Source organism: Mastomys coucha, unplaced genomic scaffold (assembly GCF_008632895.1).
Source record: "Mastomys coucha isolate ucsf_1 unplaced genomic scaffold, UCSF_Mcou_1 pScaffold20, whole genome shotgun sequence".
Taxonomy (NCBI): Eukaryota; Metazoa; Chordata; class Mammalia; order Rodentia; family Muridae; genus Mastomys; species Mastomys coucha.
Genome location: NW_022196903.1, coordinates 188,291 through 260,379, shown reverse-complemented (window position 1 = coordinate 260,379; position 72,089 = coordinate 188,291). Strand labels below are relative to the sequence as shown.

Below are 72,089 nucleotides of genomic sequence, written 5' to 3'. Positions count from 1 at the left end.
GGGCACATGTTGACAAATACTCAGGGTAATTCTTGAGAGTTCAATGCAGATACTTTGGCTCATCAGTGCACTCCTCCAACCACATCTTTAACAATACCTTCCACTCAACATCTTTATTTCTTTCTAACAGATAAGTTGCAAGGTTCTACACTTTTTCCATCAGTACATGATGTCTTGCAACTACTTCTGGATGCTCTGCGAGGGGATCTATCTTCATACTCTGATTGTCATGGCTGTGTTTACCGACGAGCAACGCCTGCGCTGGTATTATCTTCTTGGCTGGGGTATGTATTCCAAACACCTAGATTCTGAGCTAGGGACTCATCTTTATGTATTTGCATCTTTGCATATTTATACCCTTCTTCCAGTCTTGACTTAAGAAGGCACACTCAGAATTCTAGTCACTTGAAGACCTTCCCTCACATATTTCTTTCAAGTCTAGTTTACTTATTTCATTTGAAACACAATTGATGGAATCTTCTTTGTAAGAGTTTCAAAAGTGTCTATCTGTAAAATTCAGAAAATTTTCCATGAGAACAAAAGCTAGCTATAAATTTATTCTCACCTATGACATTCAACTGTGACAAGGATATGTTGGAAGGAACATTTATACTTTTCTTTCTAAACTGGTTCGTTGTAAATTAATTATAAAGCTTGTTGGCACCTTTGTATACAGCTCAATAAAGATCTGTATTTACCATATAAACAATTCTAAGGGGAAAATAAGTTGTTTACCTGTATAAGAAAGAAGGAATGCTAATGACATATTTATATAATACTTTAACTTTCCTTGGTCAGCAAATATATAAAACTTCATTAGCAAGATCTAGGAAGAAACATAAAGATAATTACACTCACAGCAACCACGGGATGGGACACTGCTAATTGGTGCTGGCTAAGGAAATAGCTCTCTTGTTCAATGGTCTAACCACAGGAAAAAAAAAAACAACAAAAGGCAGAGTTTGCTCCTTATAGTAGGTATTTGGAAAAACAGAAAGTAACCTGAATTTAGCAGATCACTATTAGGACATGCCAAGTTCTGTTAACTTCTACCTACATATATACTCATACACGTATGCTCACACACATACAGAAGAGAGGAAAGAAGGAGGAAGGAAGGAAGGAAGGAAGGAAGGAAGGAAGGAAGGGAGGGAGGGAGGGAGGAAGGGAGGGAGGGAGGGAGGAAGGAAGGAAAGAAGGAAGGAAGGAAGAAAACTAAAATCCACCACATTCCTTACCATTAAACAAACAAAAAGAACAAACAAACAAACTCACAATGCCAAATACTACTCCCCCAAAACAAGTGAGACCATTAGAGTGGCAGGTTTTAAAGTGATAGCCTTTGCTTAGAACTTGAAATAACATTGTCTTTGTGTTGGAGGGACACAAGTAAAGGTAACCTCAAATAACTTTTTAAGAAATGTTTCGTAGAGATGTTAAAAGGTGTAATAGAACAGAAAAACTTTCTGTTGGGCAATATATGGTTTCATGTTGAAACTATAAAATGGTAACGTGGGTTCTAGACTTTACAATATCAATAAATAATGCACAACTGATATTTTGAAAATACTCCTCAAAGTTAAGATGCAGAAACCATGCCCCAAAGCTAATTTCTGGGACTAACTAATCTTTGGGGGACATGAAGACCATCTGAGTAAAAAAATGTTTCCAAATCCAGGATCCAAAATGGAATGGAATTCCATGATTTAAGAGATGCATAAGTATTGCTCTTATTTCCAGTGTCTTTAGTAGAGAGGTCAGGTTGTTACAAGTCCTGGGGATTAGAAGAACAGGAACAGAGAGAAAAACCAAAACTGTACATATGAAAAAGCCACAGTAGCTATAGGAATATGTCAAGACCTAGCAGTTAGATGTGGGTATACGTATTGGCTAGGAAATATGCTTGTCTTTCAGTGAAGTGGAGTAGTAGATTCCGATTCCCAAGGGGGATTTTTGCTGTCTAATCCTAAAATGAATATTTCAGAATAAATCTAGACAATTTATTGGGTCTTTGAATTCAAATGAGGAAACAGTCTGTTAGATCCACTATGAGTAGCATATCATATGTTATATAAATAGTCCAGGTTAAAATTATTTCAAGCCCAACATGTAATCAGTGGTATTATTGAATTATTTCATTTATGCATTTAGAAACCCACATAATTTTATGTGAAAACCTAATAGTTTTAGACTTCCTTTCTCTTTTTTTCATTTTATTTATGGAAATTGTAAGAGTAGCAGTTTAGTTCTTTCCTGAGACACATTTCTTAACCTGACTGTAACTACAAACCTCTTTCTGCAGATGCTTCAATCAAATCAAGCTGTATTATCATGTACTAGGTACATCTGAATAAAAAGACAATCTTTTTTAAAAGAAAATTACAACTCTAGAATACATTTGTGGAGAGCAAATTATTTTAAAAATATATAATCTGACAGGCTGAATGGATATCATCTGTATTTTCCTCAAGATTAACTCAAAGGGAGTTTTGTTTATGTTTGCTAGTAGCACTTCGATTTTGTCAAGGAAGAAGACAGTACACTTCCTCTAAAGGCCACAGCCAGAACTACAGAAGGGTAGGAATAGACTCGCCTCTCTAAAATATTGTCTTAAAAGGAAACAGAGTCAGTATACATGAAGCAAACAGGAATATAAAATAATACCCTAAAGAATTCATATGAATGTCAAGGAAGGCTTTCATAGCAATCAGCATTCCAGATGACATCCCTTAAGGGTGGCCCAGAATCTCACCATGGGAGAATCTAATCCACAACAATGAAAAAGTTTCTTGTCCCAGTTCAGAGTATCAGCAAAAGCATATTCAGAAAACAACCTTAGGAAGAGTCACAGTGCAAGTTACCATGTACCTACTGCAACTGGGAATTGGTGAAAGGCTTTTAATTTCCTGGATGCTCTTAGCCAAACTCCACATGCTGAGGATGCTTGAGCCAGGAGCAATTCTTTCTGGCATGGCCAAAAATTATTTGTCTACAAACATCAGAGGAATGTCTTGATAGGTACCCTCAATTTGCAACCATCTTTGCAAAAATACTCCCTTTATCTATGCAATCTTAGTTGAGCTCGTGGCATGGGCGCCAAGTTTGACTTGTGCTTTTCGCAATTTTAGGGTTCCCGATAGTGCCAACCATTATCCATGCCATCACTCGTGCCCTCTACTACAATGACAAGTAAGTATCAGGTTGATTTTTAAGTTAGGATATTCCAAAGAAAGAGCACACTCGTACTGATATGGGCCCTTGCTTTTCTTCAGCTGTTGGCTGAGTGCGGAAACCCACTTGCTTTACATCATCCATGGACCCGTCATGGTGGCTCTGGTGGTGAGAACTGATTTTTAAATATATTGCTATCAGTGGCATTACCCAGCTTTTTGAATACATTTATATGTGGCACATGTACTGTAACTATAAGATCAACCAAATTCAATGTGATTTTATCATAAAGGAACCTACTATGTTCTTCAAAAAATTTCTTTTGCTTTATATGTGGAGAAGCTCATTTGCACACACAGGATGAGGGCAGCAGTATAGTACTTTAATCTCAAAGACAGTGTTCTCTTTTCTCATAGTAATAAAAATAAAAAGTCTCAAATCTGGATGACCACAATCTGCTATTGCACTGAGGAGGCATCTCTTGGTAACCAAAGAAACTGAATCACCATCCAGGCTGGTTTTTGTTCACTCCAGTTGGGTTATCTACTTTTTTGTTTGCTGTGACAAAAACAACTTAAGAAGGAGTATATTTGGCTCCTGGTTTGAGGGGATACAGACCATTCTGACAAAAGCTACATGCCGGAATATGAGGCAGGTGTTCACATGGCTGTTCACAGTCAGGAAGCACAGAGCAATGAATTCTGCTGGTGCTCATCTTCCTTTTATTCAGTCATGGACCCAAGTTTGAAGGATTCAATTACTATCAAAAGTCTCTTTCTTTCTTTCTTTCTTTCTTTCTTTCTTTCTTTCTTTCTTTCTCTTGTTCTTTTTTTCTTTCCATTTTTTTGCAAAATGACCATTTCTATTCCAGTTTTATAAAATTCACTCTATGAAAGAAAACATCTAATAAAAAATTAATTAATTATTTAAAAAATTCACGCTATGTACTTACTGAAAAATTCCTCCAAAATTTTATTTTTGAAACTCACCTTCAGAGCTAAAAATTAGATGTGGTTCAGATGTCAACTTCTTTTATTTTAAAAGTTCTCTAGTCATTGATCTAGTAGACATCATATTGTCCACACCACAGTAATGAATCACTCACCAATATGACTCTTTGCAGGTCAACTTCTTCTTTCTGCTGAATATTGTCCGCGTGCTTGTGACCAAGATGAGGCAAACCCATGAGGCCGAGTCCTACATGTACCTGAAGGCTGTGAAGGCCACCATGGTCCTTGTGCCCCTGCTGGGGATCCAGTTTGTTGTGTTTCCCTGGAGGCCCTCCAACAAGGTGCTTGGGAAGATCTATGATTATCTCATGCACTCTCTGATTCATTTCCAGGTAAGGAAGCTATCCCCATGTTTACTTGATGGCTTATTCTCCTGCTAGGTCCATCTGACTAAAACCTGTAACATTCCTTGTAAGATTATGATCTTAGAAGTCAAAATGCATAGCCTTCAACTGAGCAGGACCAATAAAAATTTTTAAGAATATGGCATTTTAAAAGGCATTTATTTCTACTTTATTGATACACAGGACCCTTTACTGGGCCCACGCAGGCAGCTTTACACATATCAATGAGCTACAGAGCATTTCTTTCATAAACCAGTGTAACTTTGGAGTGATTAGAGTAGTGGATTTGCACAGAACTGCCCATGCCTCTTGCCCAATTACCATTCATTGTCTGAGTCTACCTATAAGAGTTCTAGGCCTGTAAAGGAACACCATTCCTAGGCTTCTAACATTTCTCACATGGGAGAGTACAGAGTGAGATGGCAGAGCAGTTCTAGGCTGCACAGTTAGCCAAACTAGAGAAGAGGGAAGGTTCCTTGTTTCCATTCACCCCAAGGACTTGGCCCAGATGAAAAGCTCCAGTAAAGGCTATGACTTGGTATTTTGAAATTCCATCTGGATATGATGAGATTTTCAGGGAGAGGGTCTAACATAGGAATCTAGGCCAGAATTTTTCTTTCTCAATTACAAATTTCAAATCCACTGCATTCTTTGAACTGAAGAATGAACTGAAGGCCTAATATGAGGAGCAGGCCAAAGTTAATTAAGCCACAAAGAAGGGCTAGGCATTTCTTTAATAACCTAAGCTACTGAGATCATACTTAAAACTTGGCCCAAGGCATCTTATGAGGCTTAAGCAAGACCCCCAAGGCAACTGAATTTGGTTTCTGAGAGATAGACTTGGAACAGTTCCTCACTTAATTCACAGCCCACAGCTTCACACTCAGATTTGCAAACAATTCCTCTGATGATCACAGCTTTTAATTTTTTAAATTTAATTAATGTATATTCCCTTCTTTCTTTAGGGATTCTTTGTGGCAACTATCTACTGCTTCTGTAACCAAGAGGTAAGCATATGTCTCACACATTACTATCACCCACTTATATAAAGCCAGCCTTTTACGTTTTACGTTTTCCAAAGGACCACAGTGCAATTTTACCAGATCTCATTTCAGTATGCTCACATAGGGGACTGTGAGTAAAGGTATAGTGCTGGTTTTCCTACTACCTCAAGCTGAATCACACTCACCCATATATGTGCAGTGCAATTACATATAGAGCCTGAAGAGCATGCCAGGTGCTCCCTTAGCTGATAGTTTCAGCAATGCAATGATAAAATTAAAATGAAATTTTAATTTTGATTCACTGTCAGCGGGTTGCTGTCAGAGATTGCTGTTGTGTAGTAAAGCCTTAAATAAGAATCTGAATATATGGATCAGTGTACACAGAGACTTAGACAACCAGGCTACCCAGGTAGTTTCAGCCAGAGTCACCTCTCCTCTAACAAAATCTTGCCTGAGAGATCAATTTATACAACATGAAAATAGAGCTTCTATAGCCCTAGAGGTTCTTCCATGGAAGCTCCACAATATCAAGGAATACAGTTCCTCAATTGTTAGACTACAGGAGTGTTCTTCCTGTTGTAAATTAATTCCCATTAAAAAAAATTCTATTCAAGATAAATCCCAGTTTGTTATCACATGATCCCATTCTATCCATTTAGTGTTTAGGAACATTTTCTAATCATTAGCGATGTATACCTAATACCTGTTCTATTATTTCTTTAAATTATATTCACTAAGTATCTAAAATACCTGCCTGCTTTGTCAATTGATACCCATCTTCAAATACAAGTTAAATACTTTTACTCTCTTTTCACTGGTACATCTTATTCTTTGATCCAACAGTTTATTCCTCCACTCAACAAAGTGTATTTGTGGATTCATGATTGCCAAGTGACATAGCAGGAGTCTGAAATAAAAATGAGGTTTCCAGGAAACATGGCAGAGGTTGGGTCCAAGTCAGTGCTGTTCGTGTGTCTCAGTAACATTTGCCGGTCACCCATTGCAGAAGCAGTGTTCAGAAAATTGGTAGCTAATGAAAACGTTTCAGATAATTGGGCCATTGACAGCAGCACCGTTTCCGACTGGAATGGGGCCGGCCCCCAGACCCAAGAGCTGTCAGCTGCCTAAGAAATTATGGCATTAGCACAGCCCATAAGGCAGGACAGATTACAAAAGAAGACTTTGCCACATTCGATTATATACTATGTATGGATGAAAGCAATCTGAGAGATTTGAAGAGAAGAAGTAACCAAGTTAAAAACTGCAAAGCTAAAATTGAGCTACTTGGGAGCTATGATCCACAGAAACAACTCATTATTGAAGATCCATATTATGGCAATGACTCTGACTTCGAGGTGGTGTAGCAGCAATGCCTTGCTGCAAGGCCTTCCTGGAGAAGACTTACTAGCTGGTCCTAATCACCATTGAGCAACTCACTCATCAGTGCTATGCCCAAGGGTGGTGGCAGTCCTTAGCCCCCATACCCTACCCCTCTTTTCTGTTGATTTACTGTACATCTTTAAAATAATTGTAGGTGGAAATTAGGCATATGTTCAGACGGATAAAATTTTTTGAGTCATACAGTTTGAGGTGTGGCTAAGCCTTCTTAGACTAACTAAACCTCTGACCTTGCCATAATTACAAAATAGGGAAACAAGCAACTGAAAACCCAATAAAGTAAGAATGACCTACAAGGTCCAGGTCAGCCTCTGAGCCCAGCAAGCCGGGATAGACTGGTCTACCTGGAGTGTGTGCATAGCCAGCAGCCAGTGTGCTGTGCACTTGCCTTATACCTCTCTATTCTAGACTCTTATTGTGACAGTATCTCCATCCACAGCAGCCTTCCATTTATCATTGGAAGAGTTTAAACTCAGACACACTGAGGGTATTCAGGTATTTGAGAGAGGAGAAGCTGGATGTGCTGATGAGCCTGGGACTCCAGCAGGCCGTCCTGGGCTGGACAGTGACACCCTGTCTAAAAAGTGAACAAAAATTAGCAATAGATGGGAGCAAGAGACTGATAAAGTTAACATCTTTAGTCTTACTTGGTTTGTGTCTACTTTCTTGAGCTTTGTTCCTCTTTGAGCCACTTTGCTTCTTTCAAGAAAAAGTAAGTGTGCGTAAATAGTGGTATGTGTTTATAAGTGTTCTCTCATCAGCAGTTGACAAAGTTACAGGCAAGCATGAGTAATCTTAGTGTATTATCAGAAAAGGGACCTCAAATTTATATGGATGTATGTCAGAAAGGAATGTGAATTCAACTGGGAAGTTATCAAATACAACTGAAATACAAAAAAAAAAAAAAAATGAGGTTTCCTTTTGTTGCTAGCTGGCCAAGTAACCTCTCCTCCTCCTTTTATTCTTTGATAGTAAAAACTAAAAACTGAATGGGGCTAAAATCATCCTGTGTAGAATATTGTTTTATCAGAGAGAATTCTCTGTGAGTGTAGACTCTTGCAGTCTGAGTTTGCTTTAGTATATAAAATAATTTTTTTCATCTAAAACAATATCAAAACAGGGATAACACAAAAATCAGGCTCAGAAAGGCCAAGCCTTGCAAAGCACAAGAGGATTCCATGCATTTGTAAAATTGCCACAATATTTATTGTGTCTTAACGACAATGTCATTGGGAGTCTCAGACACAGAAAGTAAACCCAAGGGGGACCCATGACAGTTGAAATAGCTGGAGTTTATTGCCTATGTTTCTTCTGGTTTTGAAATTTTTCTATTTTCATTAAGATTTTGTAGCTAGAGGAAGGTGTAAATGTGACATTTCTAATATTATAAAAACGGTACAGTGGGCTAAATGTAATATCGCGCAGTCCCATGAACGTCAGGCCTTTGGGTCTCAGCTGGACATTCTGCATACATTTCCCCTCTGTCACTGAATGCAGGCAAGGCACTCACACTCATAGGATGTTACTTTCAGCTACATCTGAGATAAGTCTGTCATGAAGCTTTACCTGGCTGGATATTGAGTTTCAGCAAAGATCCAAGGGGCCAGTCAGTCAGGAATACAATGATAAAAAATTGAAAATTTAGTTTTGATTCACTATCAACATGTTACTGTTAGTGGTCACCATAATGGAAATAAAGCCTTACAGAGAGGGTTCATGGATAGCTTAAGAGCAGCAGTTATGCTAGGTTGTGGTGATGGACTAGAGATTGACGAGCAGGCCTTAATTCTTTCCACTATTGGAGGGAAAGCCTACCTGCCAAGCATCAGCACATAACTATGTGCTTACAAAAAAATTAACAGGAAAAGAGTGATACACACCAAAATATCCTAATTTATCCATGAAGATTTCAGCATAATGTTTATCTCCTCAGATACAGGAACCAAGGCTCAAATATACTAGCTAGCCTTCCACGGCTTAGTCCCAAGTAATAGAAGCAACAAGGACAATTGTGTCTTTAAGCCCTCAGACAGAGCTTTCATTTTTCGAATTCAAAAACAAATAAATTGATAAAAATCGAGGTTTTGTTGCTTTTTTCAAATGAGCAGTAAACATATAATCTGAAACACTGTACACTGGTCTTACCCTAGGATCTCTCTAGACATTTCTACTGCTTTCCAGAATAGATAGCAGTCTCAGGATTGTTTAGGGTTTTGTTTTTTGGTTTTTGTTTCAAGATCACAGATTTAATGCCCTTATTCTTATCCTCAAAGCAGCATAGAGTCCAAGTACTATATCCATCTACCTCTATAAGAAATAAGCCTTATTGGGTTGTCATCATTACTGTATCTTTTGCATGCTGCTCAGGGACCGTTTCTATACATATACTTTATCAATGGAAGCAGATTGGAAGTGGATTGCCATCACCACACAAAAGGATGGATCATAAATTGGAAATGCAATTAGATAAGGTTGCTAACTTCCTATAATAATAATTTTAAGTATTAAAATCAATCAACTTTAAACCTTTTGGCTTCATGTTTGGCTGGGTAATTCACTATACAGGGATTCTCTGGTAGGGATTGTAAAAGGACATGAGAGGCAAAAACAAGTTTGTTTGTTTTTTTTTATCTGTGGGGCACTTCTCAACGACTAATACTACATGTTTAACTGTGTGCAATGGATGCCTCTAAAACTCCAAGTAATCTTTAGCTGTAAAGACATGGTACCTAAGAGATGCTGAATCCATGGAAACTATCAGTTCCCTTTAGCTACAGATACTTCATCTCCAAAGACGCTGAACTGGCATCTTTCCTAGTTTCTCAAGAGTACACTGATGGTCTCTAGATTATAAACGTGACATCAAAGGGCTTATCTGCAATCCAAATAAAGCCAGGCTTCAATTGGAACTTGAATTCTGCCACATTGCAGCTCCCGTGCTGTGCACACATGGTATAATCTAAGCCCTCCCATCTGTAAGTGAACACAACAGTGGTGCCCTTGGAAGAAGGCTGTTGTGAGGATTAAATAAATTAATTCAAATCAAGTGATTATAACATGGCCTGGGGCAATCAGTCAGTAAGGAGTAAATAATGCTTTATGCCATCCTTTGTCCCTGTATGACTTTTATCAGGGCAAAGTCCAGCTGCATGGTTTACCTCACCCCTTCGCACTGTAAGGTTGTGTCTCTCTACTTAAAATGTACTCGTATCTAAAGTGCTCCACACCAACACATGCATCGATAACTTGTTTGAAAAGTCCAGTATTTCAAATGATCCTATTACCAAATTATTCTGATTGGTTTTTTTTTTTCTACAAAAAGAGACTAAAGGCTCATTCTTAAAATGTTTCCACTGCCTTAGTCAGAGTTTTTATCTGGAACACCTCATTTGGTGCTAAGGGTAAATACACAACATAGGTCTATTATCGTAAAAATGTATGACTGTGTTGTGGTTTATGAATATATTTTTATGATACACAAGCTCAGATTTTGGTCAAATCATGTCCTTAGCATGAAAGGCAACAGGTAATTTTTCTTAAGTCTTTCTACTGAGACATATCTGCTACATTATGAAACGAACCAACCTTCTCTCGAAAGCTTATGAGAGCTGAGACAGAAAGCTTTGCTCAAAAATGGCAAATGACTTGTTTGCTGGTTGTTACACAGACAAGTAACTCGCTACCTTGACTGGCATATTGATATTCCAAGGAGGTATATTTCTTAGCCTTAGTATAAACTTAGTTCTTAGATCAGATCTACAATGTAGTCTCCTTTCACCTCTGATATGCCCCAAGGGTCATGTACATAAGGTTTACTGGGGTCACAACCAACGGTCTTTGGAAACAAGCTTTCTTTACTCTTGCAGGTGCAAGCCACCCTGAAGCGCCAGTGGACGCAGTTCAAGATCCAGTGGAGCCAGCGCTGGGGAAGGCGCCGCCGCCCTACCAACCGCGTGGTTAGTGCTCCTCGGGCTGTAGCCTTTGCTGAGCCAGATGGCCTCCCCATTTACATCTGCCATCAGGAACCAAGGAATCCTCCAGTAAGCAACAACGAAGGCGAGGAGAGTGCTGAAATGATCCCAATGAACGTCATCCAGCAAGACCAGGATGCATCTGCTTGAATGTGAAGCAACCCCAAACATTGTGATCCACTGAGCCTTCATTTCCTGAGGAAAAGACATGCATTTCAAATGATTCCCATCCTCCCAGGAGCTGAGCATATCATTTGTGAAGAAGTTTTAAGTGAATTTGTCCATAGTGAATTTGAAGAAAGTTATTCTTGGTACTATTGCTTTGGGAGTCAGTCTAGGAATAGAGTCTCCCATTGCAACTTGTGAACTCCATCTTTCATCCTGGACTGAGATGACAGTGTTCGTAGGAAAGCAGGCAAGGTATCCAAAAAATGTCACTAAATTGACCTAATTCCGATACAGGGTGCTCCTTGTTAATCTTGAGCCATTTGTACCTTTGAAAAATTAAAATTGCTCTCAATGTTTTTAATTTTGACACTGGATTTTTGAATTAGACTCTGTATTTGACTATGGATCTGGTTTTTAATGTATTTATTTCAGTCAATGCCTATATTACACATTTTACCATCCATACAATGTCAACTGCACAAATAACATGACCTCTGAAAGATTCTGTGTCTTTTATAGCATGATCCAGTTCACCAGGCAGACCTAAATGCTGTAATGAATTGATCTGAACATTGAATGCTTTGGTCACTGACATTTATAAATTGGGAGGTCACCAAGAATCTATTGCCAAATTTTTCACAAAACTGCCCCCCCAAAATGTAACACTCTTTAAAGAGAGTTTTCCACTTTCCTAAACTACAGGATTTATAAAACAAATCACTCCAAGGTTTATAAAGCAGATTACCTCTTGCCCCTGGGTGCTATCTAGCAGTAAGAGATAGATTTGTTTATGACTGGTAATTAAAAGACTCCATACAAGTCCATTAACTGCCTTCCACCCAGCTTCAAAGCTTAACAAGATCCCTGTGTTTTCCAGGAAGACTCTGTGTGGCTAATTACAAATCAGTTTCTGGTTGAACTCTTGTTTGCTGCTATTAGCAAAACAAGGGGGGGGACCCACAATGTAAAGACTTCAAGTTTAACCACATATTAACTCATCCTAAATTAAAAACAGAGCTTCTCATCAAAACCCAGTACTATATATATATCTCCATAGCTCTCTTTACTCCCCAGGATGAGAGTTTCAAAGACCCATGAATAAACCAATACCATCACCAATTTCTGAATCTGCACTAGCAATCAGTTTTTAATTTGTATGCTAAATGAGGAGCTTCACTGAGACCCTCAAAATCTCCTCTCATCTTTTTCTTCCTATGTCACTGCCTTTCAGAGGTGATTTAGTTGTGTAAAGACAAAAGTAACTTGATTCGTTCTGGTTACATACTTGGTGCACCCAGAGAAAATTGTATTTCACTAGTGACTGTGGACCTTGGATACTGAGAGTCTCCTTTACCAAAATGGAAAGAGGGATTGAAAGGAAGGATTTTTTCCAATCACAGTGTTACATGGTGATGTGTTATGTTTTGTTTACAAACATCGAAATCAGTGTATTTCAGGCAGCTCTAGTACAAATGTGATAGTATATTGTTGAAGTGTTTGAGATGTTATTGTGCTTATGTAGTAGGAGCTGATGAAATCAAACTGACTTACCATAACATTGCATGTAATACCTAAGTTGTGTGAAATGCTTCTGCTGTGTACATATATAAGTTAATACAGAGCATATTAAAAAGGCAAAGATGTATATTGGTGTATTTTTCTAAAGAAATACACTTGTCATCTTTCATTCATTCATTTTTGTCTCTGCTCATTCCATGCATTCTTCATTTCAGCCATGAGCTATCAGCATCCCACCTTGTTTGTCTTGTGGGAGGGAGAAAGATCTAAAAGCACAGGTTAGAGATGGCTTATATGAATCACAAGATCCTTATCTTTATTAGTGTAACCACTTTCAATCTAACCTGGTGGCACAGCCCTCATACCCTTGATAATATGAAACCATCCATAACTGTCAGTCTGTTATTAGATACATTTGGGGATGATAGCAAAGAAATCCAGAACAGGGATGTATAAAATCATTTTGCCCTGTATTGTCTTCCATTATTCTGAAGCCATACTTGACCTGTCCAACATCTCCTCAGGTCGTTAGAATTGTTACAATTACAAGTTCCTAATATAATTTGAGAGAACGATTAAGACTGAATGAAAGGTACCTAATTAAATATCATTAAATTGCATGAAGGCCACTGTTAGAAAGATTTTTTTTTCAGATCCAGAAGGCATGAAATGAAAACCCAGAGGATTAAATGAGAGCCACTGGGCTCATGAAGGGAAACAAGGGTGATCTGTAAATGTAGCACCTACCTTGCTGCCTCCTGAGACCTGGGAATCTGTTTTAAAGGATACACTGAGATGCATCTGTCCCTGTATGGTCCAGAGAGCAAAAATAACAGGCAGCTTTTTGAAAAGCAAAAATAATTTCACACTCCATAAATGTAAGTTTTCAAGAGGGCAACTTGTGTATCGGTAGCTGCCCATCTCCTTAGAGCTTCTACTGTAAAATTTCTACTGTAAAATTACTCTAAATGGGCCTTTGTGTACAACTGGATATTATGATGCTGAGAGAAGAGAAGGCATTGGGAAAAAAGACATGATAAAATATTTATCAGCATGAAGCTGCACTTCATTTGTTACTCACTGGTACAGATATTTCATACCCATCCTGTTCTACCATACATCCAACATTTATCAATAGTAACGACAGCTTAATACCTGGGTCGGGTACAAATCAAGACTTTCTAAGTCCCAGACTTATCCATTGGTATTTCAAGTGTGAAGAAACAAAATGGCATGTGTTGTTGGAGCCAGTAGCTGGATGTGAGGTCTCCTCCCAGCTAGCACTCAAACAGATCCATGCAGCAGAAATGCTCTCAGAACATCCGCACAATGTTTTATCTAAGACTCGTTTCCTAGAAAACAAGGAAAGCATTGGTCTCTCTGAGGTTACATTCCAGATCACTGCTTATCATATGACTTAACACTTTGGTGTTTAAACTGAGGTCATTGATAAAAAGTAAAGATTGAATATCACATTTGAAAAGCCATCAGGTACATACAGAGAAACCCCATTTGTTATTTTGAAAGAAGAAGTCAGGTGTCTTACTCCTACCTTGGGTTTAGGTAAAATTGATGTCATAGATTGACAACAGACACGGAGCATGGGAAAATGGCTGGAAACCCAAAAAGAAGAAAAACATTATAATATTGTAATGGGATGGCAAAGGAAGGGAGGAAGAATTTCCAAACCAAGAACTTTAAACAGATTTTTTTTTTTTGTTTGCAACATGGAATTAATTTACTTTCAATATTTCCAAAGAATCCCCTGCAATGTTGAAGAAAAGCACCCTTGAACTTGTAGCTAAATTAGATCTGAAAATGTTTTTAATGTTATATCTTCCTTCACTTAAGTTAGCAATGTGTTGGAGGTTGGCCAGCCGGCCCCTTCTGGTGCTAATCAATGCCTGTTTTCTACTTGAAGAAATTCAATACATTCTATCTAACTTTCCCAGAAGCTCTTCCTCTGAGATGCAAGCTGGGCCATCACTCTTTCCCTATTGACAAGCAATGCCACCTAATGTCACTGCAGCCTCTGTTGTTGAAGTAATCTATTATCTTTTAATTAGGAAAATTTGCCTCCAAATCTCAGACTATGTTACTGAAGTGTTCAATAGAAATTCAATAAAGCCAGTTAGATATCTTTCATTAAAAAAACAAAAAGTCACAAATACACGAAGAATTATGTCTCAATTCAACCCTGGAAGACCAAAGCTAATACATAGATCTCTCACACATGTATCATGCTCCTAGGTACACACTCAGCTACAAACTCCAAAAAATATCTACACGACCAAGGGGGTGGTTTGTAGGGTTGTAGGCCCCTCATCTATATAGTGAGTTCCAGGACAGCCAGGGCTATACAGAGAAATGCTGTCTCGAAAAACAAAACAAAACAAAACAAAACAAACAAACAAAAAAAGAATGAATTCATTGGATTTGTTGATTTTTAAAAAAAAAAGTGGGGGATACAAAGTTGGGAGGGTCACTTGTTTGGGAGTTGGAGAGGAGTTGGACAGGGAATGTGTGGATAAGATCAAAATATGATAACTCAAAGAATAAATTCAAAATAGTATAATTTTTAAAAAAGAAAGGATATAGTCCGTTTTGACAGGGAAGGCACCATTGCAGAACCATGAAGATGGTGGTCACACTGTGTCTATAATCTGTAACAGAAAACACACCGACCATAGGGCAGACTATCAAACCTCAAGGGCTGCTCCCATTGCCCCCCTTCTCCTAGCAAGGCTCTACCTCCTAAAGGTTCCACAACTTTCAGAACAACTCCTGAGAACCAAGAGTTAAAACACATGAGCTCATAAAAGAATAGTAGTGGCTGGCAAACTCCTCAACCAAAGCTTTTTAACTTGGTGTTCTTGGATGTCTTTACTAGACTACCCTACCTGTCAAGTGTATCTGTCCTTCCTCTTTTTTTTTTTTTTTTAATTGAAAAGGACACCAAAAGAACATCTCCTGATGGCTGACAGAATGGAAGGAATTGTCTGCATCACGAATAGTTTGGGGCCAAAATTACCTTAAATATTTTATTGGTCTATAGATTTCATTCAAATACAAGAACTCCAGATTAAATGTGTATGCAGCTAAAAAGTTTGCTTCTGGGACTAGGAAAATACATAAATGGGAAAAGATATATTCTATACAAATATGAGGAACAAGTTCAGATCCCCAGTGCCAATGTCAAAGCCATTCATGACCATAGATGAATGGTCTCAACACTGACTGGAGAGTGGCGAGAACAGACAGGATTGATGGAGCTTGTTACCCAATCAATCTAGACAGAAAACAGAATGTTCAAAGTTCGGTAAGAGACCTTTCCTCAAGGGAATTAGTTGGAGAATGCTGAAGCAGGGTACCCAGCATCTTTCTCTGATCTGCAAATGTACATGCAGGGGCAAATATGAGTGCACACACACACAAACACATGAGTGCACAGACATATAACTTTTTCCAAGTTTTCTTCTGTTCTCACACATTGTTCAAAGCATTCTCCATTTTGAACATAGCTTTTATGCATATATTTGGGAAATAAAACATTTTAGGAAACTTTCCATGACCTGTCAGTGAAGATAAGGCACTTCCTGAAATCGTGGGAATACGAAGACTGGGATACATTTAGTGCAGTTTGAAGCATTATTGGGGCCTAAATATAAAGGATGGTGAAGAATGTGACTGTTATTCATCCACTTACCACTGTAAAGGATGATTGTCTTAATTAGTTTTTAATTGCTCTGAAGACACTATGAGTGAGGTAACTTACAGAAGAAAAAGTTGATTTGGGATTTACAGTTGCACAGGGTTAGAGTCTGTGACCATCACAGCAAGGAGCATGGCAGCGGGCAGGCCTGATGCTGTAGCAGTGGCTGAGAGCTCACATCTTGATCCACAAGTAGGTAGCAGAGAAAAGTAACTAGGAACAGCATGGGCTTTTGAAACCTCAAATGCCACCCCCCACCCAGTGACACACCTCCTCCAACAATGCCACACCTTCCTAAACACCTCCACCAACTGGGAGCCAAATATTCAAATACATAGCCTTATTCTTATTAAAGCTGGGTGACATTCTTATTAAAACTACCACAGTGATAAAGAAAGGCATTCTGAGGAAGAAAATGGAAAGGATAGCCAAGATGAAAACCTGCTGAGAGAAAGATGCCCTCTCTGGGAATCAGCCCTGAAGGAACTATAGAATCTGAGAAGACACAGTGGTTTCAATAATTAGCTCATTAGTAATAAAAGAGATCACCTAATGGGCTCAGCCAGAGCCTAACTAATACAGATGTGGATGTTCACAGCCAACCATTGGACTGAGCATGGGGACCCCAAGAGAGGAGTAAGGGAAAAGACTGAAGGAACTGAGGGGTTTGCAACCTCATAGAAAGAGCAACAATATCAACCAACCAGAACCGCCCCCCCCCCAAGCTCCTAGGGACTAAACCATCAACCAAAGAGAGTACATATGGATCAACCCATGGCTCCAGCTGCATATCTAGCAGAGGATGGCCTTATCTGGCATCAATTCGAGGAGGGAGGCCTTTGGTCCTCTGAAGGCCTGATGCCCCAGTGTAAGGGAATGCCAGGGTCTTGAGATAGGAGTAGGTAGGTGGGTAGGGAAGCTCCCTCATAGAAGCAAGGGGAAGCAGGATGGGATAGGGTGTTTGTGGAGGGGAAACCAGGAAAGTGGATAACATTTGAAATGTAAATAAATAAAATATCCAATAAAAAATAACAACAACAAAAATACACACACGCAAAAAAAGCTTCATGAGTCAGCCTGCATTTGAGGAGGGGAAGGAGGGCTAAAGACACCAGGCTGAGACCACATGCAGGAAAAACAGGGTAGAAGACAGATATTCAGTGTGGTTTGTACTTCAAGTCTCTCCAGTGCTTGGGAACTTGCCTTCACACCAAGTTCAACTGGTACTTCCAGTGTTCATGAGATCCTCTCAGAGACATAAAAAGCCTCAAAGATCCAAGGAGTTCATTCACATAAAGGAATACACACTGAGCATGGCTCTTCTTTTCAACTCCCGAGGACTGGTGGGTTATAGCTTGTGGTAGTTTTTCCCATCCTAATGTTTTTTTCACAGTCTCCTGTGTGTTCAGGTTGAAAGTTTCCTGATAGTTTGGCAATAGAAGGAAAGACCAAAGGATAGCTCTGTGACAATGGCTTCTCCACTTTCTCACTCTCCTCCTTTATTTGTCTTTAGTTACCAGAACTCGAAAACTCAAACTCTGCCATTTAGTCATCCCCCTAGATGTTAAAGACTACCCAAAAGGAGCATTCAGAACAAGTTTATTAGAAGCTCCAATAGAGAGCTAGCAGACAAGGAAGTGTACCATCTGCTAGTACTCAAGAAACACTGGTGAATCCAGAAAGGTACAAAATGTCTGTTGGAGGACTTAAATGGAACTGTTTGCAATGGATAAGGAAAACAGGGAATCAAGTAATAAAAAGATAAATAAATAAATAAATAAATAGATAGATAGATAAATAAATAATGGCCCCCCCAGTGGGACTACAGGCTATGAGAATGAAATAGCTAAAGTAACACAAAAGCAGAAATCAATAGTATTTAATTAATAACATGGACACAACTTTAAAATCAATTAGATGAAAATCAGGTTTTCAGTCTCTCCAAGAATAAAATTATATTTTAAAAGTAGAATATAAGACCTAGAGCCAGGGATGGAAGCCTCGATATCTGTACAAAGCAGGTCCTAAAAGTAACAGTTAAAAAAAGAAAGAAAGAAAGAAAGAAAGAAAGAAAGAAAGAAAGAAAGAAAGAAAGAAAATGGAGAGTTGACCACTTCTATTAAAACGTGGTTAAAAATTCCCACAACTTGATTAAAAGAAATGGTAGGACAAAGGGGGTTAGTAGAAAAGGAAAAACAAAATATTCCATGTTCTCTCTCATATGCAGAATTCATATTTAAAAGTATAAAAGCAAAAGTCTAAGGCAGGGAAGAGAGACTAACACAAGGTATTGAAGGAAACAAGAAACAGTCAATAGAAGGGGGATATGGGCAAATTATGAAGGTATATAAAAGGCCACAATGAAACCTACTGTTTTGTAAACAAAAAATTTAATGCAAAAAATGAAAGACTCTAAAAACTATTTACTGAAAGATTTCCAAATAAACGCAAATACTAAAACTCTTCATACTTTTAATAAAATCGAAGCAAGAAGAGGCCAACATGGCAGACATGCAAAGCTTCCTCCTGAAAAGAGAAAACAGATAGATGTAAGGGACTTAGGAAGGAGTGTGAGTAAACAGATGAATGGGTCCTCAGACATGTGAGAGCTTCATAATGATAACCTGGCGGCCACGCTCACCAACTAACAACAGAGAGGTTGGCGTCTGGAAAATAAAGTGAAGCCAGTGAAGCCGTATAGGCAACAAGAGGCACTAGAAAACAGAGAAGGAAAGCTGAAGGCCAAATGGAAATGAGATTGGATGTGGCAGAAAAATAAACAAAAGATTCTGTCCTTCTATAATATGAGTAAATATAACATTAGACAAAAAAAAATTAAAGGACAATGTGTTAGTCCACTCAGGCAGCTATAACAATATACTATGGGCTATATAGTCTAGAAGCAAAAAATGTATAGCTTATAGTTATAGAAATTTGATTTCCAACAACAAGATATTCAGCAAAGTCAATGTCTTATGAAAGTCTGCTCCCCACAGCCTTTCCATTCCTTGACATGAAGAAAAGAGAGTAACAGAATTCCCCCAGGCCCCTTTTCATAAGGACACTATTTTGGTTGATGAGGTAGGTGCTTTCATGGTTAGATTCTGCCTCAATACATGAATTCTGAGAGGCACAAACACTCAGACAACATCACATAAAAATGGAAATTATATCCCAGCAAAAGTAATAAGTGTATAGAAGACTTATAGCCACAATAAACCCATATATGCCTCAAACTAATGCTTCAAATTACATCAAGCAGCATTAAAGGAACAGTGGAAGAAATCAATGCTGTAACAGAAGGTGTTCACATGCCTGTTTCAGAAGCTGCTAGGTTGAGCAAATACGAGCAGTGTTATAATGTACCTGGGAAAAAGCTGCCAATCTCAAGAAATTACAAATATATCAAGCAGTATGCATAGAATGTTCATAGCAACCATATTTAAGAACTAAAACATAAGTTGTAAAGTATTGCAGTCACACCAATGATCTGTAACCATGACACAATAGAATGTAAAAATAACTACAAAATTAGAGCTTAAATAATCCAATGTTCAAATAATATTTCTGTAAAATGTTAATTCTCCAAGAAAAAAATGTATATATCTATATTATGGTCACTATCATATAGGTTTTATAGTATGTGTTTAAATTTTATTCTATGCTTTGTGTGTGTGTCCCAAAGAGAAGGGAGGAATTTATACATTGGTATAAGCACAATACAGTGTTCAGTGCACATAAAGAGGTAAAAGGCCAACTTTATTGAGTCAGTTCTCTTTTTCATTTTTATGTGTCTTCTGACAATTGAATTCAAATAGCCATCTCTCAGGTCTTTTCTTGTATTAAAATAGATAGATAGATAGATAGATAGATAGATAGATAGATAGATAGATAGATAGATCTAGACTTTATTTCTGAATTTTATTTGTTTATTTATTTATTTTGTGTGAATGTATGCACAGTTATGTGTGGGGACAGACACATAGGCCAAAAGAAGGCCTCAGGGCTGAAGTGACAGGGCTTTGTGGGATGCGCTGGTTTGTTAAGTATGTGCTGGAATTGAAATTTTGACCCTTATAAGTGAACAAATACTGCTAACATCTGAGCCAGACATGCTATGTTTTCAGCATTATTATTACTTCAATGAACACATTGTTGACAACTTTAAATTTATGCGGTCATGCTTACTACATAGAAAGAAATAAAACATTGAGTATATTTAAAAAGAAAAAGAAGTTGAGCAATAGCTTCAAAACAAAAGAAGAAAAATTTTGTTGATCTTGACATTTTAAGGAGAAAACGATGGAGTGGGGCAACAAAACTAAAAGGAATAAGATATTTAAGATAATGTGATGCCTAGGGCTGGAGAGATGGTGCTGCATTCTTTCAGAGGACCTGTGTTCAGGTCTCATCACATATGGGCTGGATCACAGCCATCCATAATCCAGTTCTAAGTGCTCTGACCCCCAGTTCAGACCACTACAACATCAGACATGAATGCGGTGCACATATACACATATGGAAAAAATACTTACATATGTAAAAATAAAATAAGAGACTTTTAAAAATTATGATAGTAAGATAGGAAAAGCACCATTCTGCAATCCTAATCTTATTTTTAAGTAAGAGATAGTCATAAACATTTAGTTTCCGCATCAGAATGTTCATAAGTAATGTCAATTCGACCTTTGGGAAAAGCTACTGAGAAAGAACTCTAATGAGATTGTTCAAGGATAAAAGAAATAACTATTTGAACAATTAATATACAGCAAAGAGTACAAGACAAAATAGCCACTGTGACATTTGCATGTTCATTGATAACCAACAATACACACAAAATATTAAAACATATTAAAAAACTAATTTTCTAAATATATATAGAAAATAAACAAAAACTAGAAATATTGCATAAAATAATAAAATAACTATAGCCTTAAATGACTTGACTGATACATCCTATCAAATATATTGAGAAATAGCTCATTTCAATCTTAAAATGTTTTCTGGATGTTCAAATATTCCACTTGTATTATTGAGGGATTAACAAGTCAGAGAGGGAATACGTTTTCCAATAGTTCTATAAAAATGTGCCTACATAATGGGACATGTGATATCTAATTCTACACAGAAGCACAGTCTTAGGGCTAAGAATGTCTAACTGTAGAAAATGAACCTGTATACCTACAATGCGTAAAAAAATGCTATTGGCAGTGAAGTATAGCTTGCACGCATATCATAATCCAATCCACCTTTCTGTTATCTACAGTAAAATCACCTTACTATGAAGATAGGAACCACCTTAAAGTTAGAGGATATCCCAAGCAAATGTAATTAGGAAGCAAGTGGGTGTCACTACCCTAATAATACCTGACAAAATAGACTGCAAACTAAGATTAAGTAGAGAGATAAAGACAGACTTGATCAAGAGAACAGTTAACCGAATAGACACTCTCATCTAAAGCACATATGCTCCAAACTTGGGTGTAGCCAATTTTACAAGACCAAAAAAAAAAAAAAAAAAAAAAAAAAAAAAAAAACATAAACCTCAGAATTAAATGATATAATTCAGCAAATTGACCTAGTGGGTGTCTATAGAATAGTCTACCCAAACATAAAAGAACACATGCTATTCAGAAGCCAATGAAAGTTTTTCTAAAAGAGATGACACTCTTGGACTCAAAACCAACTTAATGAATTCAGAAAAACTAAAATAAGTTCATGTATTTTATCTGAAAACAATGTAGTAAAGTTTAAAAAGCAACAAGTCAAAAGTAATTATATAAACTCACAGAAAGTATTGGGATTTAGTTTGGAATCCCAAATTAATGATTTGGAATGATTAATGGGATCAAGGAAGAAATAAAAAAAAATAAAAAATAAAATAAAATCACAGAATTAAACAAAAATTAAAATACAACATAGTGAAGCCTCTACAACACATTAAAGACAGATTAAACAGAGAGATTAAACAGGAGAGAGTAACAGATTAAAATTAATCTCTCTATATGAGTACCAACATTTTAAAAGTAGAAAGAGAAAATATCAAGAAAAAAATGAACACCAATGAAACTGCTTCTACATTGGAATATCAGAATTTAGGACAACCCAAATCTGTATTCCTGGGCCATATTCTTTCATATTTTGCTTTAGAATAAACTGTTTCTTATTCCCTTTCAAGATAAATGAAAATCATATGACTTTATCAATTGAAAGCAAAAAGAACACTGCATCAAAGAATCATTTTTCTAACCCAATCATAGACAACAAATTCAAGGTGATAAATTGCCCCACATCAAACCTGTTCCAATTTTGTCTAGAATACATTTATGTGGACTTCAGAAATGCTGGATCTTCAACCTCATTGGAAATTGAATACCCAAAGTAACTGAAACACATGCACAAAGTATTGTGCTTAGTCAACAGGGGGAACTGTGAACACATATTCCTGGAAAGAAATTCTTTCTACAAAGGCTGATTGACTTATTAAAATTTCAGTGACTATGGAGAATTTTGAATTTCAGTCCAGAAACTAGAAACAGCCTAGATGTCTCTCAGCAAAAGAATGGGTAAAGAAAATGTGGTACATTTACACAATGGAGTATTATTCAGCTGTTAAAAAAAATCACATAGTGAAATTTGCAAAGTACTGAGCCTAAGTACCTTGGGATATCTCTGCCCCAATAAAGATCATTCCATGCCCACCTCTGTGTTAAACCTAATAACTTTGACATGTATTACCTTGGCTTGTTTGTTTGCTTGTTAGTTTGTTTTCTAAGATGGAGTCTCACCATGTATCCTTGGCTGACTTGGAGCTCATTGTGTATACCAGGGCCAGGCCAAATCTACAGAGATCTGCTGTATTCTGCCTCCTAAATGCTGTGACTATAGGTTTGCACCACCATACCTAGCCCTTTGATGCCTCAACTTACCAAATCCTATCCTCCAACATGCAAAGGGCAAAAAAATGCTATCAGATAGCATCCAAGGCCTACAATTGAAATTACTCCACCTCCCTGTAAACTCCACCAATATATTTTTAAATATCTTGACTTATTACTGTTTTGTGTGCTGAAGAGATTCCCAGTCTGTGGCCCTTGCCTTTGGTTGCCTCCCAGAACTTATACATAAGATCCTCTTGCTGAAGACACGCCGTATTTCAGATATTTAAAGGAATTCAGCTACAACTGACCCAGAAACCTTTTGTCTAAGAACTAGCGCTTATAGTATCAGAAGTACAACTTAACAGTATGCAAGCTGCTGAGCGATACAGTCAGTAGTCCTACCCAGCCATGATGCCTACAATTCACAACAATGACCAGCACATAGGACATCCTCAAGGGTACAATAGTAGTACCTAATCAACAGCTGTAATTATGGCCCTGGTAATAAAGGGTTCATGTCTAGTACTGCAAACCAAGCCCACAACCACTGGCTGGTGAGCTCTTGTAGTCTAGAAATAAATTTACACCTTCCACTTTCCTAAACCAGTACAACTCCTGAGTTCTAAATACTTTACTTTATACCCTCAGGCAAAAGCAGCCCTCACTACTCATTAGATAATCTTCTTTGGAAGCAGACAGAAACAATTATAATATACACAAAATGCAGAGAACTATAATATAATAATAATATAGTCAAAATGCAGAGAACAACTAACTACCTGTGGGTTGCCCAAGCCTCTAAACACAATCCACTCATCGTACTGCATAAGGAGTATCATAGAAGAATAGATAGAACGATTGTAAGATCCAGAGCACCAGGCTGTCTGCTGCAAGGTAGTATCTTTTATAGATTATAAAAAACTGTATCCATGAAAACTCAAGAATATTACATCACCTAAACAAATCCTGCAAAATGGCAACACTAGTTGCTATACTGATGCAGATGGGGAAAATGTCACAAGACTGCAAGCCCAAGAGGAAGAGGTATAAGCAGTTAATGGCTGCCTAGAGAGGGAAAACCAGCCTTCTCCAGGGTGCCCCCGCCCCGCCATGGGTCATCCAATCCCAGCCATAAACACATATACATATGACTAAATGGACTCAACAGTGTGTGTGTGTGTGTGTGTGTGTGTGTGTGTGTGTGTGTGTGTGTGTGTGTGTCTTCTTCCTGGGGTCTGTTGGCCACTGGTCCACAAGGACAAAGGGAGCAAAGTGATGGACAGCCCCATAAGCCCCATGGAAATGACTACTGGGATCAGCTTCAGAGAGGCAGGTCAAGTTTATTCAGGGTAAATCAAGGTCTATACAGTTGGGGGGAAGTGGGTAGGGATTTCATTAGATACAGTGTAGGGTACTCCAGAATGCCTCATTTGCATGGAGATGCATTCCAGGTGCTTGTAGGATGAGTTCTTAACAGGAGAAAGGAAATTGAGCCTGTAATCTCAAAGGCTACAGGACATTGCACAGGATAAGCCCTGCTGATAAAAGGATTCCCCAATTTTTCCAAGCTCAAAAGAGCTATCCAGACACAGTAGACTTTGACCTTAATAATCATGGTTTGCCCACATCTGTGTGTGTGTGCATATGTGTGTGTATGTGTGTGTGTGTTTCTGTGTGTGTAAAAGAGAGAACTAATAAAGAAGAGGTGATAAACTTGAGAGGAAGTAGGCAGGACAGGGAAGGAGTTGTAGGGGAGAGACAATGGGAAAAATTTTGTAAATACAGTAATTGTATATGTAATTCTCAAGATATTTAAATTTAAGAACATTGATGGCATAACCATGAAGTATAATTCCATGCATTCCTTAAAAAAAATGAATGTGTTTCTGTGATTTTCTTCAATAACTAGTATTAAATGGAAAGCAAGTTTGCAAGCAGTGTTGTGATTTGAATGTGAAATATTTGCATAAGCTCGAATTCTGTCCCCTGCTAGGAGTAATGTTTGAGAAAACTCCTCAGTTTTCTCAAAAAGGCAGGAGGCCTTGCTGACAGAAGCAGCTCACAGAAGGGCAAGCATTAAGACTTTCTACCCTACCTTGTGCTCATCAAGTTTCCTGGGTATGCGTGTCATATAGCCAGGTAGCCTCCTAGTCCTGCCCTGTGCCTTCCCTGACTGCTGCCATCTTCTCTGCCATGACAGACTGTGCCCCTGAGGAACAGTAAACCAAAATAAATAATTTTTATTTTTAAAAGATAAAGAGCAAAATAGAAGGAAATCAAGAATTCAGGTGGAAAAAAATCACCCACAGTCAGGCAGAGAATACAGAAATCAAACTACAGGTACTCTGAAGGAGTAGCCAAAACTCACCCTATGGCTTACTGGATCAACAGGAGAACCTGAACATTAACAATAGAAGCCAAAATGGGCAAAACGATAGAATCAAGCTTGAGTGTGACCTACATCTAGTAACTCTAAGCATGTTGTAAAACAGAGGGAGAAATAGAGGTATACCCAGAAAGGCAAAGTAGAATCTTGCAAACCTCTGCTTCATAAAGCAGTGAAAACACAGATCACAATATGATTAAAGAAAGAAAGAAAGAGAGAGAGAAAGAGAAAGAAAGAAAGAGAGAAAGAAAGAAAGAAAGAAAGAGAGAGAGAGAAAGAAAGAGAAAGAGAGAAAGAAAGAGAGAAAGAAAGAGAGAGAGAGAGAGAGAGAGAGAGAGAGAGAGGAAGGAAGGAAGGAAGAAAGAAAACATCTTTAGAAATCTAAAAATTAAGGAAAAACACAAAAATAACCCCTAGTGTCAGTGACAGATGAAAATCCAAAATCTAACTGGTAGCCTCTGTTCTTTACCCTCTGACATCACTTGGTGTCACTGGTGGTGACATAATCACTGCATTTGTTAAATGTTCAAATCCCTCGGCTCTACTTGAGTCATTGAAACTGGAATAGCTAGGGGAAAAAATGTAAATATAAACCTCAACCTGGTTGCTTCTCAAATGGTAATGGGCTTGGAGATGATCAAACCCTTGGCTAAAGGCGTAAGGAGGCTGCTATCTGAATTCCGTCCTTTTAAATCCCCAGGATCTTGCAAGTGCAGTAAGTGCTTATATAAATGCATATGCCTGCAAAGAAGTGTATGCATCAGTAGTATGAGACAGGGAGCAGGATATTACCTGCAGCTAAATATTCATTGTTTTCCAGACAATGACAAATACCTTTTCACAAAATTACAAAAATGCCTTGAAAAATTTTCACTATTTACTTTATTCCAAACCTGTTTGTGCCCAAAAGAATATGAGGATGGGGAAGGGGTGTTTATAATTCCTAGAAACTGGATGAAAAGGAGTTCATACTCATTTTCATGTTATTCAAATCACATTTGCAATCAACCCCTAAATTCTTATCTTGTCTCTTTACAATGGTAAACAACATTCACATTGTTCATGATAAAAAGTGATAGTAATCAGCCAACAGAATGGGTGTCGGAATGAGTTTGCTTTACAGGGAAACTTTCTTAGTAAAAAAGGGAATAAACCCACAATTTGAGATTCTTCAGATGAATTCACTCACCCCAGGGCTTATAATTTACAAAAGACGGGTGACCTGGGCCATGAGTATAGCTCAGCTGTCTCCTCAGAATGCAGAAGGCTCTGGGTTTGAAGCTCAGCACCATAGGGCATGGTGGTGCACTTCCAGAATCCCAACACTTGAGAGCATAGAGGCAAAGGCATCGCCTGTTAATTAGCAGTGTCATAGAGAGCTTGAGACCACTCTAGGTAACATGGAACAACTGTCCCTCTCTACAAAAAAAAAAAAGGTGAAAAAGTTCATTCTTCTTGTTGAGAATGAATCTAGTGTTTAGGAACAGGGTCCTGTTTGTAATTACAAACATCCCTACATTAAAATAAGGCAAGACACTTCATTCAGAACTTTCAGACCAACAGTCCTGCAGCTTGCTCTTCCAGATGGCTCCAATGTGTGCTTACAGTTTCTGTTCATAGGACTCTGCTAGTCAGGTACAAATTTACATGTGGTGTACTATTTCAAAAACTATATTTGATATGACCACCCACCTACACACCTGGGTCATGTTACAAGTGGCAAAAACCACTTCTGAGATTTTTTTTTCTTTTTAGAAAGAACAAGTTTTTTTTTTTAAAGTTTTAATTTCTACATGTGGTAGAAATAGTTAGATTTCATAATATCCAGGTCTCTGTGTCATAGGCAGATTGGACATTTTCATGACTCCTGTGGCTAGATGCACTATATCTTGCCACTGGCCTAAGAATGGAAAATGGCATATGTCACATTCAGTTCAAAGTACTAAGAGGCTTTCTGTCCTGACTCTCTACTGCAGAAATTCTAAAAGTCATAGCATCATGATAAAAGATGGCAGAGCCCCGATAACCTGGTTTTCCAACAGCAGAGCACCCACCAAACCTTTGGTGACCATTCACATAAGAATAAAACTTTGTTACGTACAAATCCTGATAGCTAAGTTGCTACAACAGAATTAACAAGTAGGATTTGGGGATTTGGATGGCTGGTTTTGCTTTTTCTATTTTGTTTTGAGATAGAGTCTCACTCTTTAGCCCAGGCTAACCTCACAGAGCAGTCCTCTGTTTTCAGCCTCCCACCTACAGGGATTATGTGCATGAATCTCTACATCTGACTACATCTACATTTAAAAGATCTTACAACAAAGTTGAAAATAAAAGGAATGTCATGGCTTAATAATCTCAGCTTTTCCCTACTTCATCAAGCTACACCACTTCTCGAATATACTCTTTACATTTGTAAACTGAGCGACCTGAAATATGCTGAGTTCAATACATGTTTTGGGAACACATGATGTTTTCAGATGTAAGGCACTGCACTATTTGCCAGACATTGGGTAACCCTAAGGATTTCTTCCCAGTCTCTAATTCCAAACCCAGAACTTTCAATACGCTAGCCTATCACTCAATAATCAGACAATTATAATAAATCTATTGTGCGAATGAACATGCTTTAGGAGAGAAACCACAAGTACTTTCACTTCATGGAACTCCTTTTACTAAATTCACTTTGTAAACTGGGTTTTTCCCTACATTGGGTAATGTTTGAAACTGTTCCTTCTAATTCACAGGTCAATGCCATTTTCTGAATTAGATGTTTACAATAATATAATAATCGCAAACTCCACATTTCTTTCAACTCAAAACTGCTTCTCTCTGTAGTGCCGTAGGTAGAGAGAGGGAGTTGGGAGAGAGACAGAGAAAGAGACAGAGAGAGATAGACAGAAAAAGAGAGAGGAGGAGGGAGGGAAGGAGGGAGGGAGGGAGGGAAATGGAGCAGAGAGGGCTGCAGCTATGGAATATGAAGTTTTAATGCTTTTCTCTCCTACTAACCCTAACGAATATTTCTGACCCCTCCAGGGTTGGTCTTCAGGAAGACAAGAAAAAGAGAGACAAAGGCAACTTGCCTGGGATGCTTCCCTGGCTCCCATTCCCTCTCTCTCTTTTTGCAAATCTACTGTTTCCCGTGAGGTTTTTGGAAAGTCATCCTCAGGAATTTCTAACCCCTGTCATAGGATCCTGTCCCAAGGAGAGGCCTTGCTCTCTTATCCACTGCCTTTGTCTTAGCAGGAGAGTCTGGGGACACCCCCTCTAGCAGCTTGCCTCCTCACTCTATTGTAGATACCTACACTGGGTCCACATTAGGTTACTGCAGAGCAGTCATTTCTGCCACTCTTAAAGGAAATCATTTCCACTGCTGCCAAGCAGAGGTAACTCTGGTCAGTTTCAAAGTCACAGCCTTCTTGATGAACAGCAGAATCAGTGTTTGCTTAAGCCTCATTGGGCATTTCAAGTTCTCTTCTATGAGTGCTTTTTCTTTCCACGTCCATAATCCAAACAAGCACTTGCACTTTCGATTATAATTAGAAGATAGTACTCATCCTCATTCTGCCATTGGTAAGAGAAGGGGAAAGGAGGGGAATGCTTAGTGCTGGTCAAAAAAACAAACAAAAAAACCTCCCTGAACCTCTTTACCTCCATTTTTTATCCCCTCAAATAGAACGATATTGGAAAAATTAGTTTATAAGTTTTAGGGACCTCCAGTGTAGATCTTGCTTCATGTATTTACAGTTTATGTAAAGATGACAGGAACCTAATATTGTCCTTATTCATTGTGGTACCAGAGAAAAGATTATTTTGACATTCTAGTATTGTAATTCTAAGTAGCATGTATATATATATATATATATATATATATATATATATATATGTATATATGTGTGTGTGTGCGTGTGTGTCATTTTGAATTACACAGAGTTATTATTGAGGTGGAAATAAAGTATAAGAGAAACAATACCGCATCTAGATTTGAATGTAGTTTAGCTCACATGTATCTCACCAATTAGCAACTGTGCATCATGCTTCTCATATATCTAATGTAGACAATGTGCAATTGCATGTTAATTATGTTATATAATAATAACTTTATTGACTCATTGAGAGAAGTCAGCAAATCAATTTTATTTTTTCTCCTCAATTTCTATCGAATGTATACTCTGTTTTCCAGTTTTCCAAAAGCATTGGTTATGAATTAAATGACAATAGATAGACTTACATGGACTTTCTACTTCAAATCTCCTAAACACACCAGCTTGCTTTTACCACCTCATTCCCTGAAGACCAATCAGTTTAAAAAGTCACACTGTTCTGCCAATTACACTGGGCATAATGGCTGCTGCCCTGAAACTGTATAAAAGCTCACTGAACAGGCTGTGCAGGGGTTGCTGCCTCTCTTTCAGGGGTGGGACGAGGCCAGTGCACTGGAATAATAAAATCTTCTTGCTTTTTGCACCAATCCAGGCTCCATGTGGTTCACTCAGGGGGACTCTGATAAGCTAAGGCTCGACAGAGTCTTACAAGGTCCAAAGTGGGATCCAGATCAAGGGGAGATCCCAGGGCCTGACCCTATTACTGAGACTATAGAGCACTCACAAAAAGGGTCCTGTCATGACTGCCTTCTGAAAGACCCAACAAGTAGCTAAAAAAGTCAGATACAGATATTTGTACCCAACCAATGGACAGAAGCAGCTGACCCCCATTGAATTAAGAAATGCTGAAAGAAGCTGAGGAGAAGGGCTATCCTGTAGGAGGACCAGCAGTCTCAATTAATCTGCACCCCCGAGATCTCTCAAACACTGTACCACCAAACAGACAGCATACACCAGCTGATATGAGACCCCCCAATACACATACAGTAGAGGACTTCCAGGTCTGTGTTCATTCAGAGATGAAGCACCTAACGCTCTAGAGACTGGAGACCCCAGGGAGTTTAGAGGTCAGGTGGAGTAGGGGCTGGGGGCATTCACATGGAGACAGGGAGGTGGGGAAGAGGTGTGGGATGTGGAGCAGTCAGAGGGTGGATGGGGATGCAGGGAATGGAATATGGAATGTAAAAAATAATTTAATAAAAAAAAAGAAAAAGAATGAATTGGCTATCCGGGTGTATGGTTAGCTCACAGCCAACAACTACAAACCCCTTTTGGTCCATCCATCACTGAAGCTGAGCATACACTTTCTATGGTGGTCCTGACCAGTACATAAATGGCATTGACTTTCTCTAATGAAAAGTCTAAAGAGTAACACATAATTGAGAAAAGTTCACAAGAGCATAAAAATCCTTATAGATTTTTGGCACCATCCCAATCTTCATAGTCCTCTCATGTTTAATACAGCAGAAAGTTTGAAGCTCTGTCATTTCTCTTGTCCAAAGAGTATCCTTACAAATGAAATAATGTCTTCACATATTTCATTTACCTTCTCTTGGCAGTTACTAAGTTTTCTCATTGCAATAGCAAATGTGTCAAAGGACTCAATTGTAAATACTTTTAAAGCAAGTGTACTTGTCCAAGTACTTCTTAAACATGAGTATGTTAATCAATCATCTAAATGCTATGAAAATACAAGTTGTTAATCATCAAGTCTGGGGTGGGCATTCTACTACCAAGGAATCACCCAGGTGATGCTAATATTGTTGTTCTTTGATCAAATCTTCTTGGTTATCTTTTAGCATTCTGTGAGTATTCAAAGTACTTTACAGAGAGAGGAAAGAATATGGTTTTACTGGCTTCACTGACAAGCCAATGATGACAAGTGAAGTTCTTACTTTTGTCTGAAGTTATGCTAAGCACTTTACATCTATCATTCATTCAATCCTCTGGAAAACTGTACCAAAGGAAGCAATGATCCATTTTTGTATGTCACAACACAAAATTAAGCTGACTTGATTGATGTTCAACAACCACTATGGAAGGAAATGTTGTGACTAGTAGAGAAGGAATTATTGTTTGTTTCTGTAAGATTTTGAAAATAAACTAAAGTGGAGAAACTTTACCAGGACTACAGTACTCAGGGACTTTTACCCCAAAAGGAATAAAAACAACAGAATGAGCCAAGTGTTTAAATTTTTAGTCTTCTGAATAGAATCTAGGTGAGGTAAGCCTATGCTATATTTCACTTACTAAAGGCATATTGTTTTCCTTCTTAATAGAAATGTTTCATGTTTGAAGTTCCGTCGTGTTAATTTATAATGTTTGTGAGTTTTGAATGCTCATGAGCAAAGTATACATGTGACATTATCTGCAAAATGCAACATCAAAAGTGTTACGAGGATGAACATGAACATTTACATAGTTGCTGAGTAAGTCGGCCTTTTGAAAAGCTCCTGTAGATTCCCTTTTAGTGCAGACTGAAAATGAATAGTCACATTTATATTTCATCCTATTTAAATCACTTTTCATCTACAAGAGGAAAAAACAACATAATAAACTAAGACCATAAGCCAGGAAAACAGAATCCAGATGTTTTCAACTTGTTTTTCCTAAACAATGGTACAACTAAAAGCAGTTTTCAATTTAACAAAAAACCCTCTACTTCAGTTAAATTAATTATTTGTTGACAAACAGTTACAGAATGCATTTAACTTCATAATGCACTCTCACAGGAAAGCATCCTGTTTGTGGTACTTGTCACGTGTTAATTTCAGTATTTATGGCAACATTTACTGAAACTGGCAAATAATGTAGTCCCTCATATTGGCCTAAGATGGTACTGCATAATGAGCCCTTATCTACTTTCTGGTTAGCCAGAGCAAGGATATTACAGGCTGCCTTTGGAGTCTGGCTGTCAATTGAATCTCTTGACCGTCTTCATAAAACTCAATTGTTTGGGGAAAATAAGAAAATTGAGCCGGGCGGTGGTGGCGCATGCCTTTAATCCCAGCACTTGGGAAGCAGAGGCAGGTGGATTTCTGAGTTCGAGGCCAGCCTGGTCTACAAAGTGAGTTCCAGGACAGCCAGAGTTACTCAGAGAAACCCTGTCTCGAAAAAAAAAAAAAAAGAAAAAAAGAAAGAAAAAAAAATCTAGAAAACTGAAACTTAGTACCTCTTGTTTTTTAATGCAGGTTATTAAATTTTCTTTCATTTTCTTACAACACCAGAAGGAAAGGGTGACTAAACTAAAGGCAATGCAGCACCTGTTGGTATAATTCCTCCTGAATTTGGAGCTCAAATAACAGTGTCCCAATCCTTGTGTCATATCATACGTTCATGTTTACAGCTAAAATTAGGCTCCTTCTGACTTTACAATTCTAAGACAATATAAACGATGTATTTAATAATGATCAGAGTCCCATAACCATAAGTATAGTAGTTGTTTTTATGTTGTGGTATTCTATGAATTAGTGATAATTCCCAGATATTAACTGAAGCTAACTCTAAGTGATAGGATATACTATTTAGTAGTCTTTATTTTCTTTGAGTTCTTTTGTGTTCCTGAATTTTCATAGCAAGTACATATCTCTCCTATGTTCTTTGTTTGTTTTAAATGTGAATTTGTCTATTTATGTGTTTGTGCACGCCACATGCCCTGGCTTGCATAAATACATTAGAGGTGGGTTACAGGGCAGAATAGTTTCTTTCCTTATAACATATGCTAGTAGTTTAGTTTAGTGGAGGGTACATCCGGGCTACCCAGCTGGCTAAGTAGGTTACCAGGCTAGGCAGTATTTGCCTTTACCTACCTTCAATGTGGGTAGTTTTATGCCAACTTGACACAAACTTGAGTTATCTACAAAGAGAGAACATCAGTTGAGAAATTACCTCCATAGGATCCAGCTGCAGGAAATTTTCTTAATTAGTGATTGATGAAGGAGGGCTCAGGCCATTTTGGGTGGTAGGGTCTTGGGTTCTGTAAAAATGCAAACTGAGCAAGCCTTGGGAAGCCAGCCAGTAAGCAGCATTTTTTCCATGGCCTCTGCATCAGCTCCTGCCTCCAGGTTTCTGCCCTTTTTTGAGTTCCTGTCCTGACTTCCTTCCATTATGAACAGCAATTTAGAAATGTAAACCAAATAAACTCTTTCCTCCCCAACTTGACATTTGGTCATGACGTTTCATTGTAGCAACAGAAACCCTGACTAAGACAAACTCTCTTCCATTCTTAAACTATTGTTTCAAATTTGAAAAAGAAATATAGCTGAAGATCATTCAATAGTATATACTATGTTATCTACAAACTCTTTCTTCTCTAATTGATGCATTCAGTAAAGTGCTATTGATCATTTAGCATATCATGTGTATCTTTAATGCTTCTTTTAAGTAGAACAAATTAAAACCAGAATGTTTATTCATTTGGAAACAGATTGAAATGGAATTTCCCTGCAAAGAATCTTAACCCTTCTAACTCGAAGCTGTGACTGTAGAAAACTTGGCCAAACCATCATCCTTTAAGATTGGGTAGGATGAAAGCAAAGATCTGCTGAGAGCTGTCTCTTGGTTCCAATCATGTATTTTGTTCTAAGATGCTAAGTCTGAAGCTCTGGAGACCAGTATTCATATCCCACATTCTGTTCTTTGCTGGGTTCCAGTTAAGCTTTGTCAATGGGCATACTGGGTGGTACCTGAGTGGTCAGTGGATACTTTCAGCATGCTCTTGATAGTTATGGATGACAACATCAATGCTCATCCTGCTTACTTCCAGATTCCCTCAGCTCTCGCAGAACCATCTGCTTTGGGCCTCTTCAGAACTATCAGCCAGATGCTCTGCAGTAAAGTGTAAGCACCAACATACCTTACTGTGTGTTTCTGATCCAAGAACTGTGAGGCTCTCCCTTTAGAAGTTCAAGTATCAGCTCTGAAGGTGGGACAAGCTACCTATTGTTTCATCTCCTAGATTTCAGTCATTTAACTCTGCCCTCCCTTCCCATAACCAGATTTCTACGAGGGTACCAAGTAGCTGAGGAAATCTCTTCATTATCTATACTTACAGGGCCTGAGAAATTACTTATTTTAAATCCTATGAGTTGCTTGAGAATTATCAAAGTATTTCACATAAAGTCGATCACATCAAGGTCTATTGCCCTCTATTAATAAGAGACTGATCCACAAGCATGACTATAGTTACACATCTGTAAGAATATTCTAGGATTCTGTTCAGAAGAACCCACTGAAAATGTTCAAGACACAGGAACCAGAGGCGGCATGGGAGCCTTCCAGTTTCCATCTCCATCTGTAGCAGCCACAGAGCTCCATACCCAGATAGTACCAGGAGGGAGGGAGAGACCCTCCCAGAAGTGTGGACGGGTCTGTGAGTGTAGGTAGGATCACCACTGCTGCTCAGAAGAACCTGCCTGGAACCCTCAGGATACAAGAACCAAAGGGCTGCCTGAGACATGAGTCTTCTGGTCTCTGTCTATGCCCAGAGCTGATCCTGTGTCACAGAGATATATACACAAATACTTCCAGAAGAGAGCTGGCTCCCAGGAGTACCTACACACCTACAAGCACAGGTTAAGACCACTACTTCTCTTCAAACTCCTGAACCAAGAGAGACCTTCACAGAGCCATCAGGACACAGAAACCAAGGATCACCTGGGGACAGGATCCTTCTGATCTCTGTCTGCACCCAAGAGCTGCACCCACAGCTCTCCATACCCAAATTCCTCTCAGAGAGAACTGATTTTCCAGGAGTACTGACACACAGTCTTGCAGGAGGCATAAGCCAAAGTCAGAGACAGTAAGACTAGCTAACACCAGAAATAACCAAAGGCAAGCACAAGAACACAAGTAACAGAAACCAAGACTACTTGGCATTATCAGAACTCTGTTCTCTCACCTCCCCCACTGCAAACCCCAGTTACTTCAACACATCAGAAAAGCAAGACTCTGATTTAAAATCACATCTCATGATGATGATAGAGGAAATTAAGCAGGACATAAATAACTCCTTAAAGAAATACAGGCGAACACAGGTAAACAAGAAGAAGACCTTAAAGAGGAAACACAAAAAAAATCCCTTAAAGAATTACAATAAAACACAACCAATCAGGTGAAGAAACTAAAGAAAACCATCCAGGATCTAAAAATGGAAATAGAAGCAATAAAGAAATCACAAGGGGAGACAACACTAGAGATAGAAATCCCAGGAAAGAGACCAAGAGTCATACATGCAAGCATCAACAACAGAATACAAGAGATAGAAGAGAGAATCTCAGGTGCAGAAGATACCATAGAAAACATTGACACAACAGTCAAAGAAAATGCAACATGCAAAAAGCTACTAACCCAAAACATCCAGGAAATCCATGACACAATGAGAAGACCAAACCTAAGGATAATAGGTAGAGAAAAGAGTAAGGATTCCCAGCCTAAAGGTCTGGTAAATATCTTCAACAAAATTATAGAAGAAAACTTCCCTAACCTAAAGAGAGAAATGCCCATGAATGTATAAGAAGCCTACAGAACTCCAAATAGACTGCACCAGAAAAGAAATTCCTCCCATCACATAATAATCAAAATACCAAATGAACTAAACAAAGGAAGAATTTTGAAAACAGTAAGGGGAAAAGGTCAAGTAACATATAAAGGCAAGTCCATCAGAATTTCACCAGACTTCTCACCAGAAAGCTAGAAGATCTTGGGCAGATGTCATACAGACCCTAAGAGAACACAAATGTCAGCCCAGGCTACTATACCCAGCAAAACTCTTAATTACCATAGATGGAGAAAACAAGATATTCCATGACAAAACAAAATTTACACAATATCTTTCCATAAATCCAGCCCTACAAAGGATAATAGATGGAAAACAACAACATAAGGACCAAAACTACATCCTAGAAGAAGCAAGGAGGTAATCTTTCAAGAAACCTACACAAACATATCTCCAGTTCTAACAAAAAAATAAGAGGAAGTAATAATTACTTTTTATTAATATCTCTTAACATGAAAATTAATATTACCAACATATCCTAATCAACTGAAATTCAAAAATACGGGTATTAGAAAATTTGCTGGTTGTCATCCAGTGGTCTCTCTAATTTGTTGATTGGAGAAATAGGTCCAATATTGTACAATCCATATACACTTTCTGCTTGTTTATATATGACAGTGTCTTGCTGTGTACCACATAATGGTCTTAAAATCATGCCTCTCCTATCTCAGCCTCTCTATTAGTAGGATTGTTTATTTAATGTTTTTACACTATAGTATGGTTTTCAGAACAGCTCCATATTTCAAAATTATTTATATAGCCAAAAGAAACATAGACAATTAATTTGGGAGATGGCTTGTGAGAGAACAACAAAGAGTGAGACTGAATGCTTTGCTTGATATTTATAATTATTGCATCAATTTTGAAGAAGAGGACTTTATAAGTTACTCTTTTTCTGAGATGAATGCTTTTCAAAATCATCACAGCCAATGAACCAGATTCTTAACTTCACCTAATGTCTGTGCTATCCTCCAAGCAGAACTGTTGTTCATTGAAACAATTGGTGAATGACTTCATGGATAGACCATCTTAATACACATACCGTTTCTTAAATGAATGTAACCTGTTTCCTGTGGGCTGAATGAAGATAATAACTCAAGTCAAAAAGCTTTGACCATAGCAGGAAATCTATATCCAAAAATTGTGCCTATAATTCATTCCTTGGCAACAGAACTGTCAACTTTTAGCTTAGCTACTATGGAGGTAAAATTCTTTGGTGATGTGAGGGTCATTGAAGTACAGCCTTATTACAATGAACTCCAATGTCTAAAAACTATTCTTGTTTTCAGTTTGTACCACAGTGGGAACCAAGATTTTAAGCTCTACTAAAAACAAAACAAACAAACAATCAAAAAGATTTTGTCTACTTATGTTCATTTATTAAAAAAAAAAAACTAAGAGTGATATATTATTTTAAAATTCATATAGTTAATATGTTAGGAGTTATTTAAAATTTATATTGAGAAAAATGTATATATTTTCAGTATTGCTATAGATAAGTTACTACATCAGTCTGTTCTATTGATTGTTGTTTTACATCAAACAACTTTTATAATACTCATTTTTATTGTTACAATGTTTTATAAATTTTAAAGGATATGATAGAATAAAAATATGAAAGGTATGGCAGGTATTTAAGGGGGGTCTCTGGGAGGATTTGGGGTTCAAAAAGGAAAGAAGACTGCGATGTAATTTTATTTACTTAAAAAATGTTTTTAAAAGTAAACAAATTCAGATAAATTGAAATTATGTATCATTTCTCATCATAATGCAATTAAAGCTTAAATCAATAAAAAAAGAAAGAAAAGAAATTCCTCCCATCACATAATAATCAAAACACCAAATGCACTAAACAAAGAAAGAATATTAAAAGCAGTAAGGGAAAAAGTCAAGTAATATATAAAGGCAGACCTATCAGAATTACACCAAACTTCTCACCAGGGACTATGAAAGCTAGAAGATCCTGGGCAGATCTCATATAGACCCTAAGAGAACCGAAATGTCAACCCAGACTACTATACCCAGCAAAACTCTTAATGACCATAGATAGAGAAACCAAGATATGCCATGACAAAGCCAAATTTACACAATATCTTTCTACAAATCCAACCCTACAAAGGATAATAGATGGAAAAAGCCAAAACAAAGAGGGAAACTACACCCTAGAAAAAGCAAGAAAATAATCTTGTTTCAACAAACACAATAGAAGATAACCAAACAAACATTAAAATTAACATAAAATAATAATAGGGAGCAACAATCACTATTCCTTGGTATCTCTTAATGTCAATGGACTCAATTCCCTAATAAAAAGATGTAGACTAACAGACTAGATATGTAAACAGGAGCCAGTATTTTGCTGCATATAGGAAACACACCTCAGTGTTAAAGACAAACACAGAGTAAAGGGCTGGAAAACAATTTTCCAAGAAAATGGTTCGAAGAAACAAACGGGAGTAGCCATTCCAATATCAGCTAAAATAGACTTTCAACCAAAAGTCATCCAAAAAAAAAATTAAGGAAGGATATTTCATACTCATCAAAGTAAAAATCTACCAAGAAGAACTCTCAGTTCTGAACATCTATGCTCCAAATGCAAGGCCACCTACATTCATAAAAGAAAACTAAAATCACACATAGCACCTCACACAATAATAGTGGGAGACTTCAACACTCCACTCTCTTCAATGGATAGATCAGGAAAACATAAACTAAATAGAGACACAGTGAAACTAACAGAAGTTTTGGACCAAATGGATTTAAAAGATATCTATAGATCATTTCATCCTAAATCAAAAGAATATACCTTCTTCTCAGCACCTCATGCTACTTTCTCCAAAATTGAAAAAAATAGCCAGGCAGTGGTGGTGCATGCCTTTAATCCCAGCACTTGGGAAGCAAAGACAGGCAGATTTCTGTGTTCAAGGCCAGCCTGAGTTCCAGGACAGCCAGGGCTATACAGAGAAACTCTGTCTCAGAAAAGAAAGAAAGAAAGAAAGTAAGAGAGAGAGAGAGACAGAGAGACAGAGAGACAGAGAGAGAGAGAGACAGAGAGAGACAGAGACAGAGAGACAGAGAGACAGAGAGACAGAGAGACAGAGACAGAGACAGAGACAGATAGAGAAAGAAAGAAAGAAAGAAAGAAAGAAAGAAAGAAAGAGAGAGAGAAAGAGAAAGAGAGAAAGAAAGGAAGGAGAGAGAAGAAAAAATGGAGTACAGAGCTAAACAAAGAATTCTCAACTGACAGATACCGAATGACTGAGACGCACCTAAAGAAATGCTCAATATCCTTAGCATCTGGGAAATGCAAATCAAAATAACTCTGAGATTCCACCTCACACCAGTCAGAATAACTGAGATCAAAAACTCAGGTGACAGCAGATGATGGCGAGGATGTGGAGAAAGTGGAACACTCCTCCATTGCTGGTGGGAATGCAAGCTGGTACAACCACTCTGGAAATCAGTATCATGGTTCCTCAGAAAAGTGGACATAGTACTACCTGAGGACTCAGCTATATCACTCCTGGGCATATACCCAGAAGATGTTCCAACATGTAATAAGGACACATGTTCCACTATGTTAATAGCAGCCTTATTTATAATAGCCAAAAGCTGGAAAGAACCCAGATGTCCCTTGACAGAGGAATGGATACAGAAAACGTGGCACATTTACACAATGGAATACTACTCAGCTATTAAAAACAATGACTTCGTTAAGTTTTTAAGGAAATGGATGGAACTAGAAAATATGATCCTGAGTGAGGTAACCCAATCACAAAAGAACACATAGTATACATTCACTGATAAGTGGTTATCAGCCCAGAAGCTCGGAATACCCAAGATACAATTCACAGAACACATGAAGGTCAAGAAGAAGGAAGACCAAAGTGTGGATACTTAGATGCTTCTTAGAAGGGGGAACAAAATTCTAATGGGAGAAATTACAGAGACAAAGTGTGGAGCAGAGTCTGAAAGAAAGGTCATCTAGAGACTGCCCCACCTGGGAATCCATCCCATAAACAGTCACCAAGCCCAGACACTATTATAGATGGCAACAAGTACTTGCTGACAGGAGTCTGGTATATCTGTCTCCTGAGGGGCTCTACCAGTGCCTGACAATTACAGAGATGGATGCTCTTAGCTAACCATTGGACTGAGCACAGGGTCCCCAAAGGAGGAACTAGAGAAAGGACCCAAGGAGCTGAAAGGGTTTGCAGCCCCTTAGGTGGAACCACAATATGAACTAACTAGTACCCCCAGAGCTTCCAGGGACTAAATCACCAACCAAAGAGTACACATGGAGGGACCCATGACTCTAGCCGCATACGTAGCAGAGGATGGCCTTGTTGGTCATCAATGGGAGGAGAGACCCTTGGTCCTGTGAAGGCTCTATGCTCCAGTGTAGGGGAATGCCAGGGCTAGGAAGAGGTAGTGGGTAGGTCTGTATGTAGGGGGAGGGGTAAGGGAATAGGGGCTTTTCGTAGTGAAACCAAGAAAGGGGATAACATTTGAAATGTAAATAAAGAAAATATCTAATAAAAAATCTGTTTCAATAAAATAAATATATGTTTAAAAAAGAGTATTCTAGAATAGACAATTTCTGTACACATTCTATGGCTAATAAGAAAAACTCCTGTTTTAGCTCCCTAAGTCAATCAATGAATTCATTTCTTCAAATTAATACATTATCCCTTCCTCAGATAACTAACTTTTGACTCCCTACTCTCTCACCTATTTTTCCTTGGTGGAAAAACAAAGAAAATGGAGAAAGACAAACAATATTACTTTAAAACGAATCTCTTCTTTAATTCCTCAGGGAATGCCCAAAGATTTTTCAAATAGTAAGACTTAGCAATAAGAATACAAATTTTTGTCTATACATTCAATTTTTAGTTGTGACATGGATTGTCACTCAAGTGAAATGTACCAGACAGATACAATCTCTCTCCCTAGGTAAAGAAAAAATTCAATATATTTCCAACATTTCCTGACAGATTCAATAATAAATAAGTAGAAGAAATGTTATCAAATCCAGAAATCTGATATTAGTTGCTATAGCCTTCTGATGAATTCTGAAGCCTCTGAAATTCTTAAGACTATAAAAGGAACACATACCTGGATCTCAGCTGGCTTCTGGGTCCAATGCTTCTCCAGGTCAGTTTACAGAGAATATAAAAGCATCATATTTGTCATTTTTAAAAAATTAATTTTATTATATGTTTTGGAAACATCTAATGTATCTTATGGAATGCATACAGATAGAAAAGTGAAGCAAATCAATATATAGATCAATGTATAGATTCACTTTTGTAACAAAAGCAAGTGAAATCTTATTTTTTTAAAGCGTCAAATACAAGACAATTATATTAAGTATAGTTGTCGTGCTGTATGGGCTTTCTCTTCCATTGTCTTGATGCATTCAGTGTTAGTGTTTCATTGCCCCATCCTCCTTCTGGGTATACAGATTGTCTCTCAGTGCTGAGAAAAGTAGGAACATGGCTCTGAGAAAATATAAAGTAGTAAACATAGTAAAGTAAGAAAGTCAAGACCCAAATCAGGTCATCAAAATGCAATTCTGTCCACAAGTTATCTCAAGAAACAAAACCTGCCCTTGTCATCTGCAAGAAAATCCACTAAACATTAGGGACAAGATGGCTGCATATATATCCTGTCTTGAAGACAATAGACATCTCAATAACAGACATCAAATCTTCCATTGTGAGATGATCAGAAAAGAGAAACCCACATCCACCCCCAGGCCTGCATTTCAGTACCAGCAAGTACACCATCTGCTCTGCTATCACAGCACCCTGAGTGTTGCCTCTGGTTTTCAAGCTCCTCACATCTTGTTAGTCTACAACTGTTAGTATTTCTAATACCTGCCAAACAGTGGGGTATATTAATTTCTAGTGTTCTGTAGTAACAGCAAGCAAAAACATTCTGCTCAAGCACCAGCAGTCAGCACCTTCCAAAATCCAATCAAATTGTTTTATTCTTTGGGGGGCTGGAAATGGCTACACACACCCACCAAAAAATATAAAATAAAATGCTGTAAAATGATTGAGGTGGTCTGTCATTTTTCTTTTTTTTATTTCAAATATTTCTTCAACTTTAAAACTGTCCCTCAATTACTAGTTGCTGTTGAATTTGTAGTTCTTGTTTATAGTTGTTTACTTTCTTTAGAGTAATCACCTAGAGACATTATTTTTTAAAAAACAAATTTTTCTTGCACTCAGCAAATTTAAGATAAAAGTTGCTTCATGTAACCTGCAAAACAAGGAGGAAAAGTCATGGGAATTACAAATTGGTTATTCTTTTTTCATCTTTAAATTTGCTAACACTGCTAACAAAGGTTTTATTGTAAGAGAATTAAGTCTCATTTTAGTTGCTTAAAACACCTCTCCTGGGGTGGGAGAGGTGCTCAGCAGTTAAGATCACTTGCTGCTCTTGCAGAGGACCCTCATTCAGTTCCCAGCATCCTCATGGTGGCTAACTCGAGTTCTGTGTTAAGGCCTAGTAAAATGTTAAGACCAAGTAACAGTTGCCTGGCTAGCCTGTCATTAGAAGGAAATTTTCTTTTATGTTTCTGCGGTTACTTGGAAACTTTCTAATGTCAAGTTGATTACATATTTTATTATGTTTTGTGTCCTTTGAAACTAAATATATCATTTTATTTATTTGTGATTTTTTTTGAGATGGGTTCTCTCTATGTAGTCTTAGCTGTCCTTGATCTTACTATGTAGACCAGGCTAGTCTAGAATTCACAAAGATCCTCCTGCCTTTGCCTCTCAAGAGCTAGGATTAAAGGTATGTACCAGTATGCCTGGCTTGGTTTGTGGTTCTTAATCCTTAGCCATTGATCAATTATTAAGCTGAACTTCTTTCTTTGGCTACTTCTCTGATACAAATATCCAGATTGAAATTTATTGGTTTCAAGCTTTCAAGATAATCAGTAGAGATCTATTTTGAGTAGCCTATTCCCTATGTAATTAGTAAAATATAACCCAAGAGGAAACAAAGTAAAATTGTCTCTTGACATGATCTTCTACATAGAAAAAGTCTAAACAAATGATAACAACACACACACATCACAGAAACTACAAATAAAAAATTGGGTTTAAATTTAATGAACAGTGAAATACTTTTATATTGAGAAATATAAATATTTGTTTAAAAACTTTGAAAACACAAATAAATGACATGTGCATGCTCATGGACTGAAAGAATTAACATTATTTAAGTGTCCATCCATATTGTTCAGGGTTAGCTACAGAGTTAGTGCAATCTCAATTACAATTTCAAAGCCATTTTTTACAGAAAGAATAAAACAATATTAAAATTTGTATGTGTTACAAAATACCATTAGTAGCCAAAGCAAACCAGCAAAAACTAAAGGTATTACACTACCTGACTTGAAACAAAGCAACATAAAACATAAGCAAAACAACATGGCATTGGCATTAAAAAAAAAATCAGCGAGATGGAATGATAGACAGAGAGGAATTTTAATCCAGCAGCATGGCTGCTCTGGCAAGAGATCATAGCCAAAGACCTTCTTAGTTGGTGTGATCTATTTGGAATGGCATACCTTTAATTCCTCTGTCTGTAATATAGACACGCCCTTAGTATACACACTTCTAATTCCAAATAGTGAAGGTAAACTTAGTTTGAAGTTTGTAGAAGGAAACAGCCATGTTTGAAAGTTATATCTGATGGAAGGGCAGACAAACAGATGGACCAGAGTAAGATCTGAGAGAATGAGTCACAAATACGATATACTCAACTCTCAAAAGAGCAGACAGGAAAGAACAGTGAAGAGAGAGAGAGGAGGTAGTTTTATGGGGCAGTTTTACAGAGACAGATTGAAGAGGGTACAAGCTAAACACAGGTAAAGACAGAATGAGCCAGAGAATGAGAATGAACCAGAAGATTAGAACAGATTGCCAAAGTTAGTTTGAGGCCAAACAGAGAAAATTATCAGAAGCCAAGAGAAGACAGATTAAATCAGTCAGTTTAGAGAGGATTTGGGGCCAGAATATCTGAGTTGAACCAGCAGTCAGAGTTCAGAAAGAGATGGGAAGGGTGGATTTATTCAGCAGTAGTCTCATAAATGAAAATTACTCCTGGCAAATAAAACTTACTTTTACAGATAGAAACCTACACATTTATAGCCAACTGTTTTTTGACAAAGCCACCAAAATATAAAATAGGGAAATGACATTCAGTCAACAAATGATACTGAAAAATCTAGCCATTTGTTTTCGAAATAATGAAATCAGAACATTAAATTAGAGCAGGGACAAAAACTTGAAAGAGATGACAACTTATATGTCAGATTTACAATAGTAAATATAGAGAAAAACATAGTAACACAGCTTCACAGTATTGGTCTGGGAGAATTTTGCATGGGAAATGACCATCAAAAATCAAGTAAAAAAGGTAAAAACATAAAAATGGGATTGTTTTTCATAGCAAAATAAACATTCAGCTAAGTACAGAGGCAAATTACAGATGAGAGAAGTATTTGAAAGTATTTGAAAATTGTATATCTGAGAGAGGGTTAATATGTAAAATATATAAGGAGCTTAAACAACAAAAAACCAAGAACACTTAAAAGTAGACAAAAGGATCGAACTGCTAAGTCTTGAAAAAAAACATAATAATGTCCAATAGGTTCATTTAAAAATGCCCAGCATTGTTAATTATTTCAGAGATGCAATTTGAAATAAAATCACTCTTTAGAGTATTTTTTCTTTTTTAAAAAAGATCATAGGAAATGAAACTTAGAACATGGAGAAAAGAACTTGATAGTGTTGGTTGGAATGCACATTAGTAAAACATTGTAGAAAACTACATGGACTTTTCCTAACAACTAAGACTATCGCATGATCCAGCAGTTATACAACTGACCATATACCCTTAGAGATTGAAGTCAGTGTAGTAAAGGAATATCTATTCTCCTGTTTATCTCATCATTGTTTACAACAATCAAGATATGGATTTAAACTATGTGTCCCTCTGCAGTGGAGTAGATAATGCAAGTGTGGCACAGATACACCATGGAAAGCTAGCCAGAATTTTTAAAAGAGTGCAGTCTTTCATTTGGAGTGAGATAGGTGAATCTGGAAGAAGTAATGCTAAGTGCCAAGCACAGAAATGCAGCTTCCACACAACCTCATCTGAAGGTAGAGCTTGAGTCGGTAGAACTCATAGAAATACTTGGAAGCAGGAAAGAAGGTCTGTGAAGTTATTTGTTTAAGGCCTAAAAAGTTTCAGCTACAACACATATGGTGCTGGAGCCAGTTGTCCTACCATGTGTACTCTGGTTGGTGGTTTAGTCCCTGGGAGCTCTGAGGGTATTAGTTAGTTCTTATTGTTGTTCCTCCTAAGGTGCTGCAAACCCTTTAGCTCCTTGGGTCCTTTCTCTAGCTCCTTCATTGGGGACCCTGTGCTCAGTCCAATGGATGGCTGTGAGCCTTTACTTCTGTATTAGTCAGACACTGTCAGAGCCTCTCAGGAGACAGCTATATCAGGCTCCTGTCAGCCAGCACTTGCTGGCATCCATAATAGTGTCTGGATCTGATGATTGAATAAGGTTCTATACCCCAGTGTTGGGGTATAGAAAACCACATCTGGACAATGTGCAGAGAGTAAGAGGTCTTGGGACGCTCATCCTAAATGGGATGTCCCAGTCAAATCCCTCCCCTCTGGATTCAGGGTACACTGTGGAAGGGGAGGAAACTGTTAGAGCCAGAAGTGATGGAGGAAACCAAGGAAACAAGACAAACAGAGTAGGACCATCTCTGCATATATGAACTCACAGAGATTGTGGCAGCACTCGTAAGATCTCCATGGGTTTGTATCAGATAAAGCACAGGCATGGAGAGGCAAAATGGACACATGTACCCATCCCTAACCGATAAACTGTTTCCAATTGATTATTATTTGCAAATGAAAAGTTATTCCTCAACTACAGTCTTACTGCGGATGCAAGCCACTCTTAAGGGCAGGCCAGTGCCCAGAAATTGATGTCTAATGAAAAGCAACCTCAATGACTTCTTTCCAGGTTGTCTCATAATGTTTTTCAGGATATCTTCTTTTGTTTTCATTTTTTGTTCTTTTAACTTACAGTCCTTTGAGTGTATTAGACTTTTAGTTTTGTGTTTTTATGAGATTCCTGTTGTATGAATATGAGTGTCTCTGTATCAATATGTGTATTTTGTGCTTTTGTTTTTTGGCTTGTTTTCTTGTTTGTTTCTTTGTTTTGTTATATTGTACTTTGTCTTGTTTTATCTTATTTTATTTTACTATCATTCTTTAGATGCCTGCTTGTTTTCTAATGAGAGGCAGAAAGGATTTGGATTAGTTGAGAGAGGAAAAGTTAGGGGAATGGAAACAATAATAATAAAAAATCTGTTTTTAATGAAAGTATAAAAACATTAAGAGCACCTTCAATGTTAATGAAGAGAACAAGAGATGAGAACGGATACTTCATATTGATGAAAAGAAAAAAATTCACCAGGATGACATCTCAGTTCTGAATATAGGCAATTCTCTCTCATAGGCAAGGATACCCCCATTCTTAAAAGAAATATTACTAAAGCTTAAAATCATACATTGAACCTCACACATTAACAGTGGAGTACTTTAACACCCTACTCTCAACAATGGACAGGTCATCAAAACAGAAACTAAGCAGAGAAATAATGAAGCTAACAGACATTATAAGTCAAATGGATATAACAGTTATCTACAGAACATTTCACCCAAACACAAAAGAATATACCTTCTTCTTAGCACCTCACAGAACTTTCTCCAAAATTGACTATATACTAAGTCACAAAACAAGCCTCAACAGATACAAGAGAATTGAAATAACCCCTTGTATCTTACCAGACCACCATGGATTAAAGCTGGACTTCAACAACAACAGAAACAGCTGAAAGTCTACAAATTCATAGAAACCGAACAACTCTCTATACAATGACCACTGAGTCAGGGACAAAATAAAAGAAGAAATTAAAAACTTTCTAGAATTCAATGAAAATAAAGGTACAACATACCCAACTTATGGGACACAATGAAAGAGGTGGTAAGACGAAAGTTCATAGCATTAAGTGCTTTCATACTAGCAAAAGCACCCCTGAAAGCTCTTGAACAAAAATAAGTAAACACACACAAAAGGAGTAGATGGCAGGAAATAATCAAATTCAGTGCTAAAATCAAAAAGTTAGAAACAAAGTGAACAATCAAAAGAATCAATGAAACTAAGAGCTGGTTCTTTGAGAAAATCAACAATATAGACAAATCCTTTGAGAGTTATTTTTTGAGAGAAACGTAAAGCAATTCCAGTAAACTCAGGGAAAAGACAAGGCTGTCTACTTTCTCTAGATCTATTCAATATAGTACTTGAAATTCTAGCTAGAGCAATTAGACAACAGGAGATCAAGGGGATACAAATTGAAAAGGAAGAAATCAAAGTATGGCTATTTGCAAATGATATGATAGTAAACAGAAAGTGAACACAAAAATTCTATCAGAGAATTCTCACAGCAGATAAACACCTTCAGCAAAGTGGCAGGATAAAATAAATAACTTTAAAAAATCAGTAACCCTTCTTTATACAAACTATAAATGGACTGAACAACATCCTTCATAATAAGCACAAATAATATAAAATGTCTTGGTGAAACTTTAACCATGCAAGTGAAAGACCTGTATTACAAGAAACTCAAGTCTGAAGAAAGAAATTGAGGAATATATAAGAAGATGGAAAGATCTCCCATGCCTACATATCAGTAGGATTAACATAGTAAAAATGGCCATCTTACCAAAAGCAATCTACAGATTCAAAATTCTAAAATTATTCTTTACAGATCTTGAAAGAATACTCATCTTCATGTGAGAAAAACAAAACAAAACAGGATAGCCAAAACCAATCTTGTTCATTGAAAGAACTTTTGGAGGTATCACCATCCCTGACTTCAGGCTGTACTGAAGAAAAATAGTAATGAAAACTGCATGGTATGGGCGTAAAAACAAACAAGTTCATCGATGGAGTAGAACTGAAGAACCAGGTATAAATCCACACACCTATGGACACTTGATTTTTGACAAAGGATCCAAAATCAGACAATGGAAAAAAGTAAGCATCTACAACAAATGGTGCTTGTCTAACTGGATATCTGCATGTAGAAGAATGCAAATAGATCCATATTTATCACTTACACAAAACTCAAGTACATATAAAATCAAAGACCTCAACCTAAAACCAGATACACTGAATCTAATAGAAGAGAAAGTGGGGAATATCATTGAACACATTGGTACAGGACACAATTCCTAAACAGGAAACCAACAGCTCAGGCATTAAGATCAATAATTAATAAATGGAACCTCATGAAACTGAAAAGCTTCTGTAAGTCAAAAAATACTGTCAATAGTACAAAACAGCAGTCTACAGAGTGAGAAAATATCATCACCAACCATAGGTCTGACAGAGGGCTAATATATAAAACACATAAAGAACTCAAGAAATTAGACATTAATAAACAAATAACTATTTAAATCAGGTTACAGAGTTAAATAGAGAGTTCACAATGGAGGAATCTCCAATGACTGAGAAGCACTTAAAGACATGTTCAACATCTTAGTCATCAGGAAAATGCAAATCAAAATGACCCTGAGATTCCATCTTATACCTGTCAGAATGGCTAATATCAAAAGCTCAAGTTACAGCATATGCTAGTGAGGATATGGAACAAGAAAAACACTCCTCCATTGCTGGTCGGAGTGTCAACTTGTATCTTTGGAAATAAATTTGGCATGTTCTCAGAAAATTGGGAATAATTCTATCGAAAGATCCAGCTATACAATTCCTGGGCATATGCTCAAAAGAGGCTCAACCATACAACAAGGACACTTGTTCAACTATCTTCATAATGGTTTTATTCATAATAGCCAGAAACTAGAAGCAACCTAGGTGTCCCTCAGCTGAAGAATGAATAAAGAAAATGTGTCATATTTACGTAATGGAATACTATTCAGCTATTAAAAACAAGGATATCATGTATTTTGCAGATAAATGGATGGAACTAGAAAATATCATCCAGAATGAGGTAACCCAGACCCAGAAAGACACATATGGTATGTATTCGCTTACAAGTGGTGTACTGGCTAGTTTTGTGTGTCAACTTGACACAGGCTGGAGTTATCACAGAAGGGAGCTTCGGTTGGGGAAGTGCCTCCATGAGATCCAGCTGTGGGGCATTTTCCCAATTGCCCCTTGTGGGTGGTGCCATCCCTGGGCTGGAGGTCTTAGGTTCTATAAGAGAGCAGACTGAGCAAGCCAGGAGAAGCAAGCCAGTAAAGAACATCTCTCTCCATGGCCTCTGCATCAGCTCCTGCTTCCTGACCTGCTTGAGTTCCAGTCCTGACTTCCTTTGGTGATAACAGCAATGTGGAAGTAAGCCAAATAAACCCTTTCCTCCCCAATTTGCTTCTTGGTCATGATGTTTGTACAGGAATAGAAACCCTGACTAAGACAAGTGGTTACAATCCACAGACCCAAGAAGCTAAGAAACAATGAGAGCTCAAAGAAAGATACTTGAGTCTCACTCAGAAGGGGAAATAAAATAGACACTGGAAGTGGATGGAAGGAAGGGACTAGGTGGGAGGAGAGGGTAACAGTGATGGAGATATGGTGTAGAGGGAGGTGGGGAAGACAGAGGGAAGAGAGAATGGAAATCAGTGGATGGGCATCTCTAGAAGGAGCTAGAGACCTGGAACAGGGAAGGTTAAGGTTGCTGTGAGTCCAGCTATGGGGGTAACCCTCGCTGAGACTTCTAGCAGTGGGGAATATAAAGCCTGAAGTGGCCACCTCCTGTAGCCAGGTGGGACTTGAAGTGGCTGGAGGGGGGACTCCAACTCACTCACAAAACATTTGACCCAAAATTTGTCCTGCCTACTACATGTTCAAGGATAAAGATGAAACAGAGATTGAGGGAATGGCCAGCCAATGACTGGCCTAATTTGAGACCCACTCCATGAAAGAGAGCCAACCCTTGACTCTATTAAAGATACTCTGCTATGTTCACAGACAGGAGTCTAGCATAACTGTCTTCTGAGAAGCTTCATCCAGCAGGTGATGGAAAGAGATGCAGAGACACACAGCCAAACAGAAGGCAGAGCTTGCAGAGACTCATGGAAGAGTGGGCAGAAGGACTGAGGGGGTGAGAGAGGTCAAGGACACCATAAGAAGATCTACAGAGTCAACTAACCTGGACCCATCTGGGCTCACAGTGACTGAATCATCATCCAAAGACAATGCATAGGCTGGACCTAGGCTCCCTACATATATATAGCAGATGTGCAGCTTAGTCTTCTTGTGGGTCCCCTAACAGTTAGAGTTGGGGCTATTTCTGACTCTGTTGTCTGTCTTTGGATCCCTTTCACCTAGCTGGGGCTGCCTTGTCTGGCCTCCGTGGGAGAGGATATGCTGAGATTTGATGTGCCAGGTCAGAATGGTACCCATGGAGGGGGCTCCCTTTCTCTGAGGAGAAGAGGAAGGAAGATGGGGTAGGGGTGTGAAGGTGGGACTGGAAGGAGAGAAAGGAAGGGGGACTGTAATCAGGATGTAAAGTAAATAAATTAATTAATGAAAAACAAAAAAGGAAGGAAGGAAGGAAGGAAGGAAGGAAGGAAGGAAGGAAGGAAGGAAGGAAGCATAAACTACAAAACAAGATAGGAAAATCAGCTTTCTATGACTTGAATTGTTGACCCACCTGTGGAAGGTTTGAAATCTAGTGATCACATTTTACTTCAAGTCCAAGGCAGATTGGAGGCCAAATTCTATCTTGCTCAAAGCCTTTTTTCTTAAAGCTTTCGACAGTCTGGCACATTACGGAAAGAGATCTGCCTGTATTCAGTGATTTAAATGTTAATATCCTCCTTAAATATGTATTCACACAGACATCTAGATGAGTGCTTGATCATGCAGTAAGTTACCATGGTGTGATAATGAATTATGAATCAATCAAGCTGATTCACAAGACTGACCACTATGCTTATCTTTGTGTTTGAATCCATACCTTGATTCCACAGCCTCAGTCAGATTCCTATTCACCTCAGGCTGATAACTGTTGGGGAATGGTTTGTATTCTGTATTCTGTATTCTGTATTCTGTATTCTGTATTCTGTAACTCTGTATTCTGATGCTGATTACTATGCCCAGAGGTCTGGCTGCAGTCTGGATACTGGCATACTCAGTATTCATTTCCTGTCTCAATGTTGTGTAGAATTTATTCGCCATCACCTCTGATTGATTAATAAAGAGCTGATCAGTCTATAGCTGGAAGGAGAGATAAAGTGAGACTTCTGACCCCAGTGAGGGAATCTCAGGTGGAGAGAGAAGAGTTACTATGAGAGAGCTGCCATGAGAACACTAATGAAGAAAGAAGCCAGAGTGAGACAAGATGGCAGGTAAAGGGATTAGGCTGGGAAGTAGGCATGGCTGGAATAGTCAAGCTAGAATAGATCAGAATCTGCCCAACTTAGTGCCTGAAGCTTGTTAATAAATAGACCAGATCTCTGGGTCATTATTTCAGAGCAAAACTCTGAAAAAAAAAAAAGCTGTTGTCATTGTATCTACTTTACATCCTGATTACAGTCCTCCTGATGCTATGATGTACTTACAGAAAGGAGCCTAGCAGGGCAGCCATCCAAGAGGCCCAACAAGCAGCTGAAAGAGCCAGATATAGATATTTACATCCAACCAATGGACAGAAGCTGGGAGCCTCTGTGGTTGAATTGGGGAAAGCTGGAAGAAGTTGAGGAGGAGGGCAATCCCATAAGAAGACCAGCAGTCTCAACTAACCTGGACCCCAGAGATCTCTCAAACACTGAGCCACCAACCAGGCAACATACAAGAGCTGCTCCGAGCCCCTGACACATATACAGCAGAGGATTCCTGTTCTAGCCTCATCTGGAGAAGAAGCGCCTAATTCTTGAGGGACTTGAGGCCCCAGGGAGGGGGGGAACTCTGGTAGGATGGGGGTGAGGGGATATCCTTTTGGAGATGGGGAGGAGGAATGGGATGAAGAATTTTCAGAGGGTGGACCAGGATGGGGATAACCACTGGAATGTAGAAAAAATTAAAGGATAATAATGAAAAAAATAAGAAAGAAAAGACAAGGAAGGATAATTTCCTTTCCAGAACATTCAAAGGAAAAAAAAGGAAAAAACAAGAAAACTGTTGTCATGAATGTTCCCATGACCATATTCTTCAACCTTCATACAGTAAGTATTTTTGTGCATTTAGGAAGCATTTTGATGCACTCAGCTCTAGAGACAGGATTCCATACGCCATACTCTTCTGCTGCTTCCCATATACTTTGCATAACTTTCTCCTTTACCCAAGTTATTGTCTAGAGGAAAGTGCAACCATTCTGCTCCATTTGTTATAGTCATCAGAGTTGAGAGTTGACCCCATTTGTTTTATTTTGTTTTGTTTTTGTTTTGTTTGTGAGTTGACTCCATTTTGAAGAATTCAGTGAACACTCCACTACCTCCAAATATTTCATCACTGACTTTCTTAAAGGCTGTGATGGCATCACATGAATTCATATCTTAATTTATAGGCAGAGATTTCTACAATTGGGATCTTAGTGAAACCAGACCCAAAATTGCCTTCAAAGCCCGGAGTTATTATTCTGAGCTAATAACACAATTCTATTTCCTGAAAGTAGAAAAGGAAAGGGAAGTGCCCTAGATATTTTTTTAAACCCTAGGAAAAGACCCTAGACATATGACTTATGGACATAGGAAATGGATTTCACCATCTTTGCATCATCCATAATAAACATTTGAGGGTTTGTTTTGTAAAAGCCACTGCCATTATAAACTTTTATAGACCCAAGAACTATAATCTATAAATAAAAGCAGATCTCTATGACAAGATGCTGACAGTAAGAATATCACCTTCATATGCAAAGGTGTTTGGCTGGCTTGAAACACTGGTTTAACTTGGAACATTTATTAGATTTTATGTATTCAAGTAACTAAAGTTTTAAAAGCCTGCAAAATATATCATGCCTAGCCCAGTTATAACAGGTATTTGTAGACACCAGACAAGGGATTCGATAGTTCTAGGAAATCTAATCCTAAGCAAAAGGGTAACTTCCCACAGAAAGCTCACTGGCTGTTTTTAAACTACCAGCTTTTCAAGGCTATCTGTGGTTACATTTGTCTCCTACAAATCTCTCAGATTAAAAAAAAATCTACAAGACCAAGTCACATTCCTGTGGGCACTTGAGAATGATCATTGGCACATAAATTTTTCTCTTTATTAATTTCTTCCCATGTCTCCCTATTCCTTCCCAACCCTTGACCCTCAAGATATGTATGAAACCAGGACAGCGTTTCTATTTTAACTCATAAGAAGCTCTAAAGGTCCACAACTCAAGACTAACAGAGAATAGCATTGAAAAAAAATGAATGAACTGGTTTTTGTATTGTTTGTTTCTTTTTTTTCAAAGGATTCTATTTATTATTGGACTGTTTTCCCAGTATTTAAAAAATCACATTTTTTGTTACAATTTCTCATGTTTTAATACAGTGTGATGTTTTAGGCCTTTAAAATAGTCAATTTTAGGCTAGAATCACCTCAAATACATTTGTAAACTAAACAAAAATGAAATGAATACACATTAAAATGCTGTGAAATTTTTCTTATCTTTGTGGTTGGATAAAAAGATTGCACACAAAAATCAATGGCTGGGTATGGCCTTTGGAACATAACTTTGCTGACCCTGCTCATCAGGAAGGTTATCACCACATGCAATGTCCCATGCAGACCAGAAAAGGGTGCCTGTTCAGGGGGAAAGGGGCAGCAACTGCCTGTAGCTTCTTAGAACTGAAAGCTTCTTAGGGAATCTGAGCCTGGAAGAAATGAAAAGCTTGTGTTTCTGAAAATTGAGTGGAAAGTAGACTAAAGGCAATCTTTATTATAATGAGAGAATCTTACATTACAAGTGAAGAAACTAAGATTCTGGCCCTGGATCCAGATTGAAGATGTTTCCTTGGTATCAGGTATCAGGAAGGTCAATGTGTTAAGCAATAATCTTAGGACAATATCCTTAACATGTATTTCTGGGTTTCATTCTTTATGTTTAATTTCAGTTATGTCCTTTCGACAATCTCAATGAGCTCAATTCTGCTCTAGCTAATGAATCTCATTTTATTAAACATGTTAATGCCTCTGTGTGATTCTTCCTGTGACCCTGGTAGTCTCAGTGTTCACACAAGCAGCTCTTTCCAAACTGGACACTGGTTTTCTGTTACATCTGTCTGTGTAGGTGAGATTTTATGGTCTTGGTTAGGTCTAATGCTTATCTCTGAACTCTTTCCATTTTGCCTGCACCTGGTAATGAGGTAAACAGAACTGAATATGTTGCTCATGGTAGGACAAAACAAACACATTGTCTTTCAAAACTGATGAAAGCCCTTGGGCTATAGTTTTTAATGCCATAAACATATATCTTCCATTTAAGATCTGAATATAATTGTCTATCTACTTCTAACACCAATTAAGTTTCTGTTCCTTATGTTTATTCCTCTAAAGACTTCCATATTGTTTGTATTATTTTGATATTCTTAGTGTTTCAATTTTTAATCTGAACATGAAGGAAATTGTGCAACTGAATATTAAAAAGTATTTTTAAAACCAAAATTCTCCAAGATTCTCTATTTGCAATCACCCATTTAGAAAATGCCAGGCAAAATCTATTTACATAATAAATTCAGACAAATTGCTTTGAAAATTCACAAGATTACAAGGCATTATAATTAACCTTTTGCTTTGACAACACATCAAAATAACAAAGCATTTGCAAGCTACTTTGTTTTCAAATGTATCTTACCATGAAAAAAAATGTTCTCAAATGTATCAAGTCAAAGGGTGAATTTTTCTCTTCTTATAATATGAACCACAGAGGTACACATAATTTTAGGACATTCAGGAAATATGAAGAAAGTAATAAAAATAATTTTTGAAAAAAATCATGAATTGAAATGTATTCTTTATGATTTAGATAAAAAAATAAAGTAAGGATAACAAAGTAAGCCCTGTTATTTCGGGCATCAGATGAAGGAAGATTGAGTTCAATCCAACAAAATAAAATGTTTTTACTCTCAAAATGAAGAAGCACTCCATCCTTAAGAAAGTCTGAGTAACTACACCCACAGAACTATCAAAATGGGAAGTTACATTGTAACAAGGAAAAACTCCAATTGTTGGTTTTTAAAATATTTGTTAGTTACTCCTTTTGTCTTACTGGGCATATGTGCTCACAGTATATGATAGCAAAGGAAACCTTCCTGAGATAAAATGGAATTAAATGGTTGTCTAAACACCTCTGAAATGGATTTCTTTTTTAATGGCCACTGCATAAACCTTGAAAACAAACACTCAAACCAGATTCCTGCCACTGAACTGAAACATTGTCTCATTTTCCATCTAAATTTTCTGAGACTATTCTGTGTTAGATCAATTAAAATTAAGAGAATTAACACTAATTATTGTCTTGAGTAGACAGATAACTCATGCCTTTAACACAAATCATGTCCTTGATAATTCCTTTATCCTTCCCAGGAATGGATTAGGTAGTACACCGGTTGCAAGCCTAACTGTTGACACTTGCTGAGGAAGCTGGGAAACAGTTACATTCTGTTACTGTGATAAAAACGCAGAACAAAAGCAACTTGAGGAGGAAAGAGTTTGCTTGACTTAAAAGTTACAGTTCTTCATTATGTGAAGCCATGTAGGGCTCAGTTCTCCATCAAGGGAGCCACAGCAGGAGTTAGGATGCAGAGATTTTCAGACAGGAGCCAATGAACAGACCATAAAAGAAAGCTTCTTGCAGCCATGCCTCCAAAGCTTCCTCAGCTTGCTTTTATTTGTTCTTTTCTTCTCTCCTTTTCTTTTGTGTAGGGGTTGGGTTTGAGACAGGGTTTCTCTGTGTAACCCTGGCTTTTCTGGAACTTGCTCTGTAGACCAGCCAGGTCTCAAACTCAAAAGATCTGCCTGCCTCTGCATCCCAAGTACTAGAATTAAAGCCATGTGTCCCCGCCACACAGCTTTCCAGCTTGCTTGCTTGTTTACAACCCAGGACCACATGGCAAGGCACTGGCACTGCTCATAGTAGAGTGGACCCTCTCCACAACAATCATTAATCAAGAAAATGCCCCACAGATATGGCTAGAGCTCAATCTGACGAAGGCAATTCTTCAATTGAGGTTCTTTCCATGTAACTAATTTGTGTCAAGTTGACATAAACTAACCATTACAAAACATCTCTGGGAAAAACATAGATCAAAAAGTATTACATGCAGATGGACTAAAATATATTTAAATCTATTTTTCTATCTTGCAAGGACTTGATTTGAGGCTTTGTTTCATATTAATAAGAAAATTTCTAGATTTCTGTATGAAGGAAAGATGCCATGAAGTTTTTCTCTTCAGTACCATTGAATAAAATAGGACTAGTTTAGACATTGTTATTAGTGAGAATCTTAGTTTCAAATACAGGAAAACAAGTCAGTTTAAGGTCAGAAAAAAGGGCACTGGCTCACAAAGCTGAAAGACTGACATTGAACTGCCTTAGGCAGGAGAGCTGGTGAAGTTCAACTTCACTTTTGCATGACCTAATTTACAAGAACTGAGAATGAAGAGAGTCAGTCCCCAAAAGGAAACTCAAAGTATTATCATTCGGGGCAAAAAAAAAAAAAAGAGGTCAGGATACTTGGCCATAAAAACAGACAACTACAAAACCCTTATAGACATCCATTAAAAGTGGTCAGACACCTTTGACTACACATAGTGACCGAAGTTTTAACTCAAACCAAGGGAGATTTCTGATTCATAAAATTAAACCACAGTCCAGTAAACAGCTGGGCTTTGGGGCCTCAGCTCTAACCAAGACTGTCTCCATCCAAGTTTATGCTACTCTTGATGCTGGCCTCATTATCAGACTGGACTCCTCCAGAGGGAAACCTTGAACATCTACAACTCTCAGTCTCTGTTCTGTCTTGGATAGATGTTAGTATTCTTTAAACTCAGGTTTTAAAACCTTAGCAAAGGATTCATTCTAATCAATCCAGCTCAAATTAGGTGTCATCTTGGGCCAATTATTGTATGTAGACAAGAAAGCAATGACTTTGGATAAAACAATGCAAAACCACAATTTGGGAAGTAGTATACCTTAAAGAATGCATTAGATGTGGAGATAATCTTTCCCAAATATCCTATTGTATTATGGAACTCCTTCTGCTCATGTCCTATCTTTATGGACAATGGTATTTGGTAAGAAATTGTCAAATGCATGGAAAATTGCATTAAAAATATATGTTGTTCAATTCAAAGAAGTGGAAATAAGTTGAATATTTAACTGAAATAGGAACTCAAATTGTGTGTATGTGTGTGTGGGGAATGTAGCCTGAATTCACTGTGGTCTTTTGCTAGGATTCTTTATAGATGTTGTTCTGACAGCTTGGGATTCCACTGTCTGAGAGAGACAGGAAGTCATCTGCTGGGACTGTGGAAGCAGACACTCAGCACTGAACAGCTTTCAATGACCTTCTCATGCCGCCATGATGGTTTCAGAGCTATTTTAAGTGTTGGGATTTCTTTCTCCTTTCTTGCTTTAGCCCTTTGTGTACTGCTCATTTAAGATATCCATTTACCCCAAAATCTACAACAGACACTCTTATAATCCCTACGAAAATTACACCAAGTGTTTTTCTTCCCAAGCCCATGTATTTGTTTTAGAATGAACCTGGAATATTCTGTCTGGAGTATCTCACATTGTCCAATTGGTCCTAGTTGATTTGTCAACCCAGGAGCTTCAAAACATGATAAGTTTTATACTATTTTACTTATAAACTGATTACAGAAATAAATGTTCACTGCCAGAAGCAGAATTGAAAGGTGCTATTAATTTGATGAGGCATACATTCTAAATCCCTTGTATTGAAAATGTGTGCTATTTTTTCATATTTATCCATTTGGGTGTTGAGTTGAGTTTTATTTTGAACAGCAACATTATTTTTTTTTTTTTGGAGCCACATGGGGAGCAAGATTTTAGTCAGAGCAAGGGTTTTTAAAATTATGGGTCTGTTCCTGAAACAAATTTCATATAAGGTAAAGTTGTCGCCCTAAGCAGGAGAAATGAGACCAGAAAAACTAGCCAATTCTCATCTTTCTACAGAGTCTGGAAAGCATATTCACGCTATGGAAATATAGAATTATGACTTCACAGAGAAACAAAGACAGTGGTGTGTGTATGAGAGAGAGAGAGAGACAGAGAGAGAGAGACAGAGACAGAGAGAGAGAGAGAGACAGAGATAGAGACAGACAGAGACATACAGAGAGACAGAAATACAGAGAGAAAAACAGAGATGGAGACAGACAAACATATAGAGAGACAGGCTAATTCATTACAAGGAACTGGCTTGTACAGTTATGGAAGGTTGCCCAGATACCAAAATCTTTAGGGTTATTTAGTAAACTAGAAAGCCAGGGGAGCTGGTGGTATTACGACAGTCTGACTGGCTACAGGTTTAACCAATATTTCAGTTCAGCTTTGAAGGCAGGACAAAGTTATTGCTTTAGCTCAAAGGCAACTGGGCATGAGAAATTCCACCTTGAGTTAAGCAATTTGTTCTAGTTAGACCTACGATTAATTGGGCAAGACCCACACACAGTAAAGAAGTGAGCACTCTTTCTTATACAATTGGCTGATTTCAATGATAATCTCACCCAGAACTACCAAGAATCATGTTTGACCAGATGTTTAGACACCCACTACCCATCCACTCTCTACTAGGAAAATTGACAAAGAAAATTAACCATTATATTTCCAAATACAAGCAGAGCTTAAATCATCCACCCAAATCAATGACTTGATGGAGATTTCAAAGTGGAAGATTTCTATTGCTCATTACCAATATTCAGAGGATCGGGATTCTAAATGAAAACAGAAGTTCTGTGCTACAAATCTGAGTGTGCACTCTGAATTACACCTCAGGAGATTTTGCACAGTTAAGGCTTATTGAATCTACAGGCTGTCTTTCTGTTGTATCGGACACTAAACAACTGTACTGTAAACTCCTCCATTAAGAATCAAATAGCCCACATACCAGCTGACAGCTTGAGAATGATGAACTCTCAACCATCAGCTCCAATCCCATCGCCATCTTCCTCCAACATAACACTGGGAGAAACAGGTACATATAAAGAAGCACAGATTATAAAACTTAGTTAAAACACCAGCCCCCGAGAAAGAAAAAGACACAGGTTCGAATAATGAGAATTAATTCTGAAAATGTAGTCTTTAGTCATTGTCAAACCAAAAATACATGGTCTCAGTTGACCCTATTATTTACCAGTGGCAGGAACTGGCTGGACTAAGGAATTTTATATTAAAATTTATGTGTTGCTTTTTTTTTCTATTTTGTGAGTATGTATATGTGGGAGATGCTCATAGAGGCCAAAATACTCCCTTGAAAGTAGAGTTACAGGTGGTTGTGGATTGACCAATATGGGTTCTGGGAAATAAAAAAAGCAAAAGCAGCGAATGCTCTTCTCTGCTGAGCCATCTCTGCAGCCTGGACTGAGGTAGTTTAGAAATATTCTGGGAATAAGCTCCAACAGACTTAGAAGTGCAGCTTGAGTTTAAGAGCGTTCTAGGCCTTCATCTCCACATCCTGGCCCACAATCCCAACAAAAACCCCTGACTCACTGGAGGACACACCAGTCCCTCGGACCCCTAGTAGATACCCACCTACCACCTGCCAACACCCTTTAGAGCCCACTAAGTTTTCTTCAACAAGGAGCCCTCCCCTCCTCTCCTTATCCCATCCCACAACTCCAGTGGGAGCCCCCTGCTCTTCCAGAGGTATTTGGAAATTCAGAGGCCACACCAGTTTCCAGAACTCTAGAGGTTACATAGGCTGCCAAAACTCCAGTGGAGACACTCTACACGGCCTGAGGACTCATCCATCACCAGAGCCAAGGCCATTCAGTCCAGAAGGTCAGAGAGGAAACAGAAATCAAGGAGAAAAAACATCCATCCAACAAAGACAACCTTGATCAGATATTGGCACTGATACCTAAATGTGTACTTACTCTTAACCCTGATGCCTAGTGGCTGCCTTAAAAATATAATTAACAAACCAGCCAAGGCAATATGGCACCATCAGAGTCCAGCCATTGTACTACAGCAAATTTTATATATATCCAACACAGTTGAGGCACAACAAAATGACCTTAAAACCAAAGTTATGAAGATAATAGAGGTCCTTAAAGAGAAAATGATCAAATCCCTTAAAGGGATACAGGAAAACACAAAAAGCCATTGGAGAACAAATGAGTGACTCCCTTAAAGAAAGCCAAGAAAAAAAACACACAAGTGAAGGAAAGGAATAAAACTGTTCAAGCCCTGAAAATGGGAATAAAGCAATAAAGAAAACACAAACTAACGGAATCCTGAAGATGTAAAATCTAGCTAAGCGATCAGGAACTACAGACACAAGCATCACCACCCAAATACAAGAGATGGGAGAATCTGTCTCCTGAATGCTGGGATTAAAGACATGTACCACCATACCTGAATATAAGCTTTTCTTCAAGAATTTGCTCTGTCGCAGGTTGGCCTTGAACTTAGAAATCTGCTTGTCTTTGTCTCCTGGAATTAAAGGTGTGCACCACCATGCCTGAGCCTAAGCTTTTGACAGCCACTATTCCTCAAGATCCAGATCAAAAGCCTTTGTCTTCCAGTCTCAGTATCTGGATTATAAGTGTGCCCTCCATTTCTGGATTGTAGTTCATTCCAGATTAAATGTCCAAATTATTCCTTGTTTAATTAAAAACACAAACCTTAGCTAGCTGGAATCTTGCTCTGAGATCACTACTCTGTAAATCTTTTCATCTCCTTGAACACACGATTCAACCCCATTTAACTTCCTAGTACCTCTTTTTTACTTGAACCATATATTTTGCATTTAGTTTAGCAAGCACTTGCTTTTTTTTTTTTTAACTAACCTTTCTTTTCCTGATTTATGTTTTTTCCTCTATTGACCAAATCATGTCTCTTTATCTAAGCTCAATCATTAGTGCAGCTGCCTCTGTTCTTTCAGGTCTCTAATTCATATTGCATTCTTATGTTTTGCATAGTTGAAAATTACTATAAAGAACAGTTCTTATACTGATACATACATACATATATCTATATCTATATCTCTCTCTATATATATATTGGTTTTTCGAGACAGGGTTTCTCTGTATAGCTCTGGCTGTCCTGGAACTCACTCTGTAGACAAGGCTGGCCTCGAACTCAGAAATCCACTTGCTTCTGCCTCCCAAGTGCTGGGATTAAAGGCATGCGCAACCACTGCCCGGCTGATTTATATATTCTTGAACTCATGTCTTCAGAGTTCTTTCCCACAGCCTTAAGGGCTGTTCTAAAGGACACATTTTGCTGTGGAACACCAGACACATTCTTGTTTCCTGGAAACCGCTGTTTCAGATTATCATGGAGTCATTAACCTTGGCAGGGAGAACATTCTACAAAGGAAGAACATGAAGTAAATACCTGTTTATATAACTATGTAATTATGAGGCCTTTTAATATGTGTATTCTCAAAATATGCACATTCACATACATACATTTTAAAAATAGGTATGCCAAATAAAAAATAAGTAACAATTTCAGCATAAGATGGAATGAATGGAAAAAATGAAATGGAGTGGTCCTAGGTGTCCTTATTCAGTTATGTTTGGGGAATTCTGGGGGTTTGTCCTATTCTGTCTTAGTGTATAATGACACATAGAGACTTACATAAAAAGCAACTATGAACACACATGGGATAGTTATTGTAACAAGGAAAAAGTTTTTTTCCAGACATCTATGTTTGGAGAGAACAAGGTTAACTCTTGGTAGGTCTGTAAGTCTGCCTTTTATATTTCTGTCCATCAGTCTATATCAGTGAAGCTATCCAGTCTCCATAAGAGTCTTATCTATGTATGAGACATTTTATTATCACCCTATGCCTAAGGGTTCCTGATGGATATTATATTCTCAGGTTGCCCATAATATAGAGTAACTCAGAGCAGGTCACAGCCTGCTCTCCACACTCTACTACAACAATCTGTGTATAGCAAGCCACGGAGTTGGGCCCTATTTGGCACTGCTTTGGGCCTTGAGGACCAAAACTCCTTGAGGAGTTTTGTAAACTGTCTCAGTCACTTCCCTACTGGAGTGACTCAGCATGACCTGCTTAAGCCTGCTTTTGCCTAGCTACTGCTGACTTAGAGTAACTTTGTTGGCTCTGTCAGTCACCCCATACCCTTCATCACCTTTCCCCTCCCCCTTTCATCTCACCTCAGCAAAAAAACCTCCACTTCCTCTCTCAGCCCTTTATAAAGAAAAGAATGATACAATAAAACGAGTTCCTGCTTTGACAGACTCCCAGCTCTGGGTGGTTATTCTCCAGAAGGCAGGAGATCCGAGCTCCAACACTTACCATCCTGCTCTGCCCTTAGAGACTCTGCTGGACCGGGTTGTGTCTGGTCAGTCGGTCGGTCGGTCTGTCTGTCTGTCTCTCTCTCTCTCTCTCTCTCTCTCTCTCTCTCTCTCTCTTGCCTGGTTCTTCTGGCAGAGAGCCCAGCACCACAATGCTTTCACGGGATTCCCCTATGATCTACCTGAAGAAAAAGAGATCTTAGTTTCTAAATAAATCTTAGTGGGACAGAAATCTGGAAGAAGCCTCAAACTGACAGCTCATACCGAGTCTTGGCAACTGAGGAAAGATATAAAGTCATGGCTCTGAAGTAACATTGCAACTTGGAGGTGTGAGACAGGAGAAGAGAAAACTGTAAAAAGAATTATATATTCTAGCTAGCCTGTATAAACAACACACAACAACACACAATCCTGGTATTTTATTTACAAACTGTAAGCCTAGATTGGGCAGGTTTTGATATTTTCTAACTTACATCCCAGCTATGTGTCCCTTGTTACTTGCAGTTTCTCCTGGACACACTCTCATGGCCCATCTCCTGTCATGGTAGCCTCCTCCTCTCTCTGAATCCTTTTTTCTTTTTCTTTTCATCTCTCCCTCACTCAGTTTTCAAGTCTCACCTTCCTTTCCTTACTGTCCAACCACAGGCTTTAGCCTTTTATTAACTAACTAATTTAAATTGGGGAGCAGGGTTGACATAGCATTACTTGGTGTACATGAACATCTCCTTGTGGAGGGGGCACCCAGATCTTGGGGGCTAGTATTTAGCATTTAATTACATAGCACGACCAGGCCAATGCCCAACAGAAAACAGTAAGAGGTAGTAGATCTTTCTGAAAAGAAAGGAATCTATGAGCACTGGATTGCAGACAATACCAAACTTGGAACAGGAGGAAATCAGTCTCAACTAGCACATGCATGTATTAGCCATCAAACTACAGAGAAAGGGGCTGTCTGCATTCATTGAACACAGCTTGGCTGCTATGAGGAGCTGTCTGGAGTACTTTCACATACATTGTATCAATGTCTTAGATGCTGGTATTATAATTCCCATTATTACAGAGGAAAGAATTCTGCTCAGGAAAGCTTAGGAAAGTAAAGTTGTCAGAATCACAGAAGTAGTAAAGTGCTGACTTCGGGCAGAGGCTGCCTGCCACCTTTCCCTAAGAAACTGCCATCTCTCTTTCTCTCTCTCTGACACACCTTCATATAGAGATACATACTCACAGACATATATACTCAGAGACACACCCAGAGACAAACACACACACTCACACACACAGGAAGTCAGACACACTCCAGGGTACTATGAATCACTGAATCAGAAGAAGAACCAGAAGAACCCAGTTGATTTGCACAGTTCATCTCACTCTGGAAAGATAGAAGATAATCAGAAGTGTGTTTACCAAGAGTAGACATTAAACACAAATGAGTGACAGAGACCCTCCAAAAGGCCAGGATGTATAGAATTATCTATGATACAGGAAAACTTAGCACAGTTCTCAGGGATTTTACATGTATCTCATGAAGGAAAAAGGAGAAAAATAACTCATTGCTGAAGATTATGGACTCATATCAATTAGGCTTTAAAAATAATATCCATAACTAGGAAGGGAATAAAAATGCAATTAAGATAAATGAAATTCAGATGTTAATACTATTTCATTAAGTTAATAATCCCTTGGCTACTTTATGTAAATTGAATCTTTTCCATATTCTTATTAAAAAGACAAAAATCAAAAACAAAAAGATACCAAAAACCCAAAAAACTAGAAATGAGAGCAATCAGAAACTTCTACACAATTATATGAATGGAAGAGACTTACCCAAAATTTAAGATCAGTGAATACTGTTTATTCACTGATTTATTAAGAGTAATTAGGCTTCCCATCAATAAGATGATCTTTAATTTCCTTCTTTCTTTTTTTGGTTTTTCAAGACAGGGTTTCTCTGTATAGCCCTGGCTGTCCCGGAACTCACTCTGTAGACGAGGCTGGCCTCGAACTCAGAAATCTGTCTGCCTCTGACTCCCAAGTGCTGGGATTAAAGGTATGTGCCACCACTGCCCAGGTGATCTTTAATTTCTTGAATCTTTAATTTCTAACTTGCAGTTACAAGTATTCTATTTTAAGTAAATAATTTTAATCCACTTGAATGAAGACCTAGGAATAAATATGGGACTTATTTCATATTATGAATGATATAATTTACATGTAAAGCATCCTAGACAGTTTGCAACAAGACAAAGCTGGTTATTGTTCTCATCACTATGGGCAAATAAAACCTTACAAAGGCAACGCTCAGGAAAAGGTTTTTATTTTGGCTTACAGTTTGATGTATACAGTCCATCATGGCAGGAAATGCAGGATGGTAGAAATATAAGACAGCTGGCTATAGATTTCACCCTTAGTCGGGAAACAGAAATAAATGCTAGTGCTTTGCTAGTTTAGTCTTTTTTCCATAGTCTAGGACCCCATCCCAAATTGTGCTACCCATTATAAGGACAGGTCATCTCACCTCTCGTAAAACTCTCTCAAATGTTATAAACTCCCATGCTATCTCAAATTCAATCAGGTAAATAATGAAGATTAAACAATCAAAAATATTTAGAAGGAAATTACTTTAAATAGAAATTTAAGATAATCCACTCTACAAACAAACACTAAAGTGATAGATTTTAACAGTTCTGAGTAAGATGTGTATTTGACCATATGTACCGCTTTCTGCATCTGATTTGCCTGTCCACAGTCAATGGATTCATAGATGACATTAATGGAAGAGAGATACTTCTGAACACAGGGTGGAAAAGGACAATCAATGTCAGGTCTGTGAACTGCTTTTTATGTCAAGGAAGAGGCCTTATGATTAGACCTACTCTTCAAAGCCTACACAGTTGAAGAGGAGTAAGTGTTCTAGCACTGGAAATCCTCAGGAAGTAGCAGGGGCTACACAGAAGACACCTTCCTCCCTAGACATGCAGATCTAGGGACAGTGGGTATCTGATTACTAAGTATCCTACTTGCTTCAAAATATATTTTTCTCTGAAGCATCTCATCATCTTGTCTTGTTCCCCTGGCAGTTACCTATTTAAGCTATCTCTGTGATCATCTGATGCTGATGAACCCCATGATATTGAACTTTTGCTTCACAAAAGACAACTAACTCTACCTGACCCTTCAGCACTCCCATCATGGAACTCTAAAAGGAGATCTTGCCCTTTTCTGTATTTACAAGATATCTGATTGACTGTTTTCTTTCTACATGGTCTTACCAAATAGACAACTTTAGTTTACCACTGTCACTGACAAAGCTGTACCTTCTACATATCATTTACACATTGTTTTCATAGCATGGAAAAGAAGAGCTCAACTGGTCTTTCCCTGCATACTTCTCCTGCATAAAGCCTTCTATGCAATCAGTACTTAATTTATTTTCAAAATTGTCTTTATCATACCCCTTAGATAAAACTTAAATTCTGAAGGCGGGAGTGACTGGTGAGGGGAGAACCAAAGGAAAAGAAAAGAATTGACAAAATGTGTCTGGGCTTAAAATTAAAAAAAAAAATTACAAATATGGTTTATCCATTTTAAACTGCAAGATAGAAATTCTTATCAATATGGTTTATTACCAGTCAAACAACATCTCAAACGTAAAAAGACACTCATAATTCCTCTACTATGCTCCAAGTGATTGATTGATGGAATTTAAATTATAAAAGTCATCTTGACTTTACTTCCAAGGTGTTCTGAAAAGCATTTAATGACCACTCAACAAATTTTTTTTCCAATGGTAAGGTACTTAGTACATCTGTGACCCTTCCTGTCCCTAGGGATTGTTGGCCAATATTGGTCTACAAGGGCAAATGGCACAGAGACAACAGATGGACTGGGGTTTGGAAACCCTATGTGTATATTTTGAAATGATATCAGGACCAGCTTCGGAGAAACAGATCAACTTTATGTGAGGTGATTCAAGGCTTATATAATTTTGAGGATGGGAGTCAGAATATCCAGGATGGACAAAGGTCAGTGGCACTGAAGGCTTACAGCTTCGAAATGCCTCATTAGTACGGGAAAGCTTTTCAGGAATCTTAGATGCTAGATGAATGGGGTCTTCTCAGAGAAAGGAAGTTGAACCTGCAGTCAAACCAGGGCGGCCGCATGACATTCCTCTGTTGGAGAGGAGGATGCAGCTTGAACTCCCCATACCAGATCAGAGAAGGGGAAGCCCTGGCAGATGAGAAGAGTCCTCCATATTGTGCTAAGCTCAGAAGGCTATCTGAACAATGGTAGACTTGACCTTAATTAGTAAGGGAGACATCTGCCAGTTTCCAAAACTAAGGTGCTTACTGAGTATCTCAGTTTCCAATGGTGAGGTGCTTACTGAGTACACCAGACACTGCCAACTCTACATCTGTGCATGGTTACTAACTATAATCTATCTCATTTAGAATTTTAGTGACACATATTTAAATCTCAGAGACATGAACGGCAGTTGTTTTGCTTACAAGCCTTGTCGCAAAGATTAATGACTCAGAAGAAGTAACCAGTGCACCTCAGCCTAGATAAATTTTCAAATAAGCACCCTGTTATCTTCAGAAACAGCAGGCAGCACACATGTTTGTTTAGTCAGTGAAGCAGGGAGAAAGAAGTGTGTGTGTGGACATATCAGTGTGCAGAGGGAAGTACAGTCTTTTGAGTAATAAATGTGCAGCCACAAAGAATCCTAAAAACAAAACAAAACAAAACAAAACAATTAGAGCCCCCAGCCCCATCAACAGTAGATTTGTTTCTCAGTCACACAAATGCATCTGCTGACTTTCCCACACATTTCCATTAGATTTGCCTCTCTCCAGCCAGCACTCAAAGCCCTTTGTTCCTCCCTCAATGAGGAAACAATGAGTCTAAGAAACTGCTGATCTCAGTGTGAGCTAAACTAAAGAGTGCTACCTGCTTCTTCTGTGCCTCAATACAAATGTATCATCAGTACATTTGGGGCTGAAACACAGAACACAGTGGGGTGACTTGGACAGAGACAGGGTAGAGGGAACAGCAGGAAGAGTGGAAGGAGATCCATTGTAGGACAAGGGAACGGGGTGCAAGGGACTCCTTGCCCTACTGCCCTATGCAGGAGAATTCTATTCTTTGAAGGTCTCCTGTCACTCAACCTTCCATGCTCAGACTCCCTGAATGTAGATTGGGAGAGGTGTATATCTTAAAGAGAAAATTTTCTCCACAGTAAAAGCAAGAGCAAAACAGTTGGAATTTCCTTTGGAGCTCATATGGCAGGAAAGAGTGACAGTGTCTTATGAATTTCTTAGCAGTCAGAAGAGGAGCCTTTGGGGAATTTTTCAAAAGCAAATACTCCAGAGCCCTTGCCTGTACATGGTGTAACCATGGATTCTCACATTTACAAAGCAAGACCTGTTACTTTCTGCTAGCAATAGGCGCTGATATTAAATGTAGAGACACACAAAATTGAAGGAATCTCACCAAGGATCTGCACGCATCATACACTGTGCTAACTAACCCTTTGGGAAAAAGAAAAAGGCCTAGCCAGGAAGTGGATATGGGCACGAAATTCAAACACACCAGTGCCTTGCAAAAAATGTACTAGACAGTGGGCAGTTTGTAAATCACAACTCCTAGATAGCTGGACAGGAAGAGCACTGGGCTTAAGCTCTGGCTCCACTTTACCACATGACTTTGGGAAATGCATACTACTCCAGCTGTGATTCCCTTTTCCACAAATAAGGTAAAAGATGCTAGCCATTTACTTACAAACTAAGCCCTGTTCTAAAGCTGTTTCCTTCCTTCCTTCCTCACCCTAGGGAGTCGAGGCTATTATCCCCATTTTAGAGCAAATGAAAGGCTTTCTCACATGATGGCATATAAAAGTGACCAGAAATCAGACAAGGACAGGATGCCATCAACAAATATCCAACTCTCACTAAGTCTGAGGCAGGAGCAAGTTGGGGGAGAAAAGCCACATTAACTTTGCACAGGATAAAATATCTATTTTCCCAAATTAAGGAAACAAAATTCACATACTTAGGATGATTTATACGGTAGTTGGCAAACACACAGGCTACGGAATGAAAATGGATTCCTATGTCTCTTACCTAAATCCACCTCAGCACTTAACTCATTCTGTGAGAATTTCACAGAAAATAAGTGGATCATGAGTCTGTTTCCTTCCTCATAAAGTTTGGGGAAAATAACTGTGTTACTACTATGCACACTTTAAGGTCAAATGGACAGAGACAAGGAATTTAAAATATTCTTAGTGACTTTCAGCTTACATTTAGATTGTTCCTATCAATTGTACAGCAAAAATGGTGTAAGGGGAGGTTCTGATGCTAACCCTGTTCCCCAGTTGGTTCTTGATTTGTCAGTAAAGAAAGCTGGGTGGTGGCAGGGTGGTGATGGGAGTGGGGATTGCTGGGCTGAAGGTATAGGTGGGACTTCTAGTCCCAAGAGGAAAAGGCAGACACAAGGAGAGGTTGGCTTTTTCTGCCATGCTTTGGTAGAAGAAGAACACAACAATCATATAAAGCCTCAGGGATCACTTGAGCTTATGGCCTCCGATACAGGCGGGTGGCCAAGGATGTTTGGCAAGGGCTACGTGGGACTAGCTGCTAAGTTTAGGGCAGGAGAAAAGACAGAGATAAAAATAAATTGGTAAGGGCCACTTTTCCAGGCAGGGGCTATCTGCACCCAGTAATTGTGCCAAGTAGACCAGTTATAAAGTAACAAAGTTGTGTGTGTGTGTGTGTGTGTGTGTGTCTTTTATCCACAGATCCAAGGGTCTTAGGAGTGGACAGGTAGAGTGGTCAATCCCAGAGCTAAGCCCAGTAGGACAAAGGGGAAGGTGAGAGGGGCCAGTCCTGGGCAAAGGCAGTAGCATTTTAAAATTACATGCAACAAAGTGGTGTTTACATTTTTCGGGAATATATATATATATATATATATATATATATATTCCCGAAAAAAATATATACATTTTTTCTCAGAAATCATAGTCCTGATTTGCTTCGTCAGAAGAAAGCATATTGGGCCGGGTGGTGGTGGCGCACGCCTTTAATCCCAGCACTTGGGAGGCAGAGACAGGCGGATTTCTGAGTTCGAGGTCAGCCTGGTCTACAGAGAGAGTTCCAGGACAGCCAGGGCTACACAGAGAAACCCTGTCTCAAAAAAGAAAAAGAAAAAAGAAGAAAGCATATTAATGCAAACCTAAGGATGCATTTTGGGCATTTTCTAAGGTCAACTTGTCTCTTCACTCTTCCATCTTTGGGATTTTGGCTGGTGCACAGGTGAAATGGTAATCCTGATACACTGTTAGGGAAAAAAAGTTTCTATCAGTATTGTGTGTGTGTGTGTGTGTGTGCCTGTGTCTGTGCGCATGCACATGTATATGTGTGCACAAAGCTTTATGGAAACCCCAGAATAATGTTAATTCTCAGTTTTTTTTTTTTTTTAATTTTAGGCACTACAAGAACTTTAACAGAGCATCCACATCTCCTGCAGAGCCCAGCTGTAGCTTTGGAATAGAAGTGGGTGCCTCCTCAAATGCTGTAGGATTTGCAAGCACAGGTGTGGACAAAACAGTCAAACCAGAGTTTGATTCCATCCTGTATTCTAGGGACTATCTGGAAAGTGAATGTTTGCATCCAGCTGATTCTCAGACAATAGCCATCTGGCTGGCTAGCTGCCTTTAGCAAATCATGGTTTCTCTCTTTGTCTGGTTCACTTAACCAGCGACTCAAAGATGGAATTGCTATAAAGCGCAATGCATCACTAACTATCCTCAGAGCTCCACCTATCCCACTGCTCATAGCTCAGGCACCAAACTCTCAGGTCAGGAGGACCTTTCCTCTCAGCTGGATCCTATACACATGGTCGGTGGCCTGTCCAAATGCAGGGAAAGGCTATGTTCTAAGATTCATCTGGTGGAACACTTCTATTTATTATATTGAAGTGAACAAAAGAGACTATTGTCTAAACATGGGAAAAGCCCCCCAACTGTGTGCTGAAGGAACTGGATTGTACCTGTCACAGAAGGGCAAATTCCATGTGGACAACCCTGCACTGGGTCCATCGAGCAGCAAGGGTGGGGGTGGGATAAGGGTGAGTCGTGTTGTTGTAGTTTGGGTCTTTACTTTCTCTCAACAAATCTTATGCGGAAGGTTCAGGTCTTAAGGCAGCAGTATTCAGAGCTGGGCTTTTGAGGTACCTGGAACACAAGGGGCCATCTGCAACAATGGGTTAACTACTATATGGATTTGTAGCTTAATGTATTGAAGGGGAAGGTTTTGCTATGAAAGTGAGCTCCACCCACTCCCTGATCCTCATGAACTGCTTCTTCCCCGACACAATCCTACCACCATGATGTGCTGTCTCACCACAGGATCCAGAAGCAGGTAAACCCACACTGCACTGCAAGCACCAGCACCAGCACCAAAGAAAACTGCCCAACCAGCACAAGTGGTGAAGCAACACCCAATGGCTCTCAACCTTCAGTGTGCCTTAGGGCTTGATAAAAGATTTAGGGCCAAGCTTTTTCCTACAGACCTAGGGTAGAGCACAGAAATCTGCATGTCTAAAAGTTCACAAATGATCTGAGGCTGCTGGGCATTGCTTTTGAGAACCACAAAACAAGTCTAAAAACAAGTCAAGCTTCATGTTCTGCAGCTTGCAGTGATTGGCTAGGCGGTGGTGGTACACACCTTTAATCCCAGCACTTGGGAGGCAGAGGCAGGCAGATTTCTGAGTTCAAGGCCAGCCTGGTCTACAGAGTGAGTTTCAGGACAGCCAGGACTATACATTGAAACCCTGTCTCAGAAAAAAACAAAAAAACAAAACAAAACAAAACAAGAGTAAGGAACTAAAGTTACTTGTTTCTTTTAAAGTTGATAATATTTGTCTCCAATTGCTACTATATATCTCTTCAACAGGCATGAGGAAAGTAATCTTTCTTCTACAATGTTGATCAGTCAATTAAAAATAAAAAAAAGCCCAATCATTGTCTGATCTAGGATGGGGTGCTCTGGAAGGTAAGTATATATTTGACCATTCTACCCAAAGGAATGGGCTAGATGCTCAGGCCAGGTAGGCAGGAACTCTTGTCCAAGGCCCTGGGTGCTTATATTTCACCTATCCTAGAGGTTTGAGCAAAGTAAGATGCTATGCTAGGTACACTACTTCTCCAGCACACCAACTAACAGGTCAGCAGAAAGTGGTTTCTTCCTTTAATGTAGTTTTAAGTGACAATTCAGTGCTTTAGGTATTGGCTGGCCTGTACTGACCACTTCTCCAAATGTATGCCTGTCACTTGGTACTGCCCCCACCTGTGTTTATAGACCCATGCCTCCTCTTTGGTCACACAAGACATTTTCTTTCTTTCTTCCTTTCTTTCCTCCTCTCTTTCTTCCTTCCTTTCTTTCTTCCTTTCTTTCTTATTATAAATAAGTACAATGTAGCTGTCTTCATATGCACCAGAAGAGGGCATCAGAT

The 72,089-nt window shown here is 38.4% G+C and overlaps 1 protein-coding gene, 2 long non-coding RNA genes and 1 pseudogene across 8 annotated transcripts in view; 2 read left to right on the top strand and 2 right to left on the bottom strand.

Annotated features, from left to right (window-relative positions):
* The window catches only part of Calcr (calcitonin receptor), a 79,478-nt gene extending 66,773 nt beyond the window's left edge, over positions 1-12,705 (top strand). For all 5 annotated transcript variants that reach the window (XM_031381097.1, XM_031381093.1, XM_031381095.1 and 2 more), the window contains 6 exons: positions 131-284; positions 3,129-3,189; positions 3,273-3,339; positions 4,295-4,513; positions 5,491-5,532; positions 10,794-12,705. In XM_031381097.1, coding sequence (XP_031236957.1) covers positions 131-284; positions 3,129-3,189; positions 3,273-3,339; positions 4,295-4,513; positions 5,491-5,532; positions 10,794-11,048 — 798 coding nt within the window. In that variant the 3' untranslated portion in view covers positions 11,049-12,705. The remainder of the gene's footprint in view (positions 1-130; positions 285-3,128; positions 3,190-3,272; positions 3,340-4,294; positions 4,514-5,490; positions 5,533-10,793) is intronic.
* LOC116098535 lies at positions 6,466-6,937 on the top strand (annotated as a pseudogene).
* Positions 10,381-14,189, bottom strand: LOC116098539. The gene is made up of 3 exons (XR_004121864.1): positions 14,137-14,189; positions 13,740-13,936; positions 10,381-11,093 (listed from the first exon to the last, which is right to left on the bottom strand). It is a non-coding gene; the product is annotated as an uncharacterized LOC116098539 (long non-coding RNA).
* A 26,999-nt stretch (positions 14,190-41,188) lies between these two features.
* On the bottom strand, positions 41,189-51,315 carry LOC116098536. Of its 2 annotated transcripts, none has more exons than XR_004121860.1 (4): positions 51,093-51,315; positions 50,787-50,920; positions 43,592-43,712; positions 41,189-41,504 (listed from the first exon to the last, which is right to left on the bottom strand). It is a non-coding gene; the product is annotated as an uncharacterized LOC116098536 (long non-coding RNA). The 2 variants fall into 2 exon arrangements; XR_004121861.1 differs by lacking the exon at positions 41,189-41,504 and adding an exon at positions 41,978-42,270.
* Positions 51,316-72,089: the final 20,774 nt, after the last annotated feature.